Source organism: Blennius ocellaris (genome assembly GCF_963422515.1).
Source record: "Blennius ocellaris genome assembly, chromosome: 8".
In the NCBI taxonomy this organism is placed as follows: domain Eukaryota; kingdom Metazoa; phylum Chordata; class Actinopteri; order Blenniiformes; family Blenniidae; genus Blennius; species Blennius ocellaris.
Genome location: NC_137657.1, coordinates 30,238,316 through 30,310,404, shown reverse-complemented (window position 1 = coordinate 30,310,404; position 72,089 = coordinate 30,238,316). Strand labels below are relative to the sequence as shown.

At 45.4% G+C, this 72,089-nt stretch overlaps 2 protein-coding genes across 6 annotated transcripts in view; both read right to left on the bottom strand.

The window, feature by feature from the left end:
* Positions 1-23,092: 23,092 nt before the first annotated feature.
* Positions 23,093-44,950, bottom strand: brd2b (bromodomain containing 2b). 5 transcript variants are annotated; one of them, XM_080501196.1, is made up of 12 exons: positions 44,836-44,950; positions 39,658-40,667; positions 39,041-39,178; positions 38,736-38,880; positions 38,470-38,633; positions 34,003-34,500; positions 33,763-33,891; positions 30,847-31,092; positions 30,500-30,753; positions 27,420-27,715; positions 25,982-26,110; positions 23,093-25,759 (listed from the first exon to the last, which is right to left on the bottom strand). In XM_080501196.1, the coding sequence occupies exons 2-12, from the start codon at positions 40,042-40,044 to the stop codon at positions 25,629-25,631; spliced, it is 2,517 nt and encodes an 838-aa protein (XP_080357322.1). In that variant the 5' UTR covers positions 40,045-40,667; positions 44,836-44,950; the 3' UTR covers positions 23,093-25,628. The 5 variants fall into 5 exon arrangements, with proteins under 5 accessions (XP_080357322.1, XP_080357325.1, XP_080357321.1 ...); XM_080501199.1 differs by having other exon boundaries at positions 39,658-39,946; positions 44,836-44,944; XM_080501195.1 differs by lacking the exon at positions 44,836-44,950 and having other exon boundaries at positions 39,658-41,500.
* A 6,143-nt stretch (positions 44,951-51,093) lies between these two features.
* Positions 51,094-72,089, bottom strand: part of tap1 (transporter 1, ATP-binding cassette, sub-family B (MDR/TAP)) — a 23,142-nt gene continuing 2,146 nt past the window's right edge. Inside the window, exons 3-14 of the mRNA XM_080501202.1 lie at positions 71,259-71,568; positions 69,551-69,785; positions 60,552-60,666; positions 60,032-60,162; positions 57,862-58,067; positions 57,534-57,731; positions 55,663-55,791; positions 55,379-55,573; positions 55,123-55,296; positions 53,385-53,544; positions 52,297-52,433; positions 51,094-52,217 (exon numbers count right to left, since the gene is read on the bottom strand). Of these exons, the coding sequence (XP_080357328.1) occupies positions 51,984-52,217; positions 52,297-52,433; positions 53,385-53,544; positions 55,123-55,296; positions 55,379-55,573; positions 55,663-55,791; positions 57,534-57,731; positions 57,862-58,067; positions 60,032-60,162; positions 60,552-60,666; positions 69,551-69,785; positions 71,259-71,564 (2,220 nt within the window). The 5' untranslated portion in view covers positions 71,565-71,568 and the 3' untranslated portion in view covers positions 51,094-51,983. The remainder of the gene's footprint in view (positions 52,218-52,296; positions 52,434-53,384; positions 53,545-55,122; positions 55,297-55,378; positions 55,574-55,662; positions 55,792-57,533; positions 57,732-57,861; positions 58,068-60,031; positions 60,163-60,551; positions 60,667-69,550; positions 69,786-71,258; positions 71,569-72,089) is intronic.

The window sequence follows — 72,089 nt, the reverse complement described above, 5'->3', positions numbered from 1 at the left end:
CCCTAACCCTAACCCTAGGACTTAACCCTAACCCTAACCCTAGGACTTAACCCTAACCCTAACCCTAGGACTTAACCCTAACCCTAACCCTAGGACTTAACCCTAACCCTAACCCTAGGACTTAACCCTAACCCTAACCCTAGGACTTAACCCTAACCCTAACCCTAGGACTTAACCCTAACCCTAACCCTAGGACTTAACCCTAACCCTAACCCTAGGACTTAACCCTAACCCTAACCCTAGGACTTAACCCTAACCCTAACCCTAGGACTTAACCCTAACCCTAACCCTAGGACTTAACCCTAACCCTAACCCTAGGACTTAACCCTAACCCTAACCCTAGGACTTAACCCTAACCCTAACCCTAGGACTTAACCCTAACCCTAACCCTAGGACTTAACCCTAACCCTAACCCTAGGACTTAACCCTAACCCTAACCCTAGGACTTAACCCTAACCCTAACCCTAGGACTTAACCCTAACCCTAACCCTAGGACTTAACCCTAACCCTAACCCTAGGACTTAACCCTAACCCTAACCCTAGGACTTAACCCTAACCCTAACCCTAGGACTTAACCCTAACCCTAACCCTAGGACTTAACCCTAACCCTAACCCTAGGACTTAACCCTAACCCTAACCCTAGGACTTAACCCTAACCCTAACCCTAGGACTTAACCCTAACCCTAACCCTAGGACTTAACCCTAACCCTAACCCTAGGACTTAACCCTAACCCTAACCCTAGGACTTAACCCTAACCCTAACCCTAGGACTTAACCCTAACCCTAACCCTAGGACTTAACCCTAACCCTAACCCTAGGACTTAACCCTAACCCTAACCCTAGGACTTAACCCTAACCCTAACCCTAGGACTTAACCCTAACCCTAACCCTAGGACTTAACCCTAACCCTAACCCTAGGACTTAACCCTAACCCTAACCCTAGGACTTAACCCTAACCCTAACCCTAGGACTTAACCCTAACCCTAACCCTAGGACTTAACCCTAACCCTAACCCTAGGACTTAACCCTAACCCTAACCCTAGGACTTAACCCTAACCCTAACCCTAGGACTTAACCCTAACCCTAACCCTAGGACTTAACCCTAACCCACAAATATTTATGATTTCAGGAGTTTGTGATGATGCACCGTCCAAGTAGCAATAATTTTTTATTTCAGGGGTTTGTGTTGATGCACCATCCAAATAGCAAAAAATGTTTATTTCAGGAGTTTGTGTTGATGGAGAAATACTTGCCGGGCCATCAACACAAACTCCTGAAATAAAACATTTTTGCTATTTGGACGGTCCATCAACACAAACTACTGAAACAAAAAATTGTTGCTACTTGGACGGTGCATCAACACAAACTCCTGAAATCACAAATACTTGCTGGTCCATCAACACAAACTCCTGAAATCACAAATACTTGCCACTTGGACGGTCCATCAACACAAATTTCTGAAATTACAAATACTTGCCGGTCCATCAACACAAACTCCTCAAATAAAAAATTGTTGTTATTTGGATGGTGCATCACAACAAACTCCTGAAATCACAAAGACTTGCCGGGCCATCAACACAAACTCCTGAAATAAAAAATTGTTGCTACTCTGATGGTGCATCATCACAAACTCCTGAAATAACAAATTGCTGCTACTTGGATGGTGCATCATCACAAACTCCTGAAATAACAAATTGCTGCTACTTGGACGGTGCATCAAAACAAACTCCTGAAATTACAAATAATGGCCGGGCCATCAACACAAACTCCTGAAATAAAAAATTGTTGCTACTTGGATGGTGCATCATCACAAACTCCTGAAATCACAAATACTTGCCGGGCCATCAACACAAACTCCTGAAATAAAAAATTGTTGCTACTTGGATGGTCAATAAACACAAACTCCTGAAATAAAAAATTGCTGCTACTTGGACGGTGCATCAAAACAGACTTCTGAAATTACAAATACTTGCCGGGCCATCAACACAAACTCCTGATATAAAAAATGGTTGCTACTTGGATGGTGCATTTACACAAACTACTGAAATAAAAAATTGTTGCTACTTGGACAGTGCATCAACACAAACTCCTGAAATCACAAATACTTGCTGGTTCATCAACCCTAACTCCTGAAAGGAGCTGTGGGAAGAGGGAGACAGTTTCTTTTGACAAAATGGGGGAACATGGAGAGTGGACAATGGTGCATTATGTAAGGCGCAAAAACAGGGACCCCGGATGGAGGGACAACAGGGGCCCTGGTCAACAATATGGGCAAAAAATTATGGGTACCGGGAGAAGGATGTACATATACCCGATGGATGGACTTACGCCACCAACCCCCTCAGAGAAAACAAAAAACCACAGAAATAATAAAACCCATTCAAACAATAAAACTGTTCAACCACCATGCATTTGAGCCCCATGTCAACCAACAGGTCAAAAGACTAGGGGATGGAGTGTGAGATTGTCTAAACCCAACAGCGTGAAATGTACAGACAAAAAACACTTTGCAATAACCTAAGTTATGTTTATTCTGCAAAAGTTTTTACCCTTTACTGACTCTACATTTCCCCCCAACATGTTTGCACAGAGTTGTACCACAGATTTGACTAAACATGGGCGGCCGATCGTAGTTGAAAGCCCAGGCAGCATAAATTGCAGGCTTCAAGTGGGACACAACACAGATGGAACATACATTAACACTACAAGAAACAATTCAACCACCATGCATTGGACATTTGTTCCCCATGTCAACCAACGAGTCAACATTAGGGGATGGAGTCTGAGATTGTCTAAACCCAATAGCATGCAATGTACAGACAAAAAACACTTTGCAATAGCCTCATGTTTATTGTTCTGCCAAAAGTTTTTACCCTTTACTGACTCTACATTTCCCCCAACATGTTTGCACAGAGTTGTACCACACATTTGACTAAACATGGGTGGCCGATCGTAGTTGAAAGCCCAGGCAGCATAAATTGCAGGCTTCAAGTGGGACACAAGACCTATTGGCACACAACACAGATGGAACATACATTAACACTACAAGAAACAATTCAACCACCATGCATTGGACATTTGTTCCCCATGTCAACCAACGAGTCAACATTAGGGGATGGAGTCTGAGATTGTCTAAACCCAATAGCATGCAATGTACAGACAAAAAACACTTTGCAATAGCCTCATGTTTATTGTTCTGCCAAAAGTTTTTACCCTTTACTGACTCTACATTTCCCCCAACATGTTTGCACAGAGTTGTACCACACATTTGACTAAACATGGGTGGCCGATCGTAGTTGAAAGCCCAAGCAGCATAAATTGCAGGCTTCAAGTGGGATACAAGACCTATTGGCACACAACACAGATGGAACATACATTAACACTACAAGAAACAATTCAACCACCATGCATTGGACATTTGTTCCCCATGTCAACCAACGAGTCAACATTAGGGGATGGAGTCTGAGATTGTCTAAACCCAACAGCATGCAATGTACAGACAAAAAACACTTTGCAATACCCTCATGTTTATTGTTCTGCCAAAAGTTTTTACCCTTTACTGACTCTACATTTCCCCCCCAACATGTTTGCACAGAGTTGTACCACAGATTTGACTAAACATGGGCGGCCGATCGTAGTTGAAAGCCCAGGCAGCATAAATTGCAGGCTTCAAGTGGGACACAACACAGATGGAACATACATTAACACTACAAGAAACAATTCAACCACCATGCATTGGACATTTGTTCCCCATGTCAACCAACGAGTCAACATTAGGGGATGGAGTCTGAGATTGTCTAAACCCAATAGCATGCAATGTACAGACAAAAAACACTTTGCAATAGCCTCATGTTTATTGTTCTGCCAAAAGTTTTTACCCTTTACTGACTCTACATTTCCCCCAACATGTTTGCACAGAGTTGTACCACACATTTGACTAAACATGGGTGGCCGATCGTAGTCGAAAGCCCAGGCAGCATAAATTGCAGGCTTCAAGTGGGACACAAGACCTATTGGCACACAACACAGATGGAACATACATTAACACTACAAGAAACAATTCAACCACCATGCATTGGACATTTGTTCCCCATGTCAACCAACGAGTCAACATTAGGGGATGGAGTCTGAGATTGTCTAAACCCAATAGCATGCAATGTACAGACAAAAAACACTTTGCAATAGCCTCATGTTTATTGTTCTGCCAAAAGTTTTTACCCTTTACTGACTCTACATTTCCCCCAACATGTTTGCACAGAGTTGTACCACACATTTGACTAAACCTGGGTGGCCGATCGTAGTTGAAAGCCCAGGCAGCATAAATTGCAGGCTTCAAGTGGGACACAAGACCTATTGGCACACAACACAGATGGAACATACATTAACACTACAAGAAACAATTCAACCACCATGCATTGGACATTTGTTCCCCATGTCAACCAACGAGTCAACATTAGGGGATGGAGTCTGAGATTGTCTAAACCCAATAGCATGCAATGTACAGACAAAAAACACTTTGCAATAGCCTCATGTTTATTGTTCTGCCAAAAGTTTTTACCCTTTACTGACTCTACATTTCCCCCAACATGTTTGCACAGAGTTGTACCACACATTTGACTAAACATGGGTGGCCGATCGTAGTTGAAAGCCCAGGCAGCATAAATTGCAGGCTTCAAGTGGGACACAACACAGATGGAACATACATTAACACTACAAGAAACAATTCAACCACCATGCATTGGACATTTGTTCCCAATGTCAACCAACGAGTCAACATTAGGGGATGGAGTCTGAGATTGTCTAAACCCAACAGCATGCAATGTACAGACAAAAAACACTTTGCAATACCCTCATGTTTATTGTTCTGCCAAAAGTTTTTACCCTTTACTGACTCTACATTTCCCCCCAACATGTTTGCACAGAGTTGTACCACAGATTTGACTAAACATGGGCGGCCGATCGTAGTTGAAAGCCCAGGCAGCATAAATTGCAGGCTTCAAGTGGGACACAACACAGATGGAACATACATTAACACTACAAGAAACAATTCAACCACCATGCATTGGACATTTGTTCCCCATGTCAACCAACGAGTCAACATTAGGGGATGGAGTCTGAGATTGTCTAAACCCAATAGCATGCAATGTACAGACAAAAAACACTTTGCAATAGCCTCATGTTTATTGTTCTGCCAAAAGTTTTTACCCTTTACTGACTCTACATTTCCCCCAACATGTTTGCACAGAGTTGTACCACACATTTGACTAAACATGGGTGGCCGATCGTAGTTGAAAGCCCAGGCAGCATAAATTGCAGGCTTCAAGTGGGACACAAGACCTATTGGCACACAACACAGATGGAACATACATTAACACTACAAGAAACAATTCAACCACCATGCATTGGACATTTGTTCCCCATGTCAACCAACGAGTCAACATTAGTGGATGGAGTCTGAGATTGTCTAAACCCAATAGCATGCAATGTACAGACAAAAAACACTTTGCAATAGCCTCATGTTTATTGTTCTGCCAAAAGTTTTTACCCTTTACTGACTCTACATTTCCCCCAACATGTTTGCACAGAGTTGTACCACACATTTGACTAAACATGGGCGGCCGATCGTAGTTGAAAGCCCAGGCAGCATAAATTGCAGGCTTCAAGTGGGACACAAGACCTATTGGCACACAACACAGATGGAACATACATTAACACTACAAGAAACAATTCAACCACCATGCATTGGACATTTGTTCCCCATGTCAACCAACGAGTCAACATTAGGGGATGGAGTCTGAGATTGTCTAAACCCAATAGCATGCAATGTACAGACAAAAAACACTTTGCAATACCCTCATGTTTATTGTTGTGCCAAAAGTTTTTACCCTTTACTGACTCTACATTTCCCCCAACATGTTTGCACAGAGTTGTACCACACATTTGACTAAACATGGGTGGCCGATCGTAGTTGAAAGCCCAGGCAGCATAAATTGCAGGCTTCAAGTGGGACACAACACAGATGGAACATACATTAACACTACAAGAAACAATTCAACCACCATGCATTGGACATTTGTTCCCCATGTCAACCAACGAGTCAACATTAGGGGATGGAGTCTGAGATTGTCTAAACCCAACAGCATGCAATGTACAGACAAAAAACATTTTGCAATACCCTCATGTTTATTGTTCTGCCAAAAGTTTTTACCCTTTACTGACTCTACATTTCCCCCCAACATGTTTGCACAGAGTTGTACCACAGATTTGACTAAACATGGGCGGCCGATCGTAGTTGAAAGCCCAGGCAGCATAAATTGCAGGCTTCAAGTGGGACACAACACAGATGGAACATACATTAACACTACAAGAAACAATTCAACCACCATGCATTGGACATTTGTTCCCCATGTCAACCAACGAGTCAACATTAGGGGATGGAGTCTGAGATTGTCTAAACCCAATAGCATGCAATGTACAGACAAAAAACACTTTGCAATAGCCTCATGTTTATTGTTCTGCCAAAAGTTTTTACCCTTTACTGACTCTACATTTCCCCCAACATGTTTGCACAGAGTTGTACCACACATTTGACTAAACATGGGTGGCCGATCGTAGTTGAAAGCCCAGGCAGCATAAATTGCAGGCTTCAAGTGGGACACAACACAGATGGAACATACATTAACACTACAAGAAACAATTCAACCACCATGCATTGGACATTTGTTCCCCATGTCAACCAACGAGTCAACATTAGGGGATGGAGTCTGAGATTGTCCAAACCCAAAAGTATGCAAACAGATGCATGGAACAAAAGATCTTACAACTTGGAATTTTCTAAAACACTTTATTCAGCTCAAGTACATTTGAAGTCATTAAACTGACAGTGAAAAGTGACTGTCATCCTCAATTGTACCACGGATGTAACCAACATTTAAACATGGGTGGCCCAGCTTAGTTTAAAGCCCACTCACCACGGCAAGGTGTAGGCCTCGAGTGGGGACACAAGACAAGACATTTGGCGTACAAGACAAACTCAGACAGGACAACATGCATCAAGACTATAAAGCAATCACAATTCAAATTTTTTTTGCATTAGTCATTTTCATGGTTTGTAAAAACATACATGAGACCACAAAACCAGTGAAGCCACTATGTTTGTGGCTTTATTGATTGTAGAACAATGGGACAATTAGGAGAATCCGCCACGTTCAGAATTGTCCAATAGATCCAGATATTTCCTGAGAGCCAGATGTTTCCATTGAGTCAAGACTTTTCCATGAGATCCAGGGCTTTGTTTTAATTAAATTGAGGGGCACTGGATTTTACACATTTCCCCATTTATTTGCCAACATTGGAAACACCTCCATTATGTGCATCACCTTCATTGTTTGAAACCCATGGTTGCACCTCAGAAATGCACTTCTTGTTGATCATTGTTGCATTGAAACAAGTTTCAGGTTTCTTTTTTATCATGCGATATGAAACCCAACCAACTTTCATGTATGCATTTGGCATCATTGCACACCTCGCTGTCCATGTATTTCCACAGCGGAGTTGCTGCTTTTGAGGTTCGAACAGATACTGTTTTACTTTTCCCAAATAAGAGCTCATTGATTGGGAAGAATGTCTTCCACACCCCCACAAAAAAGAAACCACAGAAATATACATTTACATAATAGGAAACTGAATCATTTGGAGGAAATCTTTAAGGTTCAACCACCATGCATTTGACATTTGTTCCCCATGTCAACCAACGAGTCAACATTAGGGGATGGAGTCTGAGATTGTCTCAACCCAACAGCATGCAATGTACAGACAAAAACACACTTTGCAATATCCTCAAGTTATGTTTATCGTTCTGCAAAGGGTTTAACCCATTACTGTCTGTACATTTCCCACAACATATTTGCACAGAGTTGTACCACAGATTTAACTAAACATAGGTGACCGATCGTAGTTGAAAGCCCAGGCAGCATAAATTGCAGGCTTCAAGTGGGACACAAGTCCTACTTGGCACACAACACAGATGGAACATACATTAACACTATAAGAAACAATTCAACCCACTTTGTTCAACCACCATGCATTTAACATTTGTTCCCCATGTCAACCAACGAGTCAACATTAGGGGATGGAGTCTGAGATTGTCTAAACCCAACAGCCTGCAAACAGATGCATGGAACAAAAGATCTTAAAACTTCTTGGAATTTTCTAAAACAGTGTTTATTCAGCTCAAGTACACTTAGTCATTAAATTGACAGTGAAAAGTGACAGTGCATCATCCTCAATTGTACCAAAGATGGCCCATCTTAGTTTAAAGCCCACTCACCACCACAAGGTGTAGGCCTCAAGTGGGGACACGAGACAAGACATTTGGCACACAAGACAAACTCAGAGGACAACACATCAAGACTACAAAGCAATCCCAATTCAAACAACTTTATATTTATCATTTTCACAGTTTTTCAAAAAAAAATGAATCAGTCATTAAGTTTTTAACCAACAACATACATGGGGACCACAAAACCAGTCAGACAACCGTTTTTGTGGCTTTATGTTATGTATAACAATGGAGCAATTAACATGAAATGCCTTAATTAGGAGAACCCGCGATGTTCAGAATTTTCCAATAGATCCAGATATTTCCACTCAGAGTCAGATGTTTCCATTGAGTCAAGGCTTTTCCATGAGATCCAGGGCTTTGCTTTAATTAAGTTGAGGTGCTGGATTTTACACATTTCCCCATTTATTTGCCAGCATTGGAAAAACCATTATGTGCATCACCTTCAATGTTTGAAACCCATGGTTGCACCTCAGAAATGAATTTCTTGTTGACCATCATTGTTGCATTGAAACAAGTTTCAGGTTTCTTTTTTATCAGGTGACATGAAACCCAACCAACTCTCATGCATGCATTTGGCATCATTGCGCACCTCGATGTCCATGTATTTCCACAGCGGAGTTGCTTTTGAGGTTCGAACAGATACCGTTTTACTTTTCCCCAAATAAGAGCTCATTGATTTTGAAGAGGATTGGGAAGAATGTCCAGCATCTGTGGCATTTCACGGATTTTGCAGTTTCAGGACATTTTGCTTCCAAGTCAAGAGGCCCTTCCTCAATTACTCTTCCAGATCCTCCAAAGCATGCTTTTCCTTTAAATCTCCAAGACAAGCAATGCATCCAGCCTTTTCTGCTTCGGCTCTGAATCCAACAAAAGATTGTGGATTTTACACTTTTACCCATTGATCATTTTCCAAAAACATTTCAAACACCATAATTGTCATGTGCGTCACCATTGTTTGAAACTCAGTTGCACTTCAAACACATTTTTTGTTGAACACCTTTTATTAAACAACTTTCAGGTTTATTCTTTATCAGGCAACATGAAACCCAGCAAACTTTCATGTAGGCATTCATAATTGCACAGCCAACCCAGCTCACACCACTTTTTTACAATTAATTTGTTGTTTGACATGAAACCTTGGATACTGGCTCTGAGGTTCAGCTTAGTTTGACAGTTCTCACCCTTTCACATTGAGCTACAAACCCCTCAGCAGTCAGTTGAATTGTTTTTTCAGTTTTTATTCCCAACCCATCGCAGTCGGCAGCGGATGCACCAGAGTCAATGGTGATGCCAGACAGTGCAGCGTGTCTCCATGGTAACCAGTAAAGTTCAGTGTCAAAGTCAGCACAGTCAGTCAGAATAGTTCATTTGTGACTCACTACAGCAACCAATGCACTGGATTAGCAACTATACTTCAAAATGCATGTGCACATGATTTTTATTTGGTCGTCTGTTGTGTGACGCGACACGCAATCCTACCTACTTGCATTGGATGTGGTGCGTGCAGTGATTCTCAGGTCCAACCTGCTCCAAGAAGGGTCCAATACTGCTTCAACATGGCTCCACAAACCAGTCCTGTGTCATGTGGGAAGAAAGAGTTAAAATGACAGCCACCTTTGAAATGCACATTCAATAGAAACACTTACCTGGTTCCAAACCATTGGCCAAAAGGCTGATGTCATCTGTAGAACTGCAAACAATTCTAACAATCACCAAGTAGAAAGACTCACCTGACTAAACAGTTTGGCCTCCACAGAGTAGAATCAGTCATCTGGCTCCAAACTGTTGGGCTGATGACATCTAGAGAACAGAGGAGGAAAAGTAAACATTTTACCATTGAAATATAGATCCAGTAGAAACACTGACCTGGCTGCAAACTGTTGGCCAAAAGTCTGAAGACACCTGGAGAAAAGAGGAAAATTTTTAAAACGTGTTTTCACCATTGAAATATATATCCAGGAGATACTCACCACAACTGATGACTTCCCAAGGTTCACATTGCTTAGGTGTCGCTGAATCACTCAGATCAACCACTCCCTTGATGTGTGACGCTTCATTTTATGAAGCATTAATTATTCATGAGACATTGATAACTTTTTCAAGGGTGTCCTGGTAGAAGTGCATACAATAAATTTACAGTGTCAGTAATACTAAAATGTTCAAAATAGCAAGACAATTACATGAAATATGAAAGTACAGCCACAGAGCACATGAAAGATAAGGGTCAAAAAACAAACTTTAAAATAAGTTTGGTAAAACAGTGACTTGTTTCCAACTGGTGTAAAGGGCCCCAAACTCTCCCTGTGAGACCAGCCCTGAGTTTTAAATCATTCTGTAAAGTATACCATGAATATGGAGAACGCATGAAGGCTTTTATGCCCAGTTCCATATGAACAGTTGGAAGTGCGAGTACAAATAAGTCTTTAGACCACAGACTGTAGATATTATAGAGTTTTTGCATCATAACTGCAACGGTACAGAGGCAGCAAACCAAGAAGTGCTTTTGACAAAACCAAGCCAGTGAATGTGTCTGCATAGAGTTTGAGCTGTTGTAGCAATTCACCCCCCCATCCTGGGGTTTCAGCAGATCAATGGTACCAGAGATTTCACAAAACATTTGAACACAAGTGTCCCATCTTCGTTGAAAGCAGCTCACCACAATAAGGTGCAGGCCTCAACTGGGGACAAGACACTTTATGCACATGACAAACTCAAACAGAACATAAGAACCCCACAAAAAATTCAAACAACTTTTGTATTTGTTTCTTGGGGATTTTTGTAGTTTGTAAACAAACAAAAAAGTACAATCACTAAAACTTTATAATAAACATGAAATTCCTTAATCAGGAGAATCAGACAGGCTTTTCCCGAGATCCAGGTTTTTTTTATACCACAACAGAAGAGGCATTGGATTTAATAGTCATTTGCTCACAACGTTGAAAACGCCACCATAATGTTCATCATGTGCTTCAACATCATTCGTTGATCCCAACTGACCCATCATTGGTTTCACAAATGCATTTCAACTGATCACAATTTCTGCTTTGAACCAAGCTTCAGGTTTCTCTCCATCAGCTGACATGAAACCCAACAAACTTTCATGTACACATTTGGTGTCATTGCACACCCAAATCAGCCCATTTTGTACCCTTGATTGGTCGTTTGCCATGAAACCTTGGATGCGATCCCTTACGCCTGCTGCTAGGTCAAGCTTAGCCTTTGAGTTTGTAGCCCAACTCGCCATGACAAGGTGCCGGCCTCAAGTAGGGACAAGACATATTTGGCACACAAGACAAGCCCAGACAGGACAGCATACAGGAACAAGATTAAAACACAAATTGCTTTCAATTGAAAATTTCAACCAATATGAAATTACTGTTAGGAGAATCCACTAAATCCAGGCTTTTCCATTGAATCCAGATTCCATTTGATCCAGGTTATTATTTCTTCTTTACAATAAAAAAAAAGTCCTCGATTTAACCCGTTTTCCCAATGATTTGCCAACATTTGAAACGCCACCATAATTTTATAATGTGCATCACCATTGTTTGAAACTCAAAGTTGCATCTGAGAAATGCATTTCTTTTTGAACACCATTTTTACCTTGAAACAAGTTTCAGCCCTTTGTTTAATCAGCTGACATGAAACCCAACAAACTTTCATGTATGCATTTGGCATCATTGCACACCTGAACCAGCTCTGTCAAACCATTTTGTACCACTGATTTGTTGTTCAGCATGAAACTTTGGATGTGATCTTATGGTGGCTGTAGGTCCAGCTTTGCATTTATGATCCTGGGATGAAAACAGTTTGCCTGCTTTCCTTTTCCTCCTTGTGGTCATGACTGAATGGTTGAGAAAGGTTCACTCCATTGGATATTTTCCTTCAGTCTCACATCCTCCCGTTTGTTGTGCGATACTTTGAGTCCTCCATGTCCAGGCATTTCCAAGGTTGAGTTGCTGGAATTAAGGCTTGGAAACATCCAGTTTCTCTGGCATTTGACTGGTTGTTTTGCAGATGTTGCAGTAAGGTTTGCTTCCAGGTCAAGCAGCTCTTCCTCCGTTATTCTTCTTGCTCCTGCAAAGCATCTCTTTCCTTTACAAATGCAGCACAAGCAATGCATGCAGCCTTTTCAGCATTTGCTCTTGCTACAGTAGAAGAGGGGCTGGATTTTATGCTTTTATACATTGATTTGTCAACATTTGAACCACCACCATAATTATGTGCATCACCTTCATTGTTTGCAACCCAGTTGCACCTCAAATACATTTCTTGTATAACACCGTTGCTTTCAAACAACTTCCAGGTTCTTTTTAAAATCAGGGGAAATTAAACCAAAGAAACTTTCATGTATGCATGTGGCATTATTGCACAACCGAACCAGCTCTGTCACCATTTTCTTTTTAACAATTTGTTGTTTGACATGAAGCCTTGGATGCCATCCCCTATGCTGGCTGCTAGGTTAGGGTTAGCCTTGGACAGTTTTCAGCCCTTCACATTTAGCCACAAACCTTAAGCAGTCAGTTGAATCATTAGTTTTTTTTATTGTTTATTCCCACACCATCACTGCCATCAGCAGCAGACACCAGAGTCAATGGGGACATCAATCATAGCGCTGCATGTCTCCATGGTAACCGGGAAGTAAAAGTTCAGTGTCAAAAAGTCCTGCAACTTGCTACAGCAACCAATGCATTGGATTAACAACTATTCTTCAAAATACAAGTGCATATGATTTTTATTTAGACATGTATTGTGTGACGCTACATGGAAATCTACCTCCTTGCGTTGGGCGCCATGCATGCAGTGATTTCCAAGTCCAACGCAGCTCCAAGAACACTCCAACAGCTCCACACCAACTACAAAGCCCAGCATAGGATGAGAAGTAAAATATGTAAGCCAACATGCTGTCACCATTGAAATACTGATCTAGTAGAAACACTCACCTGGCTCCAAACTGTTTGGCCTTGATGTCCATGAGAAACATCCATGTGGCTCTAAATCATTGGTCGTGAGGCTGATGTCACCTAGAGAACAGAATAAAGGTTTAGTCAATAGATCATCATTGAAATAAACATCCAGTAGAAACACTCACCTGACTCCAGACCGCTTGACCTTGATTTCTAAGAGAAACACCCACATGGCCATTAGGTTTATTACCTAAAGACTTGGGAGAAACATTTTAAAACATTGTCATTGTAGTGACTTAAAAAAAATGTCTCACTGAAGAAGTTATGATGATATGAATATATGATACAATATGTTCAAAAATATGCAACCCCAATTCCCCTCCCTTCTCTACCACATAGGATAAAATAAAACCTTCCAGACAACCCACAAGTGACACTAGCAAAAAGGCATTGCAGGATAGAGTTCCTACAGTCATCCAAATACACATCCAGGAGATGCACTCGCACCTGATGACCTAAGGTTCCAATGCCTTAGGCATCTCTGCACCACTCAGCAGGACAACACCTGCCTTGATACATGGAATTTTAATCTTTGATACATTTGGCCATTTTGCCAGCCCATCTGGCGTCACCATGCTTTCACTGATAACCTGCATATTCTCCCGTTTCAGAACCTCTTGAACAGGACAGAAGTTATTGCTGCCCAAACCAGCCATTTGCAAACCAGTTTAGAAGCAGCCTTGAATGACTGCCTCCCACCCCATGGTGAAAATGAAGATTTCACTCCAGTGATGTTCACCTTCTGCATTAGATGACCAGAGCAAAATGTGGACAAGCTTCCCGAGTCAGAGAAGGCAAAAGTTCCCATCCAAGTTTCCTTCTCTCACGGAAGAATGGATGGGATGAAAATTGTTGTCCTGCTTTCCTTTCCCTCCATGTGGTCAGGACTGGATGGTTGAGGATATTTACGCCATTGGACATTTTCCTTCATTGACACATCCTCCTGTTTGTGTGACAGTTTGCGTCCTCCATGCCCAGGAATTTCCAAGGTTGAGTTGCTGGATTTAAGGCTCTGACAGATGTAATTTTACTTCTTCAAATTATAGCTTGTCACTTTTTAAGAGGTTTGGGAACATCCAGTATCTCTGGCATTTGACGGATCATTTTGCAGTTGTTGCAGTAAGGTTAGCTTCCAAGTCAAGCAGCACTTCCACCTTAGTTATTTTTCCTGCTCCTCCAAAGCATGCCTTTCATTTAGAAATGCAGCATGAGAAATGCATGCAGCGTTTTCTGCTTCTGCTCTTAATGCAGCAGAAGTGCCTCATTTTACACTTTTACCCATTGATTATTTGTCAACATTTGAAACACCATAATTATGTGCGTCACCTTCATTGTTTGAAACCCAGTTGCACCTCAAACAGTGCTTGTTAAACACTATTTTTAGCTTTCAAACAACTTTCAAGTTCTCTTTTTAATCGGGGGAAATGAAACCCAACAAACTTTCACACACGCATGTAGCATCATTGCACACCCAAACCAGTTCCATCACCATTTTCTTTTTAACAGTTTGTTTGACATGAAACCTTGGATGCCATCCCCTATGCTGCCTGCTAGGTTCAGCTTAGCCATTCACATTTAGCCACAAACCCCTCAGCAGTCAGTTGAATCATTTGTTTTCTCAGTGTTTATTCCCACACCATCAGCGATGGACACACCAGAGTCAATAGGGACATTAGACATAGCGCTGCATGCCTCCATGGTAACAAGGAAGTAAAAGTTCAGTGTCAAGTCAGTTGAAAAGGTCCATTTGTAACTTGCTACAGCAACCAATGCATTGGATTAACAACTATCCTTCAAAATACAAGTGCATATGATTTTTATTTGTATTGTGTGATGCTACTCACAATTCTCCCTCCTTGCTTTGGACACCATGCATGCAGTGATTTTCCAGTCCAACACTACTCCAACTCCAAAGCCCAGCATAGGAGGAGAAGTGAAAGATGTATATCAAAATGCTGTGACCATTGAAAAAAACATCTAGTAGATCGACTCACCCGGCTCCAAAGCATTTGGCCTCCACCGCCAGTAGAACCATTCACCTGACTCCAAATCATTGGCCATTAGACTGATGTCACCTGAAGAACAGAAAAGGAATTAAGTCAAATTCTAAACCATTTAAATGTATATCCAGTAGAAACACTCACCTGGCTCTGAAGCATTTAGCCTCTACCTCCAGTAGAAACACTCACCTGGCTCTGAAGCATTTAGCCTCTACCTCCAGTAGAAACACTCACCTGGCTCCAAACGGTCGGCCATTGGTCTGGTGACACCTGAAGAACAGAAAATACTGCAAGTTAAAATACACCTCCAGTAGAAACACTCACCTGGCTCCAAACGGTCGGCCATTGGTCTGGTGACACCTGAAGAACAGAAAATACTGCAAGTTAAAATACACATCCAGCAGAAACACTCACCTGGCTCTCAAGTATTTGGCCTTGACATGCAGTATAAAAACACACCTGGCTGAATAGCATTGGCCTTTCAGCTGATGTCACCTGGAGAAAATAATTAAGTCAAATATCATTGAAACACACCTCCAGTAGAAACACTCACCTGGCTCCAAACTGTTGGCCATTAGGCCAATGTCACCTGGAGAAAAACATTTTTACAAAGATACTCTCACCATTGAAATGTACATCTAATTGGAACACTCACCTGGCTCCAAGCCGTTTGGCCTTGATGTCCAAGAGAAACATGTGGCTCTAAATCATTGGCCATTAGGCTGATGTCACCTAGAGAACAGAATAAATGTTTAGTCAATATATTATTGAAATACACATCCAGTAGAAACTCACCTGACTCCAAAGCCTTTAAGCTCCATGTTTTAAACACCAACTCGAAATTGTTTGCCATTAGCATGACGACACCTGGAGAACAGAAAAGGAATTGAGTCACAATATCACCATTGAAATACATATCCAGTAGAAACACTCACCTGGCTCAAAATCATTGGCTGACGACACCTGAAGAACAGACTTGAGAGTTTTTACAACATTGTCACCGTCGCGACTTCTAACCAAAAAAAAGTCAGAGGCTGAAGTTGGAATTCTGCACCGCTGACTCGTTCCACAGAACACCCCACTTGTGTTCTTCACAGTGTACAGGTTTATTTGGATTGTCAGGCAGAGAAGGAACAACATATTTCTCACTGAAGTTTTAGTTACGGACAATATGGATATTTGAATATACAGTGATGCTGTATGGAGATACAATGATACATTCAACAAAAATACTCAATCCCAAGTCACCCTCCTTTACCTCTGCCACACAGGACAATATAAACCTTCCAATCAACCCACATCGGCAACACCCATGTGACAGCAGTAAAAAAAATATTGCATGATAAAGTTCCTACAGTCACCATCAAAATACACATCAAGATACGGAACTGATGACCTCCCAAGGTTCCAATTCCTTAGGTTTCACTGCACCACTCATGAGATCAACACCTGCCTTGATGCAAGGAATTTGAATCTTTGATACATTTGGCCATTTTGCTGGCTCCTCTGATGTCGCCATGCTTTCAGTGTTGATCTGCATATTTCTCCTGTTTCAGAACCTCTTGAACAGGACAGAAGTTCTTACTGCCCAAACCAGCCACCTCCAAACCAGTTGAGCAGCGTGGAATCACTGCCTCCCACCCCATGGTTAAAATGAAGATTTCACTCCAGTGCATTAGATGGCCAGAGCAGAAGATGGACTAAATTCCTGGGTCTGAGAAAGCAAAAGTTCCCATGATGTCACTTCCAAGTTGTTTTCACTCTCACGGAAGAATGGATGGGATACACCAGTCCTCTCCAACTCCTTTATGTCCACATGCCTGGGGTGAAAATTGTTGGTCTGCTTCCCTTTTCCTCCATGTGGTCATGACTGGATGGTTGAGGAGATTCACTCCATTGGACATTTTCCTTCATTCTCACATCCTCCGTTTGTGTCCATGTCCAGGGTTAGAAATGAAACATGCTGGATTTTACACTTTTACTTATTGATGATTTACACAACATTGGAAAGACCATCATTTTAATTATGTACTTCATTGTTTGAAAAACAATGAAGTTTCCCCCTCAAACGCAGTTCTTGAACACCATTTTTGGTTTGAACCAAGATTCAGGCTTTTGCTTTTTTAATCAGGTGACATGAACCCCAACAAATGTTCGTGGATGCATTTGGCATCACTGCACCACCAAACCAGCCATGTCAGACCATTGATTAGTTGTTTGATGTGAAACCTTGGATGCTCACTGCTAGGTCCAGCTTAGGCTTTCTGACCGTTTGCAGCCTTTCACATTTAGCCACAAACCACTCAGCAGTCAGTTCAATCACCCATTTTTTCATTGTTTATTCTCACACCATCACTGCCATCAGCAGCGGATACACCAGACAGTGCCGCATGTCTCGATGGTAACCAGGAAGTAAAAGTTCAGTGTCAAAGTCAAAAGTCAGCACAGTCAGTCAAAAAGGTCAGTTTGTGACCCACTATAGACACCAATGCATTGGCTTTACAACTAACCTTCAAAATACATGTGCACATGATTTTAATTTGGCCATGTATATTGTGACACGACACGTAATCGTAATTGCTTGCATTCCGTGCATGCATAGAGTTAGGAAAAAACAGAGGGTTAGAGGTACAGAGGGGCACATGAATATATAAAAGAAAACTTTCCGAAAAGAACATTTTACAAACATCATGTAAAACACTACCAAAAATAAGATACCTTACCAGACTGGAAGTGTCTCTCCCTCAGTTGAAGACCTGCAGGTGTTTGGGATGTGAAAAGTCTAACGTATTATACATTTTAAATATTTATCAAATCTAACACTGAGCTGAAATACTTAGAGCATACAATTTAAAATCATGCCTTGAACTACTACAAAATGTTTTGGAAGTTTACTCACCAATTGAGACACCAAACAATTACTGGCCTCAGCTGCTCTCACTCAGGTGTCTCAGTGCAGCCAACCACTCCTTTTATAGACTCCGCCCCCTTCCTGCAGACTTCCTTTCACCACCCTTTCACATCTGACTTCCTGTTGCCACCCTGTCACAGACACATGCAGTAGAAACAATTAACTCACTCATCTCATGTTCACTTCATACAAAACTATACATACAATAAAAACAGCATCAATGTATCTGAAATAAATAAATAAACTCTACTACTTTGATTTGGAGATCAAGATTCTTCAATATATTTATTTCATTTCTTTTAAAGCTTTAGGGTTAGGTTAGGCTTTAATTATGGTTCATATGTTTTTATTTCTTTGTAAATCACTCTGAATTGCCACATTTTTGAATGGTGCTCTATAAATACACTTGCCTTGACTTACAATAAAACCAGCATCAGTCTCTTAACTAAAGAAGTGAAATATCCTGAGATCTATGAATGTAGCTAGAGGGCGCTGTAGGCTCTAGGTGGGCGTTACCTGGCAGAACGTCAATCGACAGGAAGATATCGTCATGTGATGCTCTTTTCTGTGCTGCACGCCATGTGCGAGTAAAGAAAGCTAAACAAGACATGTGTGGGTGTCCTGTGTCCTCTTTCAGTTTTCTTGGGTAACAACATATAAGAACTCAACTAGAATAAAAGTAAACCCGCCTCACCGTTTCATTCACATGGATGAAAACTATGAAGGGAACCCAAACTGACTTCAGTCCTCAACCACAATCAACCACAACCACAACCAACCACAACCACAACCACAACCACAATCAACCACAACCACAATCAACCACAATCACAATCAACCACAACCACAATCAACCACAACCACAATCAACCACAACCACAATCAACCACAACCACAATCAATCACAACCACAATCAATCACAACCACAATCAACCACAACCACAATCAACCACAACCACAATCACAATCAACCACAATCAACCACAACCACAATCAACCACAATCAACCACAACCACAATCAACCACAACCACAATCAACCACAACCACAACCACAATCAACCACAACCACAATCACAATCAACCACAATCACAATCAACCACAATCAACCACAACCACAACCACAATCAACCACAACCACAATCAACCACAACCACAATCAACCACAACCACAATCACAATCAACCACAATCAACCACAACTACAATCAACCACAATCAACCACAACCACAACTACAATCAACCACAACTACAATCAGCCACAATCACAACCACAATCAACCACAACCACAATCACAACCACAATCAACCACAACCACAATCAACCACAACTACAATCAACCACAACCACAATCAACCACAACCACAATCACAACCACAATCAACCACAACCACAATCAACTACAATCAACCACAACCACAATCAACCACAACCACAATCAACCACAACTACAATCAACCACAATCACAACCACAATCAACCACAACCACAATCAACCACAACCACAATCAACCACAACTACAATCAACCACAATCAACCACAATCACAACCACAACCACAATCAACCACAACCACAATCAACTACAATCAACCACAACCACAATCAACTATAATCAACCACAACTACAATCAACCACAACCACAACCACAACCACAATCAACCACAACCAAAATCAATCAACCACAACTACAATCAACAACAACTACAATCAACCACAACCACAATCAACCACAACTACAATCAACCACAACCACAATCAACCACAACTACAATCAACCACAACCACAATCAACCACAACTACAATCAACCACAACTACAATCAATCACAACCACAATCAACCACAACTACAATCAACCACAACTACAATCAACCACAACCACAATCAACCACAACTACAATCAACCACAACCACAATCAACCACAACTACAATCAACCACAACCACAATCAACCACAACTACAATCAATCACAACCACAATCAACCACAACCACAATCAACTACAATCAACCACAACTACCATCAACCACAACCACAATCAACCACAACCACAATCAACCACAATCAACCACAACCACAATCAACTACAACCACAATCAACCACAACCACAATCACAATCAACCACAACTACAATCAACCACAACCACAATCAACCACAACCACAACTACAATCAACCACAACTACAATCAACCACAACCACAATCAACCACAACTACAATCAACCACAACCACAATCAACCACATCCACAACCACAACCACAATCAACCACAACTACAATCAACCACAACCACAATCAACCACCCACAACCAAACCACCGTCTGTGGTTAAATGACCTGAGACACACTACAAACCACCGTCTGTGGTTAAATGACCACATTTATGCGTCATTAGTTGAATAAACACAATGATCGGTCTGATGCCAAGTTTTCTTCTTCAATTTGTGCTTCCTGCTGTGAGGCGAGAGCTCGAACCACTACGCCACCGTGGCATCAAAGACATAAAGAACCACCAGACAACATCCAGAATCTTTTTACTGATAGTTTGATTACAGGAGGAATCTAGACTTCAGAACCAAGAGAGAAAGGGGATCACTGTCTGAATCAACACGCATGAATGCCAAACTGATTTATTTCTACATTTGTGTATGTGTATATGTTTATACATGTACGTGTGTGTATATTGCCAACGCCAATGGCCACCTTCTGTCTCATGAAACGACGGGCTGCACCAGGTTGAATCAAATCAGGACGTTGCTTATTCTGGTGTGGCTGTGAAGTCTGATGCAGGAGCGACAATCTTTGCCACAGAGGCTGCAGGTCGTCGCCGCCTGATCTATGAAGCTGGGCTTGTGTGGCTCTCTTGTTCCTCCAGTGGTCCTGGTCCTGGTCCTGGTCCTGCTCGGCAGCCCTCCAGGAGTCCCGAGGCTCCACAACGCTTTCCCAGGCTTTTTGGTGTAAAAATTGAAAAACGGAAATCGGGTTGTATCCCGTTTCCCAATATGCATTTCTTTAACAAAAATGTGGAAATAAAATCCGACCATAATTCTTTATTTCAAGTTTGAGTTGCTGGAAAACCGGAAGTCGAGTCTCTTCTTCACTTGATGGGAGAGTAAGCAAAGGTGCATCGCATCGCTGCTCCCGTCAGTCTGACTGACTTCTGAACTCGCCCACCATCTTTGCTTCTGACAGTCTAGTTGACCCCCCGGTGATACTCTGGTCTACGTTCAACTACTAAAACTTATTCAAATGTCAGGGGTTGCGCCAATTTAATAGTGGATAGGAACGTCAACGGCATGATGGCGGACGAAATCTGTGCAGTCAGTTTGGCCCCAGCAGAAGTTTTTTAGAGACAAATGTCTGTCGATGGATCTCCAGGTGACGCCTCTCCGACGATCAACTCCAAGCTGAAGTTGCTTGTTGTACAAGATTAACTTCTGCTATAAATGATTAGACTCTCGTTGATCTATCTCGAGTCTCACAGCGCCCCCTACTGTCAAAAGCAGCACACTTGCAATTGTCCTGAAGCATTTTTCAGATGAAAAATAAACATTTAAACAAAGGGCAGAGTTCATTTGGAGTTGCACTATAATATTTACACATTAAAAAAACAAACAACTAATGACACCATTTTGTATATTGGTTAATGGTTCATAACATAATACACAAATGTAATATTGGGATATGTAGGAAATGGTTGAAGACAGAGGTTCCTAACGTTGAAGACTGGTTTGACATCATACATGATATATATATATGGTGGAAGTTAACTTTCTCTGTGAAACTGAAAGAGAATACATTTCTAAAAAGACAGAACATTTGGATTTAATACATTAAACAAATTAGATTTGACTTTATCTGATGTGTGTAGAAACCCCCAGTTCATCACTACAGAAGCTAAAGTGTCGTTTCATTTTACTTTTTCTGTGACATCAGGAACAAACATCATTTGTTCATGAAGCCAAGAGGTTGGTATATGTTAGACATACTTTATTCATGTGCAAGTACAGGTAGGATCGTTTTTGGTTAGATTTTTTCGATGTATGTTGGAGTGGTGAAGCATTTCAGTGTTGGTTATGTATGAACAGGAGTGTGCATGACATTAGTATGAAAGAAAAAAAAATGTCAGTGTACCAGTTGTTTGCTATAAAGTTCAATAGAAAGAGAATTATATAAAATTACTTTTAAAGTATTTTCAATTAATTTTCCATTTTATATCAACACAAAAATATCTCTAGCTGGATCACCATGCATCTCCTTCTCCTTTCCTACAGGAGCTAAAGGCTAATGATAATGCCAATCACCATGTCGTGGTCAGGAGAACAGGGTTAATCCACTCGTTCTCCTACAGCTGGTCCTGGGAACAAGACGGAAGAAAGACGCTCTGCAGAAGGCATCACTTCGTCCAGCAGCAGTCCCACAGTGGCCACTAATCATATTTAAAGTTCTAACTTCAAATAAATAATGGCAATTTAGTCACGTTAGCTTGGGAAAAGGGGAAAACGTCTCAACGAGATGTGAAATTTGCTGATCAGAACAGGAAAAATACATCCAACTGTATATTGACCTTCCAGTGTGGAGTTGACATGTTCTCCATGTCTGGGCTTCCTCCTCCAGTCCAAGATGAGCATTCCAAGTGAATTAGTGAATCATTATAACTGTAGTCATAGAGCTGTTTTGGTTCTGTAACCCTACTTTTCAGACTGGAGGAGAAAACATGCTCACGCTGAACACGTAAAACACCACAAAAAGGTCATCCCATGTTGGAATCCAACCAAAGGGTCAAATATTTCTTAAAGGTGGAGCTCCATATCAAAACCCAGAGTCGTTCTACAGAACAGATTATTTTAATAATCACTTGTCAAGGTAGCTTGTTTCAACGCTCTCCAGCATACAAGCAAGACGATTGGGTGAAATGGGTTGAAAACATACACAAGGAAGGAACAGAACAGCAGAAATATGAGTTTGTGCAACAGCAAACACAGTTTGAAGTATATACAAGCTTCCACTACAAGCACGTGTATCTCCTGAACGTAAAACCTCTTCGCTTCCGTCACTCGTCACCATTTGTGCACAAGATTTCCTCCAGAAACAGTTTTCTAGTGCTACAGAGTTCTTCAAGAAAAGGTTATGAAAATGATCCTCATTAAATAAAGATCAGACATTCAGCAGCCCGTGTTGGGCCTGAAAACCCCCGTGAAGAAGAAAGAGAGCAAAGTGCTTCTGGTGTCCATGAGACGAGTCACATCTCAGCTCCAGTGGAACTTCAGGTGTCCATGAGACGAGTCACATCTCAGCTCCAGTGGAACTTCAGGTGTCCATGAGACGAGTCACATCTCAGCTCCAGTGGAACTTCAGGTGTCCATGAGACGAGTCACATCTCCGCTCCAGTGGAACTTCAGGTGTCCATGAGACGAGTCACGTCTCAGCTCCAGTGGAACTTCAGGTGTCCATGAGACGAGTCACGTCTCAGCTCCAGTGGAACTTCAGGTGTCCATGAGACGAGTCACGTCTCAGCTCCAGTGGAACTTCAGGTGTCCATGAGACGAGTCACATCTCAGCTCCAGTGGAACTTCAGGTGTCCATGAGACGAGTCACGTCTCAGCTCCAGTGGAACTTCAGGTGTCCATGAGACGAGTTATGTCTCGGCTCCAGTGGAACTTCAGGTGTCCATGAGACGAGTCACGTCTCAGCTCCAGTGGAACTTCAGGTGTCCATGAGACGAGTCACGTCTCAGCTCCAGTGGAACTTCAGGTGTCCATGAGACGAGTTACGTCTCGGCTCCAGTGGAACTTCAGGTGTCCATGAGACGAGTCACGTCTCAGCTCCAGTGGAACTTCAGGTGTCCATGAGACGAGTCACGTCTCGGCTCCAGTGGAACTTCAGGTGTCCATGAGACGAGTCACGTCTCGGCTCCAGTGGAACTTCAGGTGTCCATGAGACGAGTCACGTCTCGGCTCCAGTGTGTAACTTCAGGTGTCCATGAGACGAGTCACGTCTCGGCTCCAGTGTGTAACTTCAGGTGCCCATGAGACGAGTCACGTCTCAGCTCCAGTGTGTAACTTCAGGTGTCCATGAGACGAGTCACGTCTCAGCTCCAGTGTGTAACTTCAGGTGTCCATGAGACGAGTCACGTCTCAGCTCCAGTGTGTAACTTCAGGTGCCCATGAGACGAGTCACGTCTCAGCTCCAGTGTGTAACTTCAGGCGTCCATGAGACGAGTCACTGTCTCGGCTCCAGTGTAACTTCAGGTGTGGCACGGTGGCGAGTCACAGTGGAGTTCAGGCTGCTGGACAAGAATTTGATTGGATTCACAATCAAATGATAAAACATGCTTGAAATCCATTGGCCATTATGAATGCAGTAATGGACAAAACCAGCATATTTGAGATCACTACTTTCTGAAAATGACAAATGTAAATTATACCTCAATAACTGAATTTCTCCACTTCAGTTCAAGAGGGTGATGATATGCACATTGCTTTTCTGTTGCATTCTAATTAAGTAGGAGGAAAAACTTCACCTTTTAACAAAATGTTTGGGTTTTGCGTTCGGAGACCAAGTAGACACATGCGAAGGGAATACTAACCTTCTGGAAAGTACTCTCAAAGGGCTCCTTGGTACACATTTCCTGAATAATTAGGAATTCAATGAAAAAAAAAACAAGTTTTACAAAGCCATTGTTCAACACTGAGTTTTTTTTTAACCAACTGTAAATGCGTGAAAATGTTTTGACTTGCAATTTTCCTTCTTCTTCACATTCGCCTGCAGGAGAGCAGCTGCTCTCAGGCTCCTCCTCCTCTAGTGACTCAGCACCGCACCACACCTGCTTTTTTCTTGTCTTTCAAGTTACTTTGACAGTTTTATCATTTTGTACTTTCAAAACGGCTATTTTTAAATTAACATGTACAGCCAAAGCTGACTCAACTCAGGTTGAGAGGAATAAGTCATGCACATACAACAAAAAAAGTGCTTTTAATATTGTTGAAATGATTCCCCTTTGCTTTGAAGTTCCACGGCGTCCACATCTGCTGACATGGCAGAACCTTGGACCACTTCAGTTATTCAACAATCTGGAACAGTAAGGCTGCGTTTGAGATGTGGCTGGAGGCCCGCCTGTTTAAACAACTAAAAGCTAGGCTCGTGGACCAAGAGGTTGCTGGTTCCAACTCCAGTAACATTAGTGGACAGTCCTTGTCCACAGTGTAAAAAGGCCTTTCTCTCTCCTAACTCCGCCTCCCTCAGTGGGAGGAGCATAGAAATTCTTCTTTATAAAAGAAACATTCATCTGTACAATATTTACACAACAAAGGAGACGAGGAGGAAGTCCAGTCTGTTGTCCCATGGTGTCCCATGGTCCAGTCCAAGTCCCTGAGTGATGAAGAGCGTCTCTCTCCTGGTCTCAGCTGGAGTCGGAATCACTGGTGTCTGAAGACGAGGATGAGGAGGAGGATGAAGAGGAGTCCGAGCTGGAGCTGCTGCCGCTGAGGCGGGAAGGCTGAGTCTGAGTCTCCGCCGTGCTGAGCTTCTCCACTGGAGAGGAGGAGGAGGAAGAGGAAGAGGAAGAAGAGGAAGAGAAAGAGGAGGAGGAAGAGGAAGAAGGGAGGAGGAGGAGGAGGAAGAAGAAGAGGAAGAGGAGGAGGAAGAAGAGAAGAAAGAGGAAGAAGGGAGGAGGAGGAAGAGGAAGAAGAAGAGGAGTTAGGAGGACTCAGAGTCACCCTGAGGTCCCCCTGGAGGAGGAGGAAACAGGGTCACCTCTGGTTTTGCTGGTCTTCTTGACAGAGTTGAGTTGTCCACTGACGTCCTGCAGTCTCCTCTCCAGCTCCCTCCTCTTCTCCAGGGTCTGCTCCTCTCTGGACTGGCCTGCACTGCTTCTCCTGGCTGCTGCAACACACACATGCTTCCTCTTACTGGACCAGGAAGGACCAGGAACATCACAGGACCAGGAAGGACCACAGGCTGCCAGCAGGAGACTGTTTCTAACAACGTTCCCCTGCACGTCAACATTTTGAGGAATTTTATACAATGTCAAGTATTTTGGTGTACTAAACAAAAAGAACCAGGTTCTAGTTCAGTTCTAACCTAACCCTAACCCTAACCCCAGGACAGGGACTGTACCAGTGGTCTGGTCCAGGAACCAGGACAGGGACTGTACCAGTGGTCTTATGACATCTCAGATGAAGATCATCTCATAGGAACCTTCTTGTATCCATTAGCATTTTATGACCATTTACTGTCAGTCTTTTATTGTCCTGGAACCGGTCTCACAGTGCACCATAGGTCCACTGATTTAGAACCAAGACCAAGACAAGGGCAGTCCTGGAACCGGTCTCACAGTGCACCATAGGTCCACTGATTTAGAACCAAGACCAAGACAAGGGCAGTCCTGGAACCGGTCTCACAGTGCACCATAGGTCCACTGATTTAGAACCAAGACCAAGACAAGGGCAGTCCTGGAACCGGTCTCACAGTGCACCATAGGTCCACTGATTTAGAACCAAGACCAAGACAAGGGCAGTCCTGGAACCGGTCTCACAGTGCACCATAGGTCCACTGATTTAGAACCAAGACCAAGACAAGGGCAGTCCTGGAACCGGTCTCACAGTGCACCATAGGTCCACTGATTTAGAACCAAGACCAAGACAAGGGCAGTCCTGGAACCGGTCTCACAGTGCACCATAGGTCCACTGATTTAGAACCAAGACCAAGACAAGGGCAGTCCTGGAACCGGTCTCACAGTGCACCATAGGTCCACTGATTTAGAACCAAGACTAAGGATATGGTCAGGATTCTCCCATGACTGCCATGTTCTATGAGGGAAGACAGGAAACTGCAGTGTGCTGCAGCTGTTAAACTGTCTGACCAACCAGTTCATTGGCTGTTTGCTGCTGCTTCCTATTAAAGTAGATATGCAACAAGTGCTCTGCTATTCAACTTATTTGCTTTTTAAATCAAATCCTCGCTTTCACAATCAAGAACCATGCTCGTTGAATTATGTTCATTATGTCATTCTGACTACGTATACTTTTGAAATGTTTTTTGTTTTAACAACAGAATAGGCCCATGCTAGTTTAAGTAGCAATTGATGATTCAATAAAAGCATCAGTGACATAAATATACAAGGCAAACACATGTAAGAAAGAAGTTGCCGGGACTTTGGTAGAGGGTCCACCTTGCTCAACATCGGGCTTACGGGGCTTTTTCCGCAGACATGTCATGACGTAGCGCTCCAGCTCTTTCAGCGTCGACGGCTTCAGCGTCTCAAAGTCGATCTCGATCTCTTCAGGGTTGGTGTCCCTCAGCGACGGCTCCCTGGACTGGATGATGTGGACCACCCGGCCCAGCTTCTCGCCCGGTAACTTGTTGATGTCGAGGCTTAGCTGGCGCTTCTCATCGTACGACATGGGTACGATCTCCTCCTCCTCCTCCGAGTCATAGTGTGGCAGCATGGTGGGGGTCAGCGGCGCATAACAAGGTTTCTTCACAGCCCTGGAGAGAAAAACAAGACCCAAGAATTATCCACTCTCCAAACCCTGTTGGTGGGTCAGAGTCAAATAATAAGCCTGCATCAAGCAGAGGGAACATTTAAGGAGAATGGAGAAACTACTAAAATGGTGTTAAGAAGTGCCCAACATATTATTAAAAACTGGAAGGATCGTGGGAAATCCTCTCTGAAGAAGAAAGGTGGTAGAAAAACAGTAGACACCACAGGAAAATCAGACATCTGACAATCGGGCCTGTGCTCCCAATGTTGGGGGGGGGGGGGGCATTGGGACAGAAATCCGACTAATTATCCTGCAGTAGGTGCCGTCCTTAAGCTGGAAAAAGGCTTCACTTTGCTAGAGAGGTAAGACGGGACTCTGGAGCGATGAAAGGACGTCATGCAGTGCGATGAGTCCAGATTTACTCTTTTCCAGAGCAACGGGCACATCAGGCCTAGAGCCTAGGGGGGCGGTGCTAGGATCTGGGAGGACTGCAGATGGTCCGGTCCTGGTTCAGCAACATTATGTTTCCAGAGGAGATGGTCCAACATTTAATACAATTCAAGATTAGAGCACAAACACCAACAGTGCTTGCAGCTTCAATTCAGGTGTTTAAGTCCCAACATCCTTGCTATCACCGCCGACCCCACTCACCCCGCCCCCCCCGTTTGACCTGTTGCCCTCTGGGAGACGCTACAGGTCAATCCAGTCCCGCATCAGCAGACTGAGAAACAGTTTTTTCCCCATGGCGATCAGGTCCGCCATTGAATATGGACACACACACACAGATAGACTGCCATGACCACAACACCCCCCCCCCCCCCCCCCCAAACTACAACCAACTACCTAGACTTTTATATTATATTTTTTTATATTTTTATATTCTTAGCACTGTATTGCACTGTCTTTTCTTGCCTGTCTTGTCTTGTCTGTATGTCCTGTAGTGCACGGTGGCTCTGCAGGAGCACCCCCCAATTTTCATTGTACTCCCCGGTACCATGACAAATAAAGCTATCTATCTATCTGCTCAGCGATTGGAAGCACGTCCCCCAGGTGGCGCTGCCATTAACAGTGTATTGTGGCCTGTGGATGTGATGAGGACCAACTGTGATCAGGCTGAGCGGACCACATACAGGCGAGCTATGAAGCACTTCCTGTCCATTCAATAGGTGGCGCTCTCACTGCGACTGTGGAATCCATCAGGGCTGGACTGTGACGAGGCAAATCGCAGCATGTAGCGCAGTCACACATCACTTCATTGTTTCAGAGCAAACCACCATGGCGACATGGTTCAGGTGATAGAGCACTTGTCTCCTAATGGGAAGGTTGAAGGTTTGAATCCCAGCTCCACCTGCCCATGTGCCAAAGTGTTCTTGGGTAGGACATTGAACCCCAAACTGCACCTATTGGAGTGGCAGCGCCTTGCATGGCGGCAGCCTCCATTTGTGCATGGATGTGATGGGGCTGCTCACAAAGCTGTGAGGCACGAGATAAGTAAATAATAAATCCACTTACTATCAGTTTTCACTGGAGCTCCAGGGCCACGCCCTTCAACCTTTGAGTAACACTTGGATACGCTTTCATCAGGAAGGCCTGTTGTATAAACTAGCCAGATCAAGGAGCACTTGTTTCTAAAATGTCCCGCATAACACATAATGTCAAGCTTCTTGTTGGGTTTAGAGCAGGGGTGGGGACTCCTGGTCCTGGAGGGCTGCAGTCCTGCATGTTTTCAATGTTTCCCTGCTCCAACCCACCCAAGTTTAATGAATGTATGATTATGACGAGGCTCTGCAGAAAGTCTGATAATGAGCCCATCAGAGGCATTGAAGCCGTGCAAGACTGTGGCCCTCCAGGACCAGGACCAGGATTCCCCACCCCTGGTCTAGAGTATGGGTGTCAGGGACACTTCCCTACATTACCATAGAGTCCTTGCCTGCCTTCTGGCCTTAATCCCTAATAAGAATTCCTTGCATTCTAAAAGGACTCTGACTCTAACAAATCAACAGCGGCGATGCACATGTAGGGGAAACAGTGGTCCATTCATGAGACTCTCTTTCTGGTCATTGGTCTGTAGGTGTATAACCACTTAATGTCCTCTTCTGGTGATGAGGCACTGCTCTGACTGCCCCAATCCAGCTTGATTTATGGTGCAATTCACTTTCCTACTGCCAGCTGTGCGAAAAGGCTCCGACAATATTACAGTAGAGTCCCAGGATGCCGTTTGTCTTCGGTCGTGAAGAAGACTCAAGCTTCCACTCAGGTGTTATGGGGTGATCAGTCAGTGACGTATATCTAATTGGCCTAATATGGTGTCATGCTAACTGATGAACAGATGCAATTGTCTGATTCCCTGACAACTGATATGTGAACCTCATTTCTGACTATATTATAGAAATCTGGAATGGCTGCTTTGGAAAAGCATTTCCATCCCAGCAGCTCCGACTGGACATGTATCCTCATTGATGCCGTTTCACTTTCATTTCTGAGCTTCACACTATCAACATCGAAAAATGTTGTCAACCGTCATGTTAAGAGAAACATTTTAGCCAACTAATAGTTTTAATAGTATTAAATTGAAAACCACGCAGAAGTCCTGGACATGATATTGGCCAATATATTCTGCCCCAGCACAGATTTTTTTAAAAGTTTTTTCATGAAGTTGTACTGATACTGTCGCTATTTTTCAGACACAGCACGACACCTTATTATCGCCAAAGCCGATTCAACATGTTTGTTTTGACTCCAGCGTTTTAACCTAATGTAACAGCATCAAACATAGTTCTTCACTCACTTGCTGTTCTTGTTGCTCTTCTTCCCCAAGCTTTTCTTTGGTTGGGAGCCACCAGCTTTAGCAGATTTGGTCTTCAGTACCTTCCCAGGCATCTTCCACTCCTCTGAGCCGGCTCTGCTCCTCCCACCTCGACTTCGCTTCTCCAGCTTCTTCTTCTTCTTCTTTTCCTTTTTGTCCTTCTTCTCCTTCTTCTTCTTGGCCTTGACAATGGGGCCTTGAGACAGGGCCGCTAGCTGCTCGTGTACGGCTCGGAGCTGTGAGCAAACGTTCAAGCAATCACCCCCATGGTCATCTTATTTCAGTACCATGTGAATTGTGGGCTGAGTGAAGTGCAGCGGAGGTCTTACTTGTGTGCACACCTGATCCTGTAACTCAGCCAAGCGGTGAGCTCGCTCCTCCTCGCTGTCCGAGCTGGGGCTGCTCTCACTCTCCTCGCTCTCACTGCTGGGCTCGCTCTCTGAGGTGGAGGAGGACGAGGACGACAAGGAGGAGGACGAGGACGACGAGGACGACTGGTGTCCCGTCATGGACATGTCCGTGTGCTCCATGTGTGGCTCATCTGGCATCTTGGCAAATCGAAACTCAAACACATCCTGAGGCCAAAAAAAGAGCCAAGTCAACACTTTGAGATGCTCTTGCTGTAGACCTGGCTTTGATGTAGACCTGGCTTTGATGTAGACCTGGCTTTGATGAGGCTTTAAATGATTACAGCCAACAGCAGTTAGTCTGATAAACCCACTGGACTGCAGGCCTTCAGGCCAATCACCAGTCTTATGGGAGCTATTATTATTATTATTATTATTATTATTATTATTATTATTATTATTATGTGATGTACGACAGTATGACAGCCTCAATGTTATGGAAATAGCATAAATTATGTAACCCCAAAAATAGTTTGTTTATCAATGCTACAAGAAAAATGTATTATCATATTTTAGGCGCAAGTTTTTTGTTGTATATTGCCTAATGTAATCAGGCCAATGGGCTCCAGTTTGGGCTACAAAGTAAAATATGATCAGAGAAGATTAAGTTTCTCATCACAACAATTACCTCACGAGCTCTGCTTCCACTTAGCTGATTACTTCAAGGAGATATACTCTCAGTATTGTCATGGCAGTCTGAATACATTGTGCCATACAATACTGCTCAGTGCAAAATGCTTCCAACTGAAGCAAAATCTGATGAGTTTGTAAAGATTGTGATGAAATATTTTAGAAAGCGTGTTAATACACATACTATGTGAACCGGGTAGTGAACCGGGCTTTACCCTCGCCGGGTAGTGAACCGGGCTTTACCCTCGCCAGGTAGTGAACCGAGCTTTACCCTCGCCGGGTAGTGAACCGGGCTTTACCCTCGCCGCTGTGTGAACCGGGCTTTACCTTCGCCGCTGTGTGAACCGGGCTTTACCCTCGCCGGGTAGTGAACCGGGCTTTACCCTCGCCGGGTAGTGAACCGAGCTTTACCCTTGCCGCTGTGTGAACCGGGCTTTACCCTCGCCGGGTAGTGAACCGGGCTTTACCCTCGCCAGGTAGTGAACCGGGCTTTACCCTCGCCGCTGTGTGAACCGGGCTTTACCCTCGCCGGGTAGTGAACCGAGCTTTACCCTCGCCGGGTAGTGAACCGAGCTTTACCCTCGCCGGGTAGTGAACCGAGCTTTACCCTCGCCGGGTAGTGAACCGGGCTTTACCCTCGCCGGGTAGTGAACCGAGCTTTACCCTCGCCGGGTAGTGAACCGGGCTTTACCCTCGCCGGGTAGTGAACCGAGCTTTACCCTCGCCGGGTAGTGAACCGAGCTTTACCCTCGCCGGGTAGTGAACCGGGCTTGACCCTCGCCGGGTAGTGAACCGAGCTTTACCCTCGCCGGGTAGTGAACCAAGCTTTACCCTCGCCGGGTAGTGAACCGAGCTTGACCCTCGCCGGGTAGTGAACCAAGCTTTACCCTCGCCGGGTAGTGAACCGAGCTTTACCCTCGCCGGGTAGTGAACCGGGCTTTACCCTCGCCGGGTAGTGAACCGAGCTTTACCCTCGCCGGGTAGTGAACCAAGCTTTACCCTCGCCGGGTAGTGAACCGAGCTTGACCCTCGCCGGGTAGTGAACCGGGCTTTACCCTCGCCGGGTAGTGAACCGGGCTTTACCCTCGCCGGGTAGTGAACCGAGCTTTACCCTCGCCGGGTAGTGAACCGGGCGTTACCCTCGCCACTGCTAAAGCTAGCACATAGTACATCGTATCTATAAATATAAATATAAATATAAATATAAATATAAATATAAATATAAATATAAACATAGCACATAGGCTGTAACTGTCTGTGGACTGATCAGATGAGGACCCAAGCAACGTGTGACGTCTGAGCGTGTACACCTCTTCCTATGTTCAGCAGGTGGAACTATGGCTGATGATAATAACTGTGATGCAGCTGTGATGAGGGCCGGTCTCTGATGCAATGTGTGAACTTTGCTGCAGAGCAGATCATGTTCTGGCTATTTACATTGCACTTCCTGTTTGATGGCGTGATTTGCCATCTCCACGCCCCCAAATGGCATACGAGTAAAAGTAATCACATGGTTGTGATGAGAGCCAGTCTCTTATGAAAGTGAAGTTCGACGCTGATCCAGCGATGTCAAGGCCTTTTACTCTTACTGTTCCATGGTGAAACGTCATTTTTGACGCCTCCTTCAGACATTATGGCGCCATGTTGATACGCTTTGCTCACCAATCTCTTTTCTATCGCCACACCAATTTGGAGGTCAATTGGAATTACCCTCTCGGACTAGTTCGCTCTCGAAAATTCTATTTGGTCCAAGATCTGTGAAAATGTAATATACATTTAAAAATTGCGGACTTGCGGTGGGTTTTTGGTATGTGTATAGGAGACTGCTTTGTGCGTGTTGGAGTGTTACATATGTGTGCCGCCTTTTGTAGCTCTCGGTGAATCGGGATCCAGGCCCTGGAGTTTTCACACTTTCCAGGTGGTGCCATTGAGCCATTTTTCCAGTCACGAGTGTGAGTCCTCCAAATTATCACATTTTTCGCCGGGCCTGATGACTGTACAAAGTGTTGCAAAATGTTATGTATGTCTAGGCCCTCAAAAACGTGTTTTCCCACAATGAAAAAAGTATAAGAGTTAATATAATAATTCTAATCCCTGCAGTTTCAATAGGGTCCTATGCACTGTCAGGGCTTGGACCCTAAAAAACGTATAGAGCGATAGAGAAATACGCTCATGTGGAAATGTTCAACTTCAGAAAGGTGAGCCCACCTGCAGCTTCCGAGCCATCCCCACCACATCATGGTCTGGTGGGTTGTACTTGTAGCAGTTGGAGAACATCAGCCTCACATCGCTGGCAAACTGCTGAGCATCGCGGTACTCCCGACAATCCATCTTCCTCTGAGGAGAAACGAGCAGAATCATATGATCATTTCCTTCAACCATGCTCTCTTCTGAGTGCGTCAGTGGCCCTTCACAATACGATTACATTACAGGTACCAGAGAAGTCACCTTGATGGTGCTGAGGTCCATGGGACACTTGATGATATCGTGGTAGTCGTGGAGTCCCAGTGCAGTAGCGTCCACAGGCATGTAGAAGGGCCAGGCGTAGCCGGCGTGCTTCTTGGACAGCATGTCCTTCAGCAGCCCGCTGCAGTGCCTCAGCTGCGGGCTGAGTTTGCCCTTCCTGGAGGGCTGCGGCTGCACAGAGTCAGGTAAGTCCTTCTTGGGGGGCTTGATGGGCCGTCCGCTGCCCACCCGACGCCCGGCGCTGGCCATCATGGGCTGGAGCAAGACGGGACCTCCGGGACTTCGCACCAGGCCCATTCCAGGAGGGGTCTCCAGGCTCAGGCTCCCCATGGAGGAGATGCCATGCATGGATGTGTCATGGACTTGCCCCCCGTGTCCCCCTTTCCCCAAGCCCACCAAGTGAGGGGTTCCCGACATGGCCACAGTAAAACCCATGGTGGAGGGAGTGGTGGTGTCGGCCTTACGCTTCACGCCCTTCTTCTACATCAGAAATGAAAGGCATTGAGGAAAGAAAAGCATTAAGACCACATTCTGCCATTAAATTTAAGTTCAAGTTTTATATAAAAAAAAAAGTCAGATGGAAGTTTGATTCTTTGCATGAAATTCAACCAATAAATGACATAACATTTACAAGTCCTTAAAGTTTAAAAAAAATAGTCAATACAAATCCAAGACAGTAACTCAGAGCTGTAAAACCTTTAGGGGAGTTCAACACGACCCACGCTCACTGCAGAGTCATAAAAAAATAAAGAAATACAAATTCAGTATTGAATTATTTGGGTAAAAACTTTCCAGCTTCCCCTCTGGTGGTTGCACCTTCTCAGTTAAAGAAGAGGACACATCACAATACTGAAAATATCTGTACCTTGTCTCTTTTCAGTATTGTTAAGGCCCTTCATTCTTCACAGGCCAATTCAAACCTATATTTTTAACAGCATTTTCAGACGGTTGTGTATCAATATGTTGAAGTGTGCATGTCTTTCCCAAGCAATTCTAAAAAAGATAATAGAACAATTTATGAATGATATAAACTACGTTTAGAACATTTTAACCAAACACAACTTTGAAGGGGATCCCTTCGCCACAAAACCCTGGGTTGTGGATGGATGGGTAATCTTTTCCTGCTGGTAGGGTTGTAACGGTATTTGTATTAGTATCATGGTGGGCGTGATGATTATTCAGGGAATAATACAACAACTATGAAACGAGTCCAACCTTTCAATCCAGATGGCGGTAATGAGCCCAAAAGCTGCCATCAACCATAATTACAAAGACGGACAAAGAAGAAAAGTGAAAAAGAGTGTGGAGCTGGAGCCACCAGCTTCATTTAAATAAGGCATAAAGGAAAACTTTAGCTCCCACTGCAACACAAGCACGTGTCATCCCCTGCCTGCTGCCTCCTCCGGCCACGCCCCTCTCCATACTCGCCGCCTCCTCCGGCCACGCCCCTCTCCATACTCGCCGCCTCCTCCGGCCACGCCCCTCTCCATACTCGCCGCCACCTCCGGCCACGCCCCTCTCCATACTCGCCGCCTCCCCCGGCCACGCCCCTCTCCATACTCGCCGCCTCCCCCGGCCACGCCCCTCTCCATACTCGCCGCCTCCTCCGGCCACGCCCCTCTCCATACTCGCCGCCTCCCCGGCCACGCCCCTCTCCATACTCGCCGCCTCCCCCGGCCACGCCCCTCTCCATACTCGCCGCCTCCTCCGGCCACGCCCCTCTCCATACTCGCCGCCTCCCCGGCCACGCCCCTCTCCATACTCGCCGCCTCCCCCGGCCACGCCCCTCTCCATACTCGCCGCCTCCCCCGGCCACGCCCCTCTCCATACTCGCCGCCTCCCCCGGCCACACCCCTCTCCATACTCGCCGCCTCCTCCGGCCACGCCCCTCTCCATACTCGCCGCCTCCCCGGCCACGCCCCTCTCCATACTCGCCGCCTCCCCGGCCACGCCCCTCTCCATACTCGCCGCCTCCCCCGGCCACGCCCCTCTCCATACTCGCCGCCTCCCCAGCCACGCCCCTCTCCATACTCGCCGCCTCCCCGGCCACGCCCCTCTCCATACTCGCCGCCTCCCCAGCCACGCCCCTCTCCATACTCGCCGCCTCCCCGGCCACGCCCCTCTCCATACTCGTATGATCTTCTTTTGCCAAGCTTTCTTTAGCCCTTCTCTTCAGGTAGAGATGCACCAAGCTTTCTTTAGCCCGTCTCTTCAGGTAGAGATGCACCAAGCTTTCTTTAGCCCTTCTCTTCAGGTAGAGATGCACCAAGCTTTCTTTAGCCCTTCTCCAGTGAGAAAAGCACCACCACTTGTGTCGGCACTCTTGTCAGACCGTCTGCATCTTGGCGCTCTGGATGTGAAGCTCCAGCTCCTCTTCAAGCAGCCCATCCACAAGTTGGAGTTTCCCTCTGCTTCATTGTTGAGCTGAGAATCTCAACATCGTTCCTTTGTAATGTTGCTTCTCGGTCAGTGATTTGATTTGCTGCACCAGATGAGTGTGTTTGGTTACTTTCAGGAGTAAATTGCTGGTCTCAGCTGTTCTCCTGTGCCTCCATCTCCTTTTGACTTTCTGACAGTTTGTGGTCTCACTCTTCTTTGAAGACAGTGATTTCTTCCGTATCGCCCTCTTCATGTTCCCTTTAAAGTTTTTAAGTTAATTTCAGATGGCTGTTTGAGGTCTTTTATACAGTGGATATAAAAAGTCTACACACCCCTCTTCAAATGCCAGGTTTTTGTGATGTAAAAAAATCACACCAAGATAAATAATTGTACAACTTTTTCCACCTTTAATGTGACCTATTAGCTGAACAATGCAACTGAAAAACAAAGTGAAAGCTTTCAGGGAGGTGAAGTAAAAATAAACAACTGAGATAATGAGGTTGCACACCCTCTTATGACGAGGGATGTGGCTGTGTTCGGATTTAAAGGAGTTCCTGTTGGTCCAGAAACATTGTATTCAAAGTTGTATCCCCCAAATCCAACTTGTCCTTGATTTACAACCAGTTGAATATTTGATCAGTGAGCCGAGAAAATAAATGATGCATTTGAAAAAGGGGGAATTGGAACTTTCTCAACCTTTCCAAGATCTTACAGTTGCACTACAGTGTCGGGGGCGCAGCTCTCTGGTGGTTCATGGGAGACAGAAATACATCAATATAAATTGTGTCAATTCTGAAGAAGGAAACATAAAATTTGGTGTTCCCAAGAGGTATATTCTGGGACCTCTTGTTTCTTGTTTATGCTTATGACTGTACATTGTTCTAGTGATACTCATAAAATACTCTTTGCAGATGACACAAACTTGTTTGTGTCACACAACCACATGGATCAGCTTGAAAAGCTCCTGAATGAGCAACTAGATCAGGTAAATACTTTGTTTAAATTAAATATTAAATTAACATTAAATATTAGCAAGACCTTTAATATTATTTTCCGCTCAGTCATAAGTACAGGGATCAGGTCATGAATATAAAAATAGATAATACAGATATTAAAAAGTTGATTAGGGTTAGGAATCCATATAGATGAACTCATACATTTTGAAAAGCATATTGTAGAACTAGTTAAAAAAATGTCTAGAATTGTAGGCCTACCATTTAAAATGAGACAGGTGGTCCCAATAGAAGCACTTTTATCACTGTTTGAGCCTCACTTGGATTATTGTAACTTTATCTGGAACAATACTTACTGGACTTGCGCTACAAAACAAAGCTCGCAGTGCATTCAGTGGCAAACGGGTCCAAACGGCTGTTGAAGTTTGTCTTTGTGTTTCTTCGCCCACTCATCTAATACAGTCACCTTCTGTTTTCACGATACTCTGTTTCTGTGAGCTCGTGAGTCGGGTGTCCAATAACCAGAGGGTTGGCGGTTGGAATCCCGCTCTATCCTGGTCTAGCATGGTTGTTGTGTCCTTTGGCGCAAAGGCACTTTACCAACATTAGCCTCCCCTGCCAGTGGATCGTTATTGTCAGCACACAAGCAAATACTGCAGCATATGGTGATGTGCGTAGGAGCCTACAGAAAAACAGGCCAGCGGCGAGGGTCACATGACCCAGTAGGTAGGAGCCGTGGGGGGCGGACAGGATTTGTGCCCACCGTCACTACAAACACACACAATTCTCTCTCTATGGAAGTGGATTCATGTAACTTGCGCAGAAATAGAGGCCATGGAATGCCAAATATAGAAAAGTAGAAAAAACCTGTTCTTCATCTCATCAAACGTGTACAGTTTTACCAGATATACATCATGAAGTTCCTGAATTCACAGAAAATATCTGATGGAGCCTGTGTTAATGGCTGAAGGTTTATTTATGCCCTACATTGAATACGCAAACAGATTTAACAAAGCCTTCCGTCTATGTTCCGAGAAACAGACGCATTCATTTTTGTACAGAAGCAGAGCGTAAAGGACTGACTGTGCCTCTGGCAGCATTCTACTTGTGGCTTTACCTTGGTGGTGGGCTGTGTGGGGGGAAGGCCCATGATGTTGGCAGGAGGCAAGCTCTTCGTCAGCACAGTCTGGGGTGAGTTGGCCAGCATGGAGTCCCCGGTGTCCGAGGACGAAGGGGAGTAGGCTGACTGAGACACGGCGGGCACCTGCTGAGCCCTGGATGCTGGCAATTTAAATACATTAAAAACACATTTTGGTCACAGGCACATTTAAAATTGGACTGGAGAGTTAACTGCCCCACTTCCCTTCAGCACGTCACACTCACCATTAGATTTGCGCCCTCGTCCCCGGTTGTTTTTGTTCCGAGGAGCTGGCGGAGGAAGCTCCACTTCATCCTGAGGCATCATGGCCACCTTCTGGAGAAAGACCTTCTCCAGGGACTGAGCCATCAGCACAACATCGTCCGTCGGCTGAGAACGAAACAACTGCAGATTTGGCACAAGTAGCAACTGTTGACCCAACTTAACATTGGAATGTTAGTGCTGCGAGATAACGAGCTGAACTCTGCCATTAAACATGAATGACAGAGATTACAATGTATTCTATGCTTTTCTTTTACTTCTTCCTCACCTTATTGTAGATATAGCAGTTGGTGAACATTGTGTTGAAGTCCTGCATGCATTCACTTGCACTTCGGTAGAAATTGTTCTCCAAACGTTTCTTGATAGTGCCCATGTCCATTGGCTGCTTGATAATTTTATGATAATCCTAGAAACAAAAAGCAGACCCAGGTCTCCATCATACGTGGTACCAAATTGGATCTGTATCAATTATCTGTCAATGTGACCAGTGGACAAATCGGAGATGAGACTTCCACGTCATGAACGTGAGTCTGAGTAGGAATCTGACCCAGTGGCAGCAGCTCCACCAAGACTTGACAAACCCAGCTCTTTTTTCCTTTCTTCATTGTGTGAAGATTCTGTTGGCTCATGTTGCACAACCACTATGAAATGGATCTCCATCTACTCTGCCTGACGTCACGCCTTCTTCTGCTCACTCTGGGCTCAGAGAACCATCACACTGCAGTCTGATGGAGGTCGCATTTAAAATGTAGTGTGAATGATCACAAAGAAATCCTATCTGAGCCAAACAGTGGAACTGAGCAGCAGGACCTGCAGTGTGAACAGAGCTTAAGAATAGTGGTGAAATGGAAGGAGGAGAACTCTTTAGAAGCGTTCATTACCCACCGGCAGGTTCAGCCTGTAGGCATCCACCGGCTCGCGGAAAGGCCAGGCGAAGTGATGCCTCCACAAAGACTTGATGAGGGTCTTCTGCAGGTACTGCAGCTGGTTGGTAATGCGGCCCGGGTGGCTGGGATCCTTCACGGGAGGCTGTGGTGGGCCGAGGGGGCCCTGGGGTAATGTGTGTGGTAAGGAGGGACTCTCGAAGTCCTCGTACAGGAGGGACGGCTTTCGAATGCGCTTTCCCGAGCTGGAGTGCTGCTCCATCATGCTAACAGATAACCCAACCAGAGAGCTGAGGAGAAGGAGGGAAAATATTGCTATGGACACAACAGGTATCTGGATACTGTGCAAATCAAGACTTTGAATCCAAACAGTATGGTAGATAGCCATTATTCAAGGAAAAATAATGCTAATCACAACTACTGTGAATAAAAGCCAAGGCAAGACAACGTTCATGCTGCCGTCAAGAGGACGGAGTTAATTAAGGGTTAATGAAGCACTCCTCCTCCGGGAAACCGGAACTCAGTGAAATGAACTCTTCTCATTTTGATTAAGAAATAATGGAACTTATTAGCCAAAAATGAGATACAGCAACAACACAACAGAGATCCACAAGCACCAACTGGACATTAAAAAGGAAGGTACTGTGGATAGCAGCTAATGCTAACTGCAGTGGGACATCTTTCACACTGCTCTCTGAAGATTCAATCAGTTATTGTAACATTTTATAATAATAATCACAGCTTGACAGCAGCTAGGAACATTAATACACCGTCTACTATGGCCTCTGTCATCCTAATCTTTGTGTCCGTGGGAACCTGCTGATGTCAAAGGCTCAGCAGCCTCCACATGCTTCATCGTCATATCCCACATTGTCAGTGAGAAGACTGCTCTTCCCTCCTGTCCAGAAAACTCTTCAAGGTCACCGACTCCATCAACTGGCTGCAAACATTCAGCACAGTCCTGTTGACCTTCACTGGATGAAGTCCTCAGGAGCTCGTACATTGACAATACTAAAGTTGAGAGGAAAACAAAACAATTATGTATGGTCACTGGAAACAGACCAAAACATGAGTCTTTCAATCCCTGGAAATCTTGAAAAACTGGAATGTTTCCTGGTTCTCAGTGCGATCCATGTGTTCATCTCCTGGAAGCATATTTATGAGGTGATTGCAGTTCCTCATCCCCATTTAATTGAGAGCCACATTGTGTCGTCAACGTTACCGTCACACCAACAAGGGTTAGGGTTAGGGTTAGTGATCCACAGTGCAGGGCACTAACAGGTTTAACAGAGACGACCTGTATAACTGAAGAATTCCTACCACTGCCTGACTTGATTATGTTTTTAACACCATCCTATCAATGACAATGCAACAGGAAGTACTGGCTCAACGTGTGCTTACTTGTGACCTAACTAACATCTTAACTAACCCGTTAACTAACCCATTTTATTATGTTAGGATCTGTGATAATATTGAGGAAATCCGAGTCTACACCAGATGATTTTTAACTACTATCCAAGGGCTGCACCATTTTGGCTCAAAACTAAATCCAGATTGTTTTTCCGCTGAAAAATTGATTTTTGGGCGAAGTAAAACAAAAAACACAACAGATGCTAGAAAAAACTGTGATGACCTGATGAGCTGACCTGGGTCAGTGATGACCTGACCTGGGTCAGTGATGACCTGGGTCAGTGATGACCTGATGAGCTGACCTGGGTCAGTGATGACCTGGGTCAGTGATGACCTGATGAGCTGACCTGGGTCAGTGATGACCTGGGTCAGTGATGACCTGATGAGCTGACCTGGGTCAGTGATGAGCTGACCTGGGTCAGTGATGACCTGGGTCAGTGATGACCTGATGAGCTGACCAGGGTCAGTGATGACCAGGGTCAGTGATGACCTGATGAGCTGACCAGGGTCAGTGATGACCTGATGAGATGACCTGATGAGATGACCTGGGTCAGTGATGACCAGGGTCAGTGATGACCTGATGACCTGACCTGGGTCAGTGATGACCTGACCTGGGTCAGTGATGACCTGATGAGATGACCTGATGAGATGACCTGGGTCAGTGATGACCAGGGTCAGTGATGACCTGATGAGCTGACCTGGGTCAGTGATGACCTGACCTGGGTCAGTGATGACCTGGGTCAGTGATGACCTGATGAGGTGACCAGGGTCAGTGATGACCTGATGACCTGACCTGGGTCAGTGATGACCTGGGTCAGTGATGACCTGATGAGCTGACCAGGGTCAGTGATGACCTGATGAGATGACCTGGGTCAGTGATGACCAGGGTCAGTGATGACCTGGGTCAGTGATGACCTGATGAGGTGACCAGGGTCAGTGATGACCTGGGTCAGTGATGACCTGACCTGGGTCAGTGATGACCAGGGTCAGTGATGACCTGATGAGGTGACCAGGGTCAGTGATGACCTGATGACCTGACCTGGGTCAGTGATGACCTGGGTCAGTGATGACCTGATGAGCTGACCAGGGTCAGTGATGACCTGGGTCAGTGATGACCAGGGTCAGTGATGACCTGATGAGCTGACCAGGGTCAGTGATGACCTGATGAGCTGACCAGGGTCAGTGATGACCTGATGAGATGACCTGGGTCAGTGATGACCTGATGAGATGACCTGATGAGCTGACCTGGGCCAGTGATGACCTGGGCACGGTTCTCCAAAAAACATTTGTTCGAGAACACACAAACTAACACGCACACACATTTAACACACACCATAGCTAGCATTAGCATGTTTAACTTATTTGCATAGCTTCTGTTTGCTATGAGAAAAACGTTCAATTTCACTTGTGGCTGCCTCGCTTCCGTCAGTCTGCCCCGGGGCAGCTGTGGCCACTGACGGAGTTCACCTCCACCCAGGAGGGCAGCTGTGGCTACAGACCTCCACCCAGTAGGGCAGCTGTGGCTACAGACGGAGTTCACCTCCACCCAGTATGGAACAAATGAATAATGCCATGTAAAGCGTCTTTGAGTGTCTAGAAAAGCGCTGTATAAAACCAATGCATTATTATTATTATTATCAAACCAAGACTCACGTCAGTTCAAATGAATGTGTTAATATTGTATTTAAATGGGCCCCGGGCCACTTTATGCTGGGAAAATTGAGCCCTGGTGTGAAAAAGGTTGAGAACCCCTGCTGTTGCGTATACAAGTAGTCTGCAGCAAGAGGCAGAAACACAAACTTTCCACTGGAATTTTCAGCATTAACAAGTCAGCATTAACCAGTCGGGAATGTTCTGGTTTGGCTGCAGCAGCAGTGTTGCTTTGAGGTGCTGCATGTTTAAATTCTTCATAATCTCAGAGATTAACTGCTCCTCTCTGGTAAAGTCAGCTGCTCTGCAGGGTTTCCCCCTCTGTGATTGGTCACGCGCTGCAAGCTCCGCTCCTTTCATGTGAACACTGATTTTGGAGTTGGTTTTGAAGTGTTTGAACTAGTGCAGGGGTGTAAGACTCAGGTCCTAGACGGCCGCAGCCCTGCATGTTTTCCATGTCTCCCTTCTTCAACACACCTGACGGGCTGTCCACACCCCAACGCCAGTTCATTTCAACGAGCTGTTTTTTGGCCAGTATCCACACGAGGCGGCGTTTTAGAAGCGCAAAAGCAGTTTTGTTTTTTAAAAACACAGGTCCTAGAGTGGGGAAATTCTAAAACCCCGCCATGTACCATCCACACCTTGGCAATGACAACCATCCATGGAAAAAAATTACGCAATCGACCCGCCTTCTCCCCACCGTGGTTTGTGATGTCATGAAATAACCACGAACAAGCTGCCGAAGCTACTGACGCTAGCAGGAGGAGCAGGGCCGTAAACCTATAGAACTCGAGTTATATAGAGGTTTATGAGCAGGAGTCTACTTCTAAATGTCTTTTTCTGTGTTTATGGTGTGTTTGGTGAGTCACAGGGACCCTCAAGGCCTGGCAGGTGTACTACATGCCTTGAAGCCTCGTGTTGAGCCGCCTTCATAGTGATGCGTGGACGGAGGTTTTTGAGAACCTCGGGGAGAAGAAAGATTATTTTGGCTCATGTGGATGTGGCCTGAACATCCTGACGGTTCATCCCCGAGTTCAACAGAAAGCCTGATGATGGGCTGCTCAGAGACATGGAAAACATGCAGGGCTGCACCTCTAGCACTTGAGTTTGACACCCCTGAACAAGTGAGTCGATAACCTACTTCATGTTAATGCTGGTCAGGATCAGAATGTCTGGGTAAGTCATCCCAGGAAACAAAGAGAGATATCCCAAAATATTAATCCCAGGTCGTCATATAAACATACCAGTCAGGACTTCAGTCATACGACCCTCATCATCACATATCCTGGAAGAATTCTTGCTCTTCCTTCAGTTTCACCACTTCATGTTGTTATAACAGGCAAGCAACTTGCAGCTTGTTTTTAAAGCAATAATGTAGTTGTCAAGTCAGTGAAAGAAATAGAGGAATTCAGTCTTTAAAGGCAATAGTATCAAGTACACCGACGCTCCCGCGTGGCCCGGAGGCCCCGCCCTCCCTGTTTGTAAACACTGCTCCACAGTGACACTTCCAGTCACACAGAGGCTGGGCTGCACGGAGGCTGGGCTGCACGCAGGCTGGGCTGCTCGCAGGCTGGACTGCATGGAGTCCAGCCATTTTGCCACAGGAAGCCGGGTCAGTGGACCCGCTGGAGGCAGAAGGTCGTCCCGGGCCCCTGACAGCGACAACCTCCGAACAAACAGCGGCTGGCTCGGCCCGACCCGGGCCACCATGTGGGTATTAGTGCCCGTGCTGAGAGCTGCACCGGGGCGGAGGCAGCTGCGGGTTTCCACAATGAATGAGCCGACACACACACACACACACGCGCGCGCACACGCACACGCACACACACACACACACACACACACACACACACACACACACACACACACACACACACACACACACACACTGCAGCTGACATTTACTTTCTATTTGAGCACAAAGAAAAACCCGAATTCATGTCAAAGGAATTCTGCAAACATTGAACGGTAAACGCAGCCTAACCCGTGATAACTGCTGCCAAAGCGAGCTAAATGGTTGCTAAGCTAGCGTTTTACTGCTGAGGGAAATCAAACGTTCTCTGACGGTGCATCTGCACAGGTAAACCAATGTTTCTCTGAGAAGAGCTCCGGACGCTACCTGCCGTGAGGCGGGTTGACGGCCGCTTCCATGGAGATGAAGGCGGGGTGTTTTGACCGAGAGGCGGGCCGGAGGTTCGGGTTGACGGTTCCTCCAGCTCCAACAGCGCACAGCGGCTCAGCGATGAAATGGCGCCTCAACGTTTCCGCTGAGTACAATATAAACCTATCACGTGAGGTGTTACGTTTTTCCGGTTACGTTGGTGCCACTTCCGCGCTTCATTGGCTGATAGAACTGTCCGTCAACACGTCCACACGCCCCCCGAGAGCACGAGCTGTGTCGTGCTGCGGCTGCGCGCTGGACGCTGCCAGTGCTCTGCGCCTTGTGTTGACTGTGTTATTGTGTTTATTAAGCTTTATGGTCTCTAATGATTCGTGGTGACGATGCCACTTGAGCAGGTGGACGTTCTTTGTGTTCACTGACTGTTTCTTGTCTGCAGAGTGCTCGTTACTTTAATAAAAACTCTCCACCCGCTTGGCTCCCGGACCATCATATATCATAATGTGTCTGTGTGACTATGAGGATATACTCAGAGGCAGCTATGCTTCCAATTTAAACTCTGCTGTTTACAGGTGGAGCATTTAGCCAGATATCTTATAGAATAAGGCCATGTGATGTTTTTTTTATATCGATGGTCTTATCGATGGAAGTTGGCCAATAATTACAATAAGCAAAATCAATCATGTCGTCATACATTTTATACAATGATTGTCTTCATGGTTGTGTCGAACCTGTTTTCCCTCAATAAGAAAATGAAAGAAACAAGTCCAAACAAATATGATAGTTCAGGAGCCACATAAAGAACAATATGATTTTGATTGGGCCAAATTATTAAAATGATAGTGGCTTTATTAACTAAAATAGGAACGTAGGGTTAATATTTCAGTTCCTTTTGTTGCAAAAAAGCACGTGAAAAGAAAAATGTGTACATTTCATTGTTTTACAGAGGTGGTGAGATTTGTTGTTTTTAAGTCAGTCCCAATAAACAATGGAATCCGTATGTTATAGAACACACAAAATAAGACACATATTTCAATTTAAAGAGTAAACTGTTATATATGATATATTTGTCCATTGATGTTGGTAGAAGTATTTTCTAGATGGTTGCAACACTATTGGGTGCTGCAGTTAAAACGTTATGATGCATTAAAGAGGGACACAGTGCGAGATAAATGGGTTTTAACATTTAAGTGATGTACGAAAATGTAGCGAAAGTAAGAAAATTGTGTGCCAGATCTACATAGATATGAATAAATATGATAATATAACATTGGTATTATCCAGTGGATTGATCCCTGTGCAAGGAAATGTGAAGTACTTAAACTACATTTAGTGAGCATTCTTTCATGTGGATGTTTGTGTCACATCTTTTTTTCCATAATAACCACGTCACTGAACAACAGACCTAGTCTTCACCCTCACAGAACAACAGACCAGCTCTTCACCCTCACTGAACAACAGACCTAGTCTTCACTCTCACTGAACAACAGACCTAGTCTTCACCCTCACAGAACAACAGACCTAGTCTTCACTCTCACTGAACAACAGACCAGCCCTTCACCCTCACAGAACAACAGACCTAGTCTTCACCCTCACTGAACAACAGACCTAGTCTTCACCCTCACTGAACAACAGACCTAGTCTTCACTCTCACTGAACAACAGACCAGCTCTTCACCCTCACTGAACAACAGACCTAGTCTTCACTCTCACTGAACAACAGACCAGCTCTTCACCCTCACTGAACAACAGACCTAGTCTTCACCCTCACAGAACAACAGACCAGATCTTCACCCTCAATGAACAACAGACCTAGTCTTCACCCTCACTGAACAACAGACCGAGTCTTCACCCTCACTGAACAACAGACCAGATCTTCACCCTCACAGAACAACAGACCTAGTCTTCACCCTCACTGAACAACAGACCAGATCTTCACCCTCACTGAACAACAGACCTTGTCTTCACCCTCACAGAACAACAGACCGAGTCTTCACCCTCACTGAACACCAGACCAGATCTTCACCCTCACAGAACAACAGACCTAGTCTTCACCCTCACTGAACAACAGACCAGATCTTCACCCTCACAGAACAACAGACCTAGTCTTCACCCTCACTGAACAACAGACCTTGTCTTCACCCTCACTGAACAACAGACCTAGTCTTCACCCTCACTGAACAACAGACCAGCCCTTCACCCTCACAGAACAACAGACCTAGTCTTCACCCTCACTGAACAACAGACCTAGTCTTCACCCTCACTGAACAACAGACCTAGTCTTCACCCTCACTGAACAACAGACCAGCCCTTCACCCTCACAGAACAACAGACCTAGTCTTCACCCTCACTGAACAACAGACCTAGTCTTCACCCTCACTGAACAACAGACCTAGTCTTCACCCTCACTGAACAACAGACCAGCCCTTCACCCTCACAGAACAACAGACCTAGTCTTCACCCTCACTGAACAACAGACCTAGTCTTCACCCTCACTGAACAACAGACCTAGTCTTCACTCTCACTGAACAACAGACCAGCTCTTCACCCTCACTGAACAACAGACCTAGTCTTCACTCTCACTGAACAACAGACCAGCTCTTCACCCTCACTGAACAACAGACCTAGTCTTCACCCTCACAGAACAACAGACCAGATCTTCACCCTCACTGAACAACAGACCTAGTCTTCACCCTCACTGAACAACAGACCGAGTCTTCACCCTCACTGAACAACAGACCAGATCTTCACCCTCACAGAACAACAGACCTAGTCTTCACCCTCACTGAACAACAGACCAGATCTTCACCCTCACTGAACAACAGACCTTGTCTTCACCCTCACAGAACAACAGACCGAGTCTTCACCCTCACTGAACACCAGACCAGATCTTCACCCTCACAGAACAACAGACCTAGTCTTCACCCTCACTGAACAACAGACCAGATCTTCACCCTCACAGAACAACAGACCTAGTCTTCACCCTCACTGAACAACAGACCTTGTCTTCACCCTCACAGAACAACAGACCGAGTCTTCACCCTCACTGAACAACAGACCTAGTCTTCACCCTCACAGAACAACAGACCTAGTCTTCACCCTCACAGAACAACAGACCTAGTCTTCACCCTCACTGAACAACAGACCAGCTCTTCACCCTCACTGAACAACAGACCAGCTCTTCACCCTCACAGAACAACCGACCGAGTCTTCACCCTCACTGAACAACAGACCAGCTCTTCACCCTCACTGAACAACAGACCGAGTCTTCACCCTCACTGAACAACAGACCTAGTCTTCACCCTCACAGAACAACAGACCAGATCTTCACCCCCACAGAACAACAGACCTAGTCTTCACCCTCACTGAACAACAGACCTAGTCTTCACCCTCACAGAACAACAGACCTAGTCTTCACCCTCACAGAGCAACAGACTGAGTCTTCACCCTCACTGAACAACAGACCTAGTCTTCACCCTCACAGAACAACAGACCTAGTCTTCACCCTCACTGAACAACAGACCTAGTCTTCACCCTCACAGAACAACAGACCTAGTCTTCACCCTCACTGAACAACAGACCTAGTCTTCACCCTCACAGAACAACAGACCGAGTCTTCACCCTCACTGAACAACAGACCTAGTCTTCACCCTCACAGAACAACAGACCTAGTCTTCACCCTCACTGAACAACAGACCTAGTCTTCACCCTCACAGAACAACAGACCTAGTCTTCACCCTCACAGAACAACAGACCTAGTCTTCACCCTCACTGAACAACAGACCTAGTCTTCACCCTCACAGAACAACAGACCGAGTCTTCACCCTCACTGAACAACAGACCTAGTCTTCACCCTCACAGAACAACAGACCGAGTCTTCACCCTCACTGAACAACAGACCTAGTCTTCACCCTCACAGAACAACAGACCTAGTCTTCACCCTCACAGAACAACAGACCTAGTCTTCACCCTCACTGAACAACAGACCTAGTCTTCACCCTCACAGAACAACAGACCTAGTCTTCACCCTCACTGAACAACAGACCAGCTCTTCACCCTCACAGAACAACAGACCAGATCTTCACCCTCTGAAGAGGGTGACCATCATGACCATAGCTGAACATTATCCTGCTGCTACATCAGCTGATGGTCATGATGAACATTATCCTGCTGCTCCATCAGCTGATGGTCATGATGAACATTATCCTGCTGCTCCATCAGCTGATGGTCATGATAAACATTATCCTGCTGCTCCATCAGCTGATGGTCATGATGAACATTATCCTGCTGCTCCATCAGCTGATGGTCATGATAAACATTATCCTGCTGCTCCATCAGCTGATGGTCATGATAAACATTATCCTGCTGCTCCATCAGCTGATGGTCATGATAAACATTATCCTGCTGCTACGTCAGCTGATGGTCATGATAAACGGTCCAATGGCCCCAGGATCTCCTCACCAGGTCTCTACATTCACAATGTCATCAATAACCTCCTCCTGTGGTGTCCAGAACATCCGCCTGCCCACCAGAACCCCCCCTCCACCAGGGACTGCTCCACCCACACCATTCCATAACCTCACCTCCACCATGGGCTACTCCACCTACACCATAACCCCACCTCGACCCTGGGCCACTCCATCCACACCATACCATAACCCCACCTCCACCAGGGGCTTCTCCACCTACACCACAACCCCACCTCTACCCTGGGCCACTCCATCCACCCACACCATAACCCCACCTCTACCCTGGGCCACTCCATACCATAACCCCACCTCCACCAGGGGCTTCTCCACCTACACCATAACCCCACCTCTACCCTGGGCCACTCCATACCATAACCCCACCTCCACCAGGGGCTTCTCCACCCACACCATAACCCCACCTCTACCCTGGGCCACTCCATCCACACCATACCATAACCCCACCTCCACCTGGGGCCACTCCATCCACACCATAACCCCACCTCCACCAGGGACTGCTCCACCCACACCACACCATAACCCCACCTCTACCCTGGGCCACTCCATCCACACCATAACCCCACCTCCACCAGGGGCCACTCCATCCACACCATAACTCCACCTCTACCCTGGGCCACTCCATCCACACCATATCATAACCCCACCTCCACCAGGGGCCACTCCACCCACACCATACCATAACCCCACCTCCACCAGGGACCACTCCACCCACACCATAACCCCACCTCCACCAGGGACCACTCCACCCACACCACACCATAACCCCACCTCCACCAGGGACCAGTCCACCCACACCATAACCCCACCTCCACCAGGGACCACTCCATCCACACCACACCATAACCCCACCTCCACCAGGGACCACTCCACCCACACCATACCATAACCCCACCTCCACCAGGGACCACTCCACCCACACCATAACCCCACCTCCACCAGGGACCAGTCCACCCACACCATAACCCCACCTCCACCAGGGACCACTCCACCCACACCATACCATAACCCCACCTCCACCAGGGACCAGTCCACCCACACCATAACCCCACCTCCACCAGGGACCACTCCATCCACACCACACCATAACCCCACCTCCACCAGGGACCACTCCACCCACACCATACCATAACCCCACCTCCACCCGGGACCAGTCCACCCACACCATAACCCCACCTCCACCAGGGACCACTCCATCCACACCACACCATAACCCCACCTCCACCAGGGACCACTCCACCCACACCATACCATAACCCCACCTCCACCAGGGACCAGTCCACCCACACCATAACCCCACCTCCACCAGGGACCACTCCACCCACACCATACCATAACCCCACCTCCACCAGGGACCAGTCCACCCACACCATACCATAACCCCACCTCCACCAGGGACCAGTCCACCCACACCATAACCCCACCTCCACCAGGGACCACTCCACCCACACCATAACCCCACCTCCACCAGGGACCACTCCACCCACACCATAACCCCACCTCCACCAGGGACCACTCCACCCACACCATACCATAACCCCACCTCCACCAGGGACCACTCCATCCACACCATAACCCCACCTCCACCAGGGACCACTCCACCCACACCATACCATAACCCCACCTCCACCAGGGACCAGTCCACCCACACCATAACCCCACCTCCACCAGGAGCGATCAGTTGGCATGCCAGCATATGTTTGCCACTGTTAAGCCAAACGGACGGTGCGGGAAAGAAGATGGACTTAATTTGATCCCAAACAAGGTTCCTTTTCTCAAAATTTTATTAAATGAAAAAAGAGATACAAATAAAGAAATAAATGAAAGTTGCGTAACAAAAAAAACACAATGACCACAGATATAGCCTCTGAGGGTCCTAAACTTCTAAAATACTCTGATAAGTGCACATTAATATCATTTTCATATACTAGTCTTCATCGTTCATTCATTTCCAGGAGTTCAAATCCATGTTTCCCCCGAAACCTCAAAGAAGACAGGAGTGACAAAAGCACAAAGATTTCAACACATGTTAGAAATAGTGCATCTTTGAGAGAAGTTCCCAATTTATAATAATCAAAACTAAGAAACAGGAAAAAAACATATCTGCAGCAACAAAAGTGACCCCTGCTCTGACAAACAAAAGAATAAGTTATAAAGGTTCTTAGTATGCGTGAGAAAAATTTATTTCCATATTTTTTTCAACACCATAGCTCCTCCTTCAACATACATCGATTTAAATCTGCTTCATTCGCTCCCTGAAAAGAAAAGAAAAATTTACTCGCATCACTGATTTGGTGCTATTCATTTCCATCAGAAGCAGGATGCAGGTTGTTAACCCCTAAAATGTTTAACTAAATATTTGTTGGACAAGTGATTAGAGTAAGCCCTGGAAGGAACGGTCATATCGCTAAGTCGTATCGCTAATGTAATATCCTTCACCCCAAATAAGCACGTTTGAGAAACCAGCATTAAAAACACAGCTGTTTTTAACCAGAGCCTGCTGCTTACAGCTGAAATTACACACATTAATCTTAATGCCCAGCCCAAATTCATGGGATCTTTTGAACCCTAACCCGCATCCCAATCTTGCTGAGTATAGCCTCAATTAATAATTCAGTTATTTTATATAATAAAGTGTCCTCTTTGTTTTGAAGCAGCTGGTCACTCATCCCTGGGCATCGGTCTTCTCCTCCTCTCCACGGTGGAAACCCAGTTTCTGTTTTTTCACCTGTTCAGCATAAAGTCCACCTTTACTCATCAGTTCTTCATGGCTGCCTTCCTCCTCCACCACCCCGTTGTTGAGGACAATTATGTGATGGGCATTCTCCACCTTGCCCATGTTGTTGGAGATGAGCAGCACAGAGCATTGGCTTGCTTGGTTCAGTAAGGCTTGATTGACCTGTGGAGCACAACTGAGTTAACCTGCAGAACCAATACACTCACAACAACCACACAGTTGGAAGATTGAAGTTGGTGACCTGATATTTGTTCTCTCCATCCAAGTCACTGGTGGCATTGTCCAGGATCAGTATTTTGGGGCGTTTGATGAGAGCTCGTGCAATGGCAATGCGCTGCTTCTGGCCTCCAGACACTTGGCCTCCCCTCTCCCCGGCGTCTGCAGCACAACAGGACAGTCATGAGCTTTGGTTCACTTGGAAGACTGACCCCTTCCACTATCTCATCCCAAGTCACAACCCTGTCCTCCGTGTCCCAAACAATCAAGAATCCAGCCAGTGATTCCTTTGCAACTGCATATTTCCCATAATACATAGCACTAAGTAAACATTTAACATGTCTTACTCAGCATTATCAACTGCTGTATGTCCTGAACTCCACCCAGCATTCAGTTCTGGACAATGAGTCTGAACATGAAACACTTTGAATTGGCCTTCGCCGGTTAAATACCACAATATGTGTGACTTCAATGATGCTCAGTGAAGTATTTCACAAATGAGCAGAAGTGTCCGAACACTAAAAACAATGCAGCTTTGCTGTTGAGCCACGGTGCTGGCTCTGTTTAGGTTAAGAAACACTAAATACGTGCACACAGAGAAGACCACTGTAAACATTGACGCTCCTTTGAAATGCCTTCCTTCATGGTTTTGGTTCATGACGCATGTGTAAGAATAAATAGTAAATAGTGCAGAACTATTTACTGCAACTGTGGTCTGTTCAGAAAACATCACGTTTCTCTGGTACACATCGGAGGGAGGGCTGCGTGCCGTCGTCGTGGAAACAGACACTGTAAATGCAACGACTGTTTGTTATTTTCACTGGAAAACGATGTTGTGAAAACGAGGCCAAAGAAAAAGTTCTCCGATGGAAAATAATAATTAATTGATCCAATTAGTAACATGCATCAATCTTCATGAAACATTAGTAGATTTCTCCTCAGGGAGCAGCGCCGCACTCCACACAAGTTCCAGAGTCCAAGAACTGGAAGAGGACTAGGAATGAATGAATGAATGAGTGAATGAATGAATGAATGAATGAATGAATGAATGTAGATAGGAGGAGAGATGATGGATGGATGGATGGATGGATGGACGGACGTCTGGGCGCGGACCTGTGTCGTAGCCGTTGGACAGTCCCATGATGAAGCTGTGGGCACTGGCCAGCCTGGCAGCTTGGACCATGTCCTGGTCCGAGGCGTCCTGGCAGCCATACTTGATGTTCTGGCGGACAGAGCGAGCAAACAGCACACACTCCTGGCTCACCACGGCCATCTGCACTCCGACAGGAAGGAAAGGAAAAGATCACAACAGGGCAGATGTACAACCTGTATTATTGACTGTTCAATCTGAGTTCTATAGGACCCAACTCTGTACAACCTGTATTATTGACTGTTCAATCTGAGTTCTATAGGACCCAACTCTGTACAACCTGTATTATTGACTGTTCAATCTGAGTTCTATAGGACCCAACTCTGTACAACCTGTATTATTGACTGTTTAATCTGAGTTCTATAGGACCCAACTCTGTACAACCTGTATTATTGACTGTTCAATCTGAGTTCTATAGGACCCAACTCTGTACAACCTGTATTATTGACTGTTTAATCTGAGTTCTATAGGACCCAACTCTGTACAACCTGTATTATTGACTGTTTAGTCTGAGTTTTATAGGACCCAACTCTGCTGGCAAGTCTGGAGCCTCTGTTACCATTCTGATGCTCACTGGTGTGAGGAGAGAGGAGAGGATAGGAGAGGAGATGAGAGGAGGATGGGAGGAGGAGAGGAGAGGGGAGAGGAGAGGAGAGGAGAGAGGGGGAGGAGAGGAGAGGAGAGAGTCTTAGTGTCTTCTAGAAAGTGTTTTATTGGGTTAGAGGTAAACCAGGGGTGGTCAATCCTGGTCCTGGAGGGCCGCAGCCCTGCAGGTTTTCAATGTCTCCTCAAATCAATACAGCAATTAGTGGCTCCTTGTCCAGCTTCCTGCAGAACCTCATCATGAAAACAGGTGTGTTTGAGCAGGGAAACATCGAAAACCTGCAGGACTGCGGCCCCCCAGGACCAGGATGGCCCACCCCTGGTCTAAAACCTGCAGGACTGCAGCCCCCCAGGACCAGGATGGCCCACCCCTGGTCTAAAACCTGCAGGACTGCGGCCCCCCAGGACCAGGATGGCCCACCCCTGGTCTAAAACCTGCAGGACTGCGGCCCCCCAGGACCAGGATGGCCCACCCCTGGTCTAAAACCTGCAGGACTGCAGCCCCCCAGGACCAGGATGGCCCACCCCTGGTCTAAAACCTGCAGGACTGTGGCCCCCCAGGACCAGGATGACCCACCCCTGAGCGAGACACTGAATTCTGGGTTTTCAATATCTGTAAGCCATAATACTCAATGTGTCAAGAAATGAAGACTTGAAATATTTCACTCAATATGTCATGAGACTATATCATATATGGGTTTGACTTTCTTCAATGAGTGACAAAAAATATTGAATATTTTCATGATATTGTAATTTTTTGAGATATACTTATTGTTACTCTGCATGTGATAAACATGCATGAAATTGTCCAAACGGAGTAGAAAAGCTGAATGAACTCCAGCATGACCAGTGTGCTGCTACTTTCATTCTGCTTCCACATCTGAGTGACTTCTTTTCTGGATTCAATGACCAGAAGAGGAAAGCACTTTTGTCTTTAATAATAATGGAGATGTATTTGTTTGATTTACATAAAGGCTTGTTGGATTATAGATAACTACACATGTGGTGGCATTTTGTTCTAATGAAAGATAGTAAATGACTTTAAAGACATGTAGCTAATCAGCACCACCGTCGTTTCACCACTTTCTTGCCTCCCACCTTGTCATGCAGGTACTGGTCTTTGTAGCTTTGCAGGGGTTTCCCATCCAGTAAGATCTCCCCTTCCTGTGGCAGGTAAAACCTCTCCAGCAGCTTCACACATGTGGACTTCCCTGATCGGTTAGAGCCCACGAGGGCAGTGACTTTCCCTGGCTTCAGCTCCAGAGTCACATTCTGGTGGAAGAGAGCGGCGGGTTTCAAATCACCACACTGCAAACGCAATGAATACAAAGGAAGCAACAGTAACGACACATGCCTTAAGCACTGGGGGGTTTTCACTTGATTTCCCAGGATAGTGAAATGTGACGTTTTTGAACTGAACGTGTCCTTCCAGATGGTTTGGCGCCAAACTGCCATCGGGGGGCACTTCAGGTTTCCGGTCCAAATACTCAAAGATCTTCTCAGAGGCACCGATGGCTTTCTTCACGTCTGGGTAACATCGCATCATGGCCTAGGACACAACACCACATTAAGATAGTTACAGAACGTGCATGCAGGCATCCTGTGAATAAAAGAGCTGAATTTCTCCTTGTGCTTCACCTCAAGTGAAGAAGTGAACTGCAGCTCATAGAGGACAAAAGCCACCAGGTCTCCACTGCTGACAGCCCCTTTAGTCACCAGCATCCCTCCATAGTACAGAATGCCCACCCTCAGGGCGAGAGAGGTCATCTGGAGGAGAGAAAATGTGCCATTTATATTCTTTCATAGTAATTATGAATACCAAACAAAAGTAGTGAATCAAATTGAGCAGATGTATAATAAGATCATTAAAGACTTTTTCAGCTTGTTCACTAAACCAATGTAGTTTCTGCTCAGGAAAAAGGAAAGTGTCACAGGGCTGTGTTTTCTTTGCATTCAAGCTAAAACTGGGGGGTGGAGGTCAAAGGTCTTGTTCAGAGGAGAAGGTGGAGGTCAAAGGTCTTGTTCAGAGGGAGAAGGTGGAGGTCAAAGGTCTTGTTCAGAGGGAGAGGGTGGAGGTCAAAGGTCTTGTTCAGAGGAGAAGGTGGAGGTCAAAGGTCTTGTTCAGAGGGAGAGGGTGGAGGTCAAAGGTCTTGTTCAGAGGGAGAAGGTGGAGGTCAAAGGTCTTGTTCAGGGGAGAAGGTGGAGGTCAAAGGTCTTGTTCAGAGGGAGAGGGTGGAGGTCAAAGGTCTTGTTCAGAGGGAGAAGGTGGAGGTCAAAGGTCTTGTTCAGAGGAGAAGGTGGAGGTCAAAGGTCTTGTTCAGAGGGAGAAGGTGGAGGTCAAAGGTCTTGTTCAGAGGGAGAGGGTGGAGGTCAAAGGTCTTGTTCAGAGGGAGAAGGTGGAGGTCAAAGGTCTTGTTCAGAGGAGAAGGTGGAGGTCAAAGGTCTTGTTCAGAGGAGAAGGTGGAGGTCAAAGGTCTTGTTCAGAGGAGAAGGTGGAGGTCAAAGGTCTTGTTCAGAGGGAGAGGGTGGAGGTCAAAGGTCTTGTTCAGAGGGAGAAGGTGGAGGTCAAAGGTCTTGTTCAGAGGGAGAAGGTGGAGGTCAAAGGTCTTGTTCAGAGGAGAAGGTGGAGGTCAAAGGTCTTGTTCAGAGGAGAAGGTGGAGGTCAAAGGTCTTGTTCAGAGGAGAAGGTGGAGGTCAAAGGTCTTGTTCAGAGGGAGAGGGTGGAGGTCAAAGGTCTTGTTCAGAGGAGAAGGTGGAGGTCAAAGGTCTTGTTCAGAGGGAGAGGGTGGAGGTCAAAGGTCTTGTTCAGAGGGAGAAGGTGGAGGTCAAAGGTCTTGTTCAGAGGGTGAGGGTGGAGGTCAAAGGTCTTGTTCAGAGGGAGAAGGTGGAGGTCAAAGGTCTTGTTCAGAGGAGAAGGTGGAGGTCAAAGGTCTTGTTCAGAGGAGAAGGTGGAGGTCAAAGGTCTTGTTCAGAGGAGAAGGTGGAGGTCAAAGGTCTTGTTCAGAGGGAGAGGGTGGAGGTCAAAGGTCTTGTTCAGAGGGAGAGAGAGGGTGGAGGTCAAAGGTCTTGTTCAGGGGAGAAGGTGGAGGTCAAAGGTCTTGTTCAGAGGAGAAGGTGGGGGTCAAAGGTCTTGTTCAGAGGGAGAAGGTGGAGGTCAAAGGTCTTGTTCAGAGGGAGAGGGTGGAGGTCAAAGGTCTTGTTCAGAGGAGAAGGTGGGGGTCAAAGGTCTTGTTCAGAGGGAGAAGGTGGGGGTGGGGGGTCCTGATCAGGGGGAGAAGGTGGAGGTCAAAGGTCTGGTTCAGGGGGAGAAGGTGGGGGTGGGGGGTCCTCATCAGGGGGACAAGGTGGGAGGAACCCGAGGTACCCAGAAGAAAACCAAGGACACACAGAGAGACCTGGCCGGGATTGGAACCTGGATATCGTGATGGACGTCAGACAATGATTCACTGCAAGACGTTGTCACTCAGAGACAAAGGGTGAAGCAGGACAAAGGGTGAAGTAGGACTCACGCTGTTAGCCCAAGTGGAAGCTGCGTACGTTGCTGCGTCTTTTTTGTTGAGGGCGTAGACGTCGTCCAGCCGCTGTCTGTACCTCTCAGTCTCACCGTCTTCATTCGCAAAACACTTGACAGTCTTGATGCAGGAGAAGGTCTCTGTGGCCACCTGGTTGGCTCGAGCCAGCAACTCCTGAGACTTTGCAGAAATCGTCTGTGACAATTGTTGGAAATGAGAAAAGAAAGAATATGAAGACGAGATGAAGCTGTACACCAGTGAGTTACATTTCTGAAGAAAAGTCCTCAGTTTGGACAGAGGAATGTGGATCCGAGGGGAACTTCACCTGGCGGAAGTGTCCAATGAACTCAGGAAGGACCCAGATGATGGGGACCCCCATACATGACAGCAGGGTCAACTTCCACGACTGGCTCACCATGAACATCAGCAGGAAGAGGAATCGCGCCGTGTACCACATGACCAGGCTGAGCTCTTCGCTCAGCGCCTCGCTCATGACGTTGGTATCGGTGGTGATACGCGACACAAGTTCACCTGCAAGAATGAAGGAAGGACAAAGACAGAAATCAAATCAAACATTCATACAACAATTAACAATCAAATCAAACATTCATACAACAATTAATAATCAAACATTCATACAACAATTAATAATCAAATCAAACATTCATACAACAATTAATAATCAAACATTCATACAACAATTAATAATCAAATCAAACATTCATACAACAATTAACAATCAAATCAAACATTCATACAACAATTAATAATCAAACATTCATACAACAATTAATAATCAAATCAAACATTCATACAACAATTAACAATCAAATCAAACATTCATACAACAATTAATAATCAAACATTCATACAACAATTAATAATCAAATCAAACATTCATACAACAATTAACAATCAAATCAAACATTCATACAACAATTAATAATCAAACATTCATACAACAATTAATAATCAAATCAAACATTCATACAACAATTAATAATCAAACATTCATACAACAATTAATAGTCAAATCAAACATTTATACAACAATTAATAGTCAAATCAAACATTCATACAACAATTAATAGTCAAATCAAACATTTATACAACAATTAACAGTCAAATCAAACATTCATACAACAAATAACGGTAAAATCAAACATTCATACAACAATTAACAGTAAAGCACATCAAGTAAAGAAGACTTTCACTGCCTGTCAGCTTTTTTGTTGAGGGAATGTCTGCCACTCTGTATCACTTTACATTATCCTACACTCACTCTGTATCACTTTACATTATCCTACACTCACTCTGTATCACTTTACATTATCCTACACTCACACTGCATCGCTTTACATTATCCTACACTCACACTGCATCGCTTTACATTATCCTACACTCACTCTGTATCACTTTACATTATCCTACACTCACTCTGCATCGCTTTACATTATCCTACACTCACTCTGTATCGCTTTACATTATCCTACACTCACTCTGTATCACTTTACATTATCCTACACTCACTCTGCATCGCTTTACATTATCCTACACTCACTCTGCATCGCTTTACATTATCCTACACTCACTCTGTATCGCTTTACATTATCCTACACTCACACTGCATCGCTTTACATTATCCTACACTCACTCTGCATCGCTTTACACTATCCTACACTCACACTGCATCCCTTTACATTATTCTACACTCACTCTGCATCACTTTACATTATCTTACACTCACTCTGCATCACTTTACATTATCCTACACTCACTCTGCATCGCTTTACATTATCCTACACTCACTCTGCATCGCTTTACATGATCCTACACTCACTCTGCATCGCTTTACATAATCCTACACTCACTCTGCATCACTTTACATTATCCTACACTCGCTCTGTATCACTTTACATGATCCTACACTCACTTTGCATCACTTTACATGATCCTACACTCACTTTGCATCACTTTACATTATCCTACACTCACTCTGCATCACTTTACATTATCTTACACTCACTCTGCATCACTTTACATGATCCTACACTCACTCTGCATCACTTTGCATTATCTTACACTCACTCTGCATCACTTTACATTATCCTACACTCACTCTGCATCACTTTACATGATCCTACACTCACTCTGCATCACTTTACATTATCCTACACTCACTCTGCATCACTTTACATGATCCTACACTCACTCTGCATCACTTTACATTATCCTACACTCACTCTGCATCACTTTGCATTATCTTACACTCACTCTGCATCACTTTACATTATCCTACACTCACTCTGCATCGCTTTACATTATCCTACACTCACTCTGCATCACCCCACGTTTCACCCCCTAATTCATTCCAGTTTGTTCTTTATCGATGATGACGTCGCCTCAAACGGCCTCCAGTGCAGGATTTGCTTTCATTCCATGTGACGTGTAGTGAAACGGCAATAAAGAACCGCCAGGTGTAAAATGCTGTTCACCTGTGGAAGTGGCGTCAAAGAAAGCGACCTCCTGTCCCAGCACGGCTTCGAAGACGGCTGCCTGGATGGAGGTGTGAATGGCGCTCATGGTGGTGTTATAAGTGAGGTCACACACAAACTCCAGAAAGGCGCTAGAACAGCAGACAGAAGATGCATAATTTCTACACACTCAAAATGAATCCATCCACGTTGGGGGGGGGGGGGGGGGGGGGGCTCCCAGGGTTTTCTGCTCTCAGGTCATCAAAATCACATTTTTACACATCAAGGAAGAAAAGAGCAGAAAAATCAGAAAGAAATGCTTATTTTAAGAGGAATTCAATCACTTGGTTATTTAACTGACTTTTGGTATTTTCCTTGTCACGGACTGCTGTTGAATTCAGCTCAAGTACTTTATAGAATGATAAAGATGAGATGAAGGTTTATCTCATCTATTTAGTGATACCCACTGTGCAGCACTGTCCTGGACTCACAAAGTACTTTTTTATCAGCATCCACACAAGAAGAATGATGCAAATGTTACCTGGCAATGGTCATGAGGGCCATGACTATGATGGCCTCAGTGAAGGCATTCGGAGCGCCGTCATTGGCCATCCAGTCTGCCAGGTGACCCGTGTACTTTGGCACCGCCATCTCACCTGAGGTCAGAGTTCACATAGTCACTGTACTGAGCGTTGGTTGAACAAGTTAGTGGCCATTGGCTTTCACCCTTCCTTACAAAGAAGTGCTTCTCCTCCAGGCCTGAAGCTACACCCACGACTGTGACACCACCTTTTTTATTTTCTGTGCCAAATTCAGATGTATTTGCTGTAAGGGGCTGATGTGTTTGATAACTTTGTCCACTAACATGACCAAGTCCTCATTGGCCGATCACTCATTTTTCCAGCTGACTGTTTTTGTGTCAACAGCCTAAAAACCTGCAAACCCCTCATCTGAGTAGTTCTGAATAGTTCCATCCTAACCCTAACCCCTCATCTGAGTAGTTCTGAATAGTTCCATCCTAACCCTAACCCCTCATCTGAGTAGTTCTGAATAGTTCCATCCTAACCCTAACCCCTCATCTGAGTAGTTCTGAATAGTTCCATCCTAACCCTAACCCCTCATCTGAGTAGTTCTGAATAGTCCCATCCTAACCCTAACCCCTCATCTGAGTAGTTCTGAATAGTCCCATCCTAACCCTAACCCCTCATCTGAGTAGTTCTGAATAGTCCTGTCCTAACTAACTCCTCATCTGAGTAGTTCTGAATAGTCCTGTCCTAACTAACTCCTCATCTGAGTAGTTCTGAATAGTCCTGTCCTAACTAACTCCTCATCTGAGTAGTTCTGAATAGTTCCATCCTAACCCTAACCCCTCATCTGAGTAGTTCTGAATAGTTCCATCCTAACCCTAACCCCTCATCTGAGTAGTTCTGAATAGTCCCATCCTAACCCTAACCCCTCATCTGAGTAGTTCTGAATAGTTCTGTCCTAACTCTAACTCCTCATCTGAGTAGTTCTGAATAGTCCTGTCCTAACTCCAACTCCTCATCTGAGTAGTTCTGAATGGTTCTGAATAGTCCTGTCCTAACTCTAACTCCTCATCTGAGTAGTTCTGAATGGTTCTGAATAGTCCTGTCCTAACTCTAACCCTCATCTGAGTAGTTCTGAATAGTCCTGTCCTAACTCCAACTCCTCATCTGAGTAGTTCTGAATGGTTCTGAATAGTCCTGTCCTAACTCTAACCCTCATCTGAGCAGTTCTGAATGGTTCTGAATAGTCCTGTTCTAACCCTAACCCCTCATCTGAGTAGTTCTGAATGGTTCTGAATAGTCCTGTCCAAACCCTAACCCCTCATCTGAGTAGTTCTGAATAGTCCTGTCCTAACCCTAACCCCTCATCTGAGTAGTTCTGAATGGTTCTGAATAGTCCTGTCCTAACTCTAACCCTCATCTGAGTAGTTCTGAATAGTTCCATCCTAACCCTAACCCCTCATCTGAGTAGTTCTGAATAGTCCTGTCCTAACTCTAACCCTCATCTGAGTAGTTCTGAATAGTTCCATCCTAACCCTAACCCCTCGTCTGAGTAGTTCTGAATAGTCCCATCCTAACCCTAACCCCTCATCTGAGTAGTTCTGAATAGTCCTGTCCTAACTCTAACTCCTCATCTGAGTAGTTCTGAATGGTTCTGAATAGTCCTGTCCTAACTCTAACCCTCATCTGAGCAGTTCTGAATGGTTCTAAATAGTCCTGTTCTAACCCCAACCCCTCATCTGAGTAGTTCTGAATGGTTCTGAATAGTCCCGTTCTAACCCTAACCCCTCATCTGAGTAGTTCTGAATAGTCCTGTCCAAACCCTAACCCCTCATCTGAGTAGTTCTGAATAGTCCTGTTCTAACTCTAACTCCTCATCTGAGTAGTTCTGAATAGTTCTGTCCTAACTCTAACTCCTCATCTGAGTAGTTCTGAATGGTTCTGAATAGTCCTGTCCTAACTCTAACCCTCATCTGAGCAGTTCTGAATGGTTCTGAATAGTCCTGTTCTAACCCTAACCCCTCATCTGAGTAGTTCTGAATAGTCCTGTCCAAACCCTAACCCCTCATCTGAGTAGTTCTGAATAGTCCTGTTCTAACCCTAACCCCTCATCTGAGTAGTTCTGAATGGTTCTCAATAGTCCTGTCCTAACCCTAACCCTCATCTGAGTAGTTCTGAATAGTCCTGTCCTAACCCTAACTCCTCATCTGAGTAGTTCTGAATAGTCCTGTCCTAACTCTAACTCCTCATCTGAGTAGTTCTGAATAGTCCTGTCCTAACTCTAACCCTCATCTGAGTAGTTCTGAATAGTCCTGTCCTAACTCTAACCCCTCATCTGAGTAGTTCTGAATGGTTCTGAATAGTCCTGTCCTAACCCTAACCGTCATCTGAGTAGTTCTGAATAGTCCTGTCCTAACTCTAACCCTCATCTGAGTAGTTCTGAATGGTTCTCAATAGTCCTGTCCTAACTCTAACCCCTCATCTGAGTAGTTCTGAATGGTTCTGAATAGTCCTGTCCTAACCCTAACCGTCATCTGAGTAGTTCTGAATAGTCCTGTCCTAACTCTAACCCTCATCTGAGTAGTTCTCAATAGTCCTGTCCTAACTCTAACCCCTCATCTGAGTAGTTCTGAATAGTTCCATCCTAACCCTAACCCCTCATCTGAGTAGTTCTGAATAGTTCCATCCTAACCCTAACCCCTCATCTGAGTAGTTCTGAATAGTTCCATCCTAACCCTAACCCCTCATCTGAGTAGTTCTGAATAGTCCCATCCTAACCCTAACCCCTCATCTGAGTAGTTCTGAATAGTCCTGTCCTAACTAACTCCTCATCTGAGTAGTTCTGAATAGTCCTGTCCTAACTAACTCCTCATCTGAGTAGTTCTGAATAGTTCCATCCTAACCCTAACCCCTCATCTGAGTAGTTCTGAATAGTTCCATCCTAACCCTAACCCCTCATCTGAGTAGTTCTGAATAGTCCCATCCTAACCCTAACCCCTCATCTGAGTAGTTCTGAATAGTTCTGTCCTAACTCTAACTCCTCATCTGAGTAGTTCTGAATAGTCCTGTCCTAACTCTAACTCCTCATCTGAGTAGTTCTGAATGGTTCTGAATAGTCCTGTCCTAACTCTAACTCCTCATCTGAGTAGTTCTGAATGGTTCTGAATAGTCCTGTCCTAACTCTAACCCTCATCTGAGTAGTTCTGAATAGTCCTGTCCTAACTCCAACTCCTCATCTGAGTAGTTCTGAATGGTTCTGAATAGTCCTGTCCTAACTCTAACCCTCATCTGAGCAGTTCTGAATGGTTCTGAATAGTCCCATCCTAACCCTAACCCCTCATCTGAGTAGTTCTGAATAGTCCCATCCTAACCCTAACCCCTCATCTGAGTAGTTCTGAATAGTCCTGTCCTAACTAACTCCTCATCTGAGTAGTTCTGAATAGTCCTGTCCTAACTAACTCCTCATCTGAGTAGTTCTGAATAGTTCCATCCTAACCCTAACCCCTCATCTGAGTAGTTCTGAATAGTTCCATCCTAACCCTAACCCCTCATCTGAGTAGTTCTGAATAGTCCCATCCTAACCCTAACCCCTCATCTGAGTAGTTCTGAATAGTTCTGTCCTAACTCTAACTCCTCATCTGAGTAGTTCTGAATAGTCCTGTCCTAACTCCAACTCCTCATCTGAGTAGTTCTGAATGGTTCTGAATAGTCCTGTCCTAACTCTAACCCTCATCTGAGCAGTTCTGAATGGTTCTGAATAGTCCTGTTCTAACCCTAACCCCTCATCTGAGTAGTTCTGAATGGTTCTGAATAGTCCTGTCCAAACCCTAACCCCTCATCTGAGTAGTTCTGAATAGTCCTGTCCTAACCCTAACCCCTCATCTGAGTAGTTCTGAATGGTTCTGAATAGTCCTGTCCTAACTCTAACCCTCATCTGAGTAGTTCTGAATAGTTCCATCCTAACCCTAACCCCTCATCTGAGTAGTTCTGAATAGTCCTGTCCTAACTCTAACCCTCATCTGAGTAGTTCTGAATAGTTCCATCCTAACCCTAACCCCTCATCTGAGTAGTTCTGAATAGTCCCATCCTAACCCTAACCCCTCATCTGAGTAGTTCTGAATAGTCCTGTCCTAACTCTAACTCCTCATCTGAGTAGTTCTGAATGGTTCTGAATAGTCCTGTCCTAACTCTAACTCCTCATCTGAGTAGTTCTGAATAGTCCTGTCCTAACTCTAACTCCTCATCTGAGTAGTTCTGAATAGTCCTGTCCTAACTCTAACCCTCATCTGAGTAGTTCTGAATAGTCCTGTCCTAACTCTAACCCCTCATCTGAGTAGTTCTGAATGGTTCTGAATAGTCCTGTCCTAACCCTAACCGTCATCTGAGTAGTTCTGAATAGTCCTGTCCTAACTCTAACCCTCATCTGAGTAGTTCTGAATGGTTCTCAATAGTCCTGTCCTAACTCTAACCCCTCATCTGAGTAGTTCTGAATGGTTCTGAATAGTCCTGTCCTAACCCTAACCGTCATCTGAGTAGTTCTGAATAGTCCTGTCCTAACTCTAACCCTCATCTGAGTAGTTCTCAATAGTCCTGTCCTAACTCTAACCCCTCATCTGAGTAGTTCTGAATAGTTCCATCCTAACCCTAACCCCTCATCTGAGTAGTTCTGAATAGTTCCATCCTAACCCTAACCCCTCATCTGAGTAGTTCTGAATAGTTCCATCCTAACCCTAACCCCTCATCTGAGTAGTTCTGAATAGTCCCATCCTAACCCTAACCCCTCATCTGAGTAGTTCTGAATAGTCCTGTCCTAACTAACTCCTCATCTGAGTAGTTCTGAATAGTCCTGTCCTAACTAACTCCTCATCTGAGTAGTTCTGAATAGTTCCATCCTAACCCTAACCCCTCATCTGAGTAGTTCTGAATAGTTCCATCCTAACCCTAACCCCTCATCTGAGTAGTTCTGAATAGTCCCATCCTAACCCTAACCCCTCATCTGAGTAGTTCTGAATAGTTCTGTCCTAACTCTAACTCCTCATCTGAGTAGTTCTGAATAGTCCTGTCCTAACTCTAACTCCTCATCTGAGTAGTTCTGAATGGTTCTGAATAGTCCTGTCCTAACTCTAACTCCTCATCTGAGTAGTTCTGAATGGTTCTGAATAGTCCTGTCCTAACTCTAACCCTCATCTGAGTAGTTCTGAATAGTCCTGTCCTAACTCCAACTCCTCATCTGAGTAGTTCTGAATGGTTCTGAATAGTCCTGTCCTAACTCTAACCCTCATCTGAGCAGTTCTGAATGGTTCTGAATAGTCCCATCCTAACCCTAACCCCTCATCTGAGTAGTTCTGAATAGTCCCATCCTAACCCTAACCCCTCATCTGAGTAGTTCTGAATAGTCCTGTCCTAACTAACTCCTCATCTGAGTAGTTCTGAATAGTCCTGTCCTAACTAACTCCTCATCTGAGTAGTTCTGAATAGTTCCATCCTAACCCTAACCCCTCATCTGAGTAGTTCTGAATAGTTCCATCCTAACCCTAACCCCTCATCTGAGTAGTTCTGAATAGTCCCATCCTAACCCTAACCCCTCATCTGAGTAGTTCTGAATAGTTCTGTCCTAACTCTAACTCCTCATCTGAGTAGTTCTGAATAGTCCTGTCCTAACTCCAACTCCTCATCTGAGTAGTTCTGAATGGTTCTGAATAGTCCTGTCCTAACTCTAACCCTCATCTGAGCAGTTCTGAATGGTTCTGAATAGTCCTGTTCTAACCCTAACCCCTCATCTGAGTAGTTCTGAATGGTTCTGAATAGTCCTGTCCAAACCCTAACCCCTCATCTGAGTAGTTCTGAATAGTCCTGTCCTAACCCTAACCCCTCATCTGAGTAGTTCTGAATGGTTCTGAATAGTCCTGTCCTAACTCTAACCCTCATCTGAGTAGTTCTGAATAGTTCCATCCTAACCCTAACCCCTCATCTGAGTAGTTCTGAATAGTCCTGTCCTAACTCTAACCCTCATCTGAGTAGTTCTGAATAGTTCCATCCTAACCCTAACCCCTCATCTGAGTAGTTCTGAATAGTCCCATCCTAACCCTAACCCCTCATCTGAGTAGTTCTGAATAGTCCTGTCCTAACTCTAACTCCTCATCTGAGTAGTTCTGAATGGTTCTGAATAGTCCTGTCCTAACTCTAACCCTCATCTGAGCAGTTCTGAATGGTTCTAAATAGTCCTGTTCTAACCCTAACCCCTCATCTGAGTAGTTCTGAATGGTTCTGAATAGTCCCGTTCTAACCCTAACCCCTCATCTGAGTAGTTCTGAATAGTCCTGTCCAAACCCTAACCCCTCATCTGAGTAGTTCTGAATAGTCCTGTTCTAACTCTAACTCCTCATCTGAGTAGTTCTGAATAGTTCTGTCCTAACTCTAACTCCTCATCTGAGTAGTTCTGAATGGTTCTGAATAGTCCTGTCCTAACTCTAACCCTCATCTGAGCAGTTCTGAATGGTTCTGAATAGTCCTGTTCTAACCCTAACCCCTCATCTGAGTAGTTCTGAATAGTCCTGTCCAAACCCTAACCCCTCATCTGAGTAGTTCTGAATAGTCCTGTTCTAACCCTAACCCCTCATCTGAGTAGTTCTGAATGGTTCTCAATAGTCCTGTCCTAACCCTAACCCTCATCTGAGTAGTTCTGAATAGTCCTGTCCTAACCCTAACTCCTCATCTGAGTAGTTCTGAATAGTCCTGTCCTAACTCTAACTCCTCATCTGAGTAGTTCTGAATAGTCCTGTCCTAACTCTAACCCTCATCTGAGTAGTTCTGAATAGTCCTGTCCTAACTCTAACCCCTCATCTGAGTAGTTCTGAATGGTTCTGAATAGTCCTGTCCTAACCCTAACCGTCATCTGAGTAGTTCTGAATAGTCCTGTCCTAACTCTAACCCTCATCTGAGTAGTTCTGAATGGTTCTCAATAGTCCTGTCCTAACTCTAACCCCTCATCTGAGTAGTTCTGAATGGTTCTGAATAGTCCTGTCCTAACCCTAACCGTCATCTGAGTAGTTCTGAATAGTCCTGTCCTAACTCTAACCCTCATCTGAGTAGTTCTGAATAGTCCTGTCCTAACTCTAACCCCTCATCTGAGTAGTTCTGAATGGTTCTCAATAGTCCTGTCCTAACCCTAACCGTCATCTGAGTAGTTCTGAATGGTTCTCAATAGTCCTGTCCTAACTCTAGCCCCTCATCTGAGTAGTTCTGAATGGTTCTCAATAGTCCTGTCCTAACTCTAACCCTATTCTGAGTAGTTCTGAATGGTTCTCAATAGTCCTGTCCTAACCCTAACCCTCATCTGAGTAGTTCTGAATGGTTCTCAATAGTCCTGTCCTAACCCCTGCTGTCAGTCATGATGTTACTCTTCTTAAATCGCCAGGAAAATGCACTCTCAATGAAAAAGCTATCTATTTGTATTTACATTTCGTGTAGTAAATCAGGCCCGTAGTCGAAACTCTCATGATTGTTAGACTTTGAAATTTGCACTTAAACTTATTTCACCATTTAATTCCCCACATTACAATTTGAGTACATTACGTTTTGAGAAACGTTTAGGGAAATCTAGAATAATTACTGTGTTGTACTTATACCCCAACGAACCGAAACTGGTGTCCAAATACGCCTTCATGGTCACAATCGGACACATTAAACTTTTTTTTTTCATTTCCTGGACATTGAGGTGTCATATGATGTCTTGTCTGGACATCATATGTGAACGACAATGAAATAAAAAAAGCCAATGACTGACACCAAACACGCATGACCATCGGACATTCCTAGAAAAAGAAAAGGTCCAGACGAGCAGAGATCAGTCCTCAGTACCATCAAACTCGTACACAGTGTAACTTATTAATACTAGAGTTTAGACACAAGTACTACAGACCTGGATCAGCTTCTGCTGCTCCTCAGAGTCCCACACATTATTTTATTAGGAAATCACACATTTACCAGGTTTCCCTGTTCGAGTGATTGTCTGATTAAAAGTGACGTATAAGACTAGCGCCCCCACACTTCCATGGTGAGGACAGGAACTGCATGCAGGGCGGCTACTTTATTACGGTAAAGTGAAAGAGTGAAGATTCACCCTCATGCAAAAAGAAAACTAAACAAAAATAACCTAATTTAACATATGATCATGACAAAAGTGAAAACAAAAAGGAAATGAATAGGAAAAAACAGCATTTGACCAAGATTTTAGAGACCCCCCCCACAAAAAAATTCAGAAATCACGTTTTAAGGAGGGCTCCTTTATCCTTTATCCCCCGAAGTTCACACCCTGGATGCAGGTCATATTTATGACGCCAGGTCCAGTCGTTGCTTTAGAGCAAATATTCCTGTTACACAAGCTTCACTACAGAACTACTCTGCTCCTCAGCTTCTAGTTCACCATTCGTTTTCTTAGTTTACGTTATGGTAGCAGTTTCTGTTCTCCCTCAAAATGTTTCCACTCTGAACTCTTTCTGTTTTGATGCATATTTGATCAGTTTTAGTTCTTTTTGGAGACATTGTTCTTGTGTCAGTCAGACACAGCAGCGTTCTGCTGTCATAGTGTCATCTAGTGGTCAAAGGTGGTAGGTACGGATATATTGAGATGCATAACTTGGACACATAACCAGATAACTAACAAGTGTGGTTTATAGTCTAGGAACAATGGCATGTTGAACTATTCTTAGTTTTGCTGCTTTAGGGTCAGACCACCGGGAGACCCTCGTCATACTTTATGAGCACTTAGTGTCATACTTTCATGTGATTTCATGAATAAACAACACAAACAATCATGACTTATAAGTTCAGAAAATATTGTAATAGTTTTACCCTTCAATATTTCCTTTTCAAAACTATTCCTTTTCAGAAGTATACCCAGTGGGAAAAGGCATCTCCATGACCTTCCATACGTGTCCTGATGCTGAGCAAGTTGAACTCCACACTTTGGAAACCAGCGTCCAAACAGACACGACATGGAGATGCGACTGACCGTAAGATGACATCACCACCAGCGTCAGGACGAAGACGAAGCGCCACCGATAAGGACACATGCATCCCAGCAGCCTCTTCACAGCGGCACTGCTGACGTCCGCGGACCCCCCAGCCGGCCCCCCAGCCCTCCTCAGCACGGATGACACGCATCGGACGCAGGAGCTCAGGAGAGAGGAAACGTAGCGGCTCCAATAGATCCAGGCCACCAGTGTGACAACATAACCCTGAAAAAACTGAACACCACAGATTGACAGAATTTCAACTTAAACGTCATGAATGACAAAACAGACTTGCAATATTTCACAGGGCCTGAAGTTTCTCACATTTTTCTCATTTCAGCTTATCTTAATCACCATTAAAATGAAAGAAATATTTGAAAGTGTATATGATTTGAATGGAAAATACATAAAACTGCCAACTTTTCTATGGTACTTAATATTATTTTGCATTACCACTGTAAATCTGTTGTCCCTTTTTCTGCAGTAAAACACAGAATAGATTTCATATTGCATTAGATGAGCGTTATATGATTGATCTGACTTGTCCAGTGATGCAAACTATGCAACTAACACGATAGATTTTAGTAAAAAGAAATTACCCCCCAGCAGCTGGTCCTCTCCCCTCACCCTCTCCCAGGAATGCCCCCCCAGCAGCTGGTCCTCTCCCCTCACCCTCTCCCAGGAATGCCCCCCCAGCAGCTGGTCCTCTCCACTCACCCTCTCCCAGGAATGCCCCCCCAGCAGCTCGTCCTCTCCACTCACCCTCTCCCAGGAATGCCCCCCCAGCAGCTGGTCCTCTCCACTCACCCTCTCCCAGGAATGCCCCCCCAGCAGCTGGTCCTCTCCACTCACCCTCTCCCAGGAATGCCCCCCCAGCAGCTCGTCCTCTCCACTCACCCTCTCCCAGGAATGCCCCCCCAGCAGCTGGTCCTCTCCACTCACCCTCTCCCAGGAATGCCCCCCCAGAAGCCCGTCCTCCCCCCTCCCCCTCTTCCAGCAATGCCCCCCCAGCAGCTGGTCCTCTCCACTCACCCTCTCCCAGGAATGCCCCCCCAGAAGCCCGTCCTCCCCCCTCCCCCTCTTCCAGCAATGCCCCCCCAGCAGCTGGTCCTCTCCACTCCCCCTCTCCCAGGAATGCCCCCCCAGCAGCTCGTCCTCTCCACTCACCCTCTCCCAGCAATGCCCCCCCAGAAGCTCGTCCTCTCCCCTCCCCCTCTCCCAGGAATGCCCCCCCAGCAGCCCGTCCTCTCCACTCACCCTCTCCCAGGAATGCCCCCCCAGCAGCCTGTCCTCCCCCCTCCCCCTCTTCCAGCAATGCCCCCCCAGCAGCTGGTCCTCTCCACTCACCCTCTCCCAGGAATGCCCCCCCAGCAGCCCGTCCTCTCCACTTCCCCTCTCCCAGGAATGCCCCCCCAGCAGCCCGTCCTCTCCACTCACCCTCTCCCAGGAATGCCCCCCCAGCAGCCCGTCCTCTCCCCTCACCCTCTCCCAGGAATGCCCCCCCAGCAGCTGGTCCTCTCCACTCACCCTCTCCCAGGAATGCCCCCCCAGCAGCCCGTCCTCTCCACTCACCCTCTCCCAGGAATGCCCCCCCAGCAGCCCGTCCTCTCCACTCACCCTCTCCCAGGAATGCCCCCCCAGCAGCCCGTCCTCTCCACTCACCCTCTCCCAGGAATGCCCCCCCAGCAGCCCGTCCTCTCCACTCACCCTCTCCCAGGAATGCCCCCCCAGCAGCCCGTCCTCGGTCGACCACCCCAGCGCCCAGAGCAGCGTGGCGTACGTCGGGAAGAGGAAGCAGAGGACAGCCACGCTCTGGAGGCTTCCCGGGCTGAGCATCCACAGAAGGTTCCCGGGGAAGATGAGGGCGCCCGCCCTGACCAGCGCGCCCCCCCACAGGGCAATGAAGGGGTGATTGAGGAGGAGGGGGGAGAGCTGGGCCAGCTGGATGGCTCGGACCACACACACATCCACACACACACCGAGCAGCGGCAGGAAGAAGCTCATCTTCTGCATCGTTCTGCAAACAGACCAGAGACCAGTTAGAATTAAAGTAGAGACTGCTAACATCCACCATCCATCCATCATCCACCCATCATCCACCCATCCATCATCCATCCATCATCCACCCATCATCCATCAATCCATCATCCACCCATCATCCATCATCCACCCATCCATCATCCATCCATCATCCACCCATCATCCATCAATCCATCATCCATCCATCCATCATCCATCCATCCATCATCCACCCATCCATCCACCACCCATCCATCCACCATCCATCATCCATCCATCCATCATCCACCCATCATCCATCAATCCATCATCCATCATCCACCCATCCATCCATCATCCATCAATCCATCATCCATCCATCCATCATCCATCCATCCACCATCCATCAATCCATCATCCACCCATCCATCTATCCATCATCCACCCATCCATCCAAGATCCATCCATCCCCCATCCATCATCCATCTATCCATCATCCATCCATCCATCATCCACCCATCCATCCACCCATCATCCATC

What these genes read in the sequence shown, in the direction of transcription:
- brd2b (XM_080501196.1), bottom strand. Translation starts at nt 40,044, where the DNA reads ATGGCTATCTACCATACTGTTTGGATTCAAAGTCTTGATTTGCACAGT. An exon ending in TGGACCTCAGCACCATCAAG is followed by an intron (nt 33,892 to 34,002) that starts GTGACTTCTCTG and finishes GTTTCTCCTCAG; the next exon opens with AGGAAGATGGATTGTCGGGA. An exon ending in GGATGGCTCGGAAGCTGCAG is followed by an intron (nt 31,093 to 33,762) that starts GTGGGCTCACCT and finishes TTTTGGCCTCAG; the next exon opens with GATGTGTTTGAGTTTCGATT.